Genomic DNA, 64,520 nt, shown 5'->3' on the forward strand with positions numbered 1-64,520 from the left:
GGGGGGGGATTAGAGACGGAAGATTGTGTAGCTCCTTCGTTGCAGGATTACTGCAATATAAATTACAAAGCATAAACAACGGATACAGAGAAGCGGAGCAACCCATGACAAGAATGATAATGACACTAACATCCATCCAAACTAACCAGCTGTATTCAAAGATTAAAAGTGCTCGAAAGTTCTCTCTAGGAGGTTACAAAACCCACCGAGGTCTATCCTCAATGATTCTTTCGGCTGGTCTGCATTATAATGGTGCATAGTGGTCAGAGATGTACAAAAAGTGCAAATGAATTTCCACCCATAAATAGTACACTCTATCCTTTAGTTCAGAAGTACAGGCCTACCTTTACATCTGAGGGATTTTGGCATCAGCAACATGAAGTTTTACTGAATGTGAAATTGATGCAAAAGCGGAACGTGAAAGTAACTTGACATGGAATCACGAAATCAAACCAAAACACACCCACAAATTGTGGCCAGTTGATATAGCATCTAGCGCTTAAGCTACCAACAAAGTTCAGAATACAACTTCACTTCAAAGGGACAAGGAAAGCAAAAAACAACAATGAAACATAACTCTAGCCACTTATTTGTCGAGTGACTCTTTTCCATGTTCCAAGTAGTATTCATCCTTCAAATAGCTCTCTCAGCATCTCCTCCAAAACGTCAGGGTTGTTACTTCCGCCCCTAACATGTTTCTCTAACTTTGGATGGTCCTTCAGGTAGTCGCAGTAATCTGGAATGACTGTCTTGGTGATAGTATCCCGAAGTAAGGACCGGAGCCGAGGGTCCGAAACCTTCCACAATTTATGGGCCTTGTACGTTTTATGAAAAGCTAAATGGAATTTATCGAGCGAAGAGCGTGAAAAGATGTTCCAATAATAAATCTGTGCAAGACAAAGACCTGGTTCCGATATGCAGGACATCACACCTCTCCAAGAAACATCTAGATATCTATCCATGTACATCTTACACTCAGGCGTAAGTTCAAGTTCCTGGTGGTGTGACTGGTGTCCAACTCCAGACCGCGCTAGCGACAGGAAATTGGAACTGTTGAGCAGGAACAGGTACCTGAGGCTTGGATCCGAGCATGATTCCGATCCCCTCAAGAGAAGTTCCTTCAGAGAGTTGATTGTGCCATCGATCAGGCTACCAAGGTTTTCAATGTTGTGGTTCCCTTTGGAGTTTGCCATGGAAGTACGTGCATTTGTCATCGACGCTATGCAATCCATCATGAACTGTGTCCTCGTGTGAACCTCGCCTCTTCCTCACAGTATCTTGATAGCCCACGGCTCGTCGTCCTCCATGAGTGTTCTCACTGTAACGCCCCGAGACCGATGTGCCAGGTGTCGTTCAGTTATTCGTTGTCGTTGCCGTGTCATTTGCTTGCGTGTTGCATCTTATCATGTCATCATGTGCATTGCATCATCATGTTTTCAAAACTTGCATCCGTCCGGGTTCTCCCCGTTCCTTCCGTTATCCGTTCTGAGCCCAACCACACTTGCACGCGCCCGCGGCATGTCCGAAATAGTATTTTATAAGTGGCCGGAAAATATTCTCGGAATGGGATGAGAGTTGGTGCGCGGTCTTGTTATAGTGTAGATAGACCGCCTGTCAAGTTTCATCGCATTCGAAATTCGTTTGACGCCCCAACGGATAACTATAGCAGCAGTATAGCCGGTCTAACGTCGGACGTTTTCGGTCTCCGAAAACTATTACCGGGTTTTCCCTCTCTTTCCTCTCTAGCCCATCTACACAGCCCACCTAGGCCCAGACTACTCCTCCTCGTGCCTGGAGTTGTCCGATCGTGATCCGAGGGTCCTAAAACGGATGAAAAACCCTAACCCTAGACCCCTGCCTATTTAAGGAGCCCCCCTTGCCATTTTCGGGTGCCCCTAGCCTTCCCCTACCCTCAGCCACCGCATCCCCCTCGAAAACCGCATCACCAGACAGATCCACCCACCTCCTCCTCGTTTTCCGGCGATCTCCACCTCCACCTCGCCACTTGGCAGCGTCCCATTGGCTGCGCCGCCACCCCGCACCGCTCGTGGCCAATCGAGCGAGGCCACGTCGCCTCCCTGCCCCGCTCCTATCGCCCCGCGCCGCCAGGCCCGCGTCAGGCCCGCCCGGGCCCCGATCTGGGCTCTGAGGCCCGCACCGCGCCGCCCCTGCTCCCCGAGCTCCAGATCGGGAGAGGGAGATCCCGATCCGAGCTCCTCCGCCGCTCTGCCCCGTCACCCCGCGGGCCTCGCCGGACTTGCTCCTGCCGACGAGCACCAGGTCGCGTCCCAGGCCGCCCCTCTCCTTCCTCCCTCCTCGTTTTTCCTTCGTGCCTCATCGCTCTCTGCCTCTTCCTACAGAGCCTACATGGCCTCGTATCTGCGCCGCCGTCGCCGGAACATGCTGCCAGTCGCCCGATCCGGCCTCCCTGCTGGCAGATCTGGGATGCCCGCGCCGCCTCGCATCCATTCAGGCCGGATCCCGGTCCTCGCCGACCCTCTCCGCGCCGCCCCTCGCCGGCATTTGACGCGGTAGCCGCCGTCCTTGCTTCCTGCTCGAGCGGGTGCTCGAAGAGACCGAGCGCGTTGACCTCGCACTCAAGGCTAGATCCAGTGCTGCTTGGGCCCCAGACAGGCCGGCCCAACCATTGCCCCATCCGGCGTCCTCTGCTTCCTACTGGGTCGAGCCCATGGGTGAGAACGCACCCAGCACCTCCCCTGTTCCTGTTGGGCCAGAAAGATTCGGCCCAGCTCTATATTTTTTCTGCCTGAACGTTTTTCCTTTTATCCTGAGACTGCAGATTTGCAGAAAAGTCCCTAGAGTTCATGCATTTAATAACTCATGAACCGTGCATCGGATTAAAACAAGTTATATATGAAACATGACTAGAATTTCATCTAGTTTCATATTATGCCATTTTCATCCATGTTTAAAATGATTGAAATGATGTTTGGTTAAATTTGCTCCTATGCCATGTTAAAATGATTTAATTCATAACTAATTAACCGTAGCTCCGAATCTAACAAACTTTATATGTAAATGGGGTAAAATTTTGCCTAGTTTAACATGGTGGCATCATATTGCATGTTTAATAACTCTAAAATTGTGTTTAAGACAGATCAGAACCTAACCTAATATATGCACATGAGGAGTTTCCGGAATTGTTGTTCGTTGTTTCCGGCCTCATTTAAACTTGCCTAGATTAGATAGTTTCATCATGTTTCACCTCTTGCCATGCTAACAACATTTAATATTGTTGGGTACATAAACGGGATCAAACTAAATAACTTATCGTGGTGTTTCGTCAATATGCAACTCGTTGCATATTGAGCTCCATTTAATTTGTAGGATTGCTTGTGCACTTTGCCATGTCATGCTTCATTAAACCGGACATGCATCATACTTGATTGCGCATCATGCCATGATTATGTGGTGGTTGGTTACTATGTTGTTTGCTCTTTTTCGGTGTTGCTTCTTCGGGTTGGTTCCGATAACGTTGCATTTGTGAGGATCCGTTCGACTATGTCCGCTTGTCTTCTTCATGGACTCGTTCTTCTTCCTTGCGGGATTTCAGGCAAGATGACCATACCCTCGAAATCACTTCTATCTTTGCTTGCTAGTTGCTCGCTCTTTTGCTATGCCTATGCTGCGATACCTACCACTTGCTTATCATGCCTCCTACTTTGTTGAACCAAGCCTCTAACCCACCTTGTCCTAGCAAACCGTTGATTGGCTATGTTACCGCTTTGCTCAGCCCCTCTTATAGCGTTGTTAGTTGCAGGTGAAGATTGAAGGTTGTTCCTTGTTGGAACATGGAGATGTTGTTCCTTGTTGGAACTGTTGGGGAACATAGTAATTTCAAAAAAATTCCTACGCACACGCAAGATCATGGTGATGCATAGCAACGAGGGGAGAGTATGATCTACGTACCCTTGTAAATCGCAACGGAAGCGTTGTCACAACGTAGAGGAAGTAGTCGTACGTCTTCTTCCCGATCCGACCGGTCCAAGCACCGTTACTCTGGCATCTCCGAGTTCTTAGCACACGTACAGCTCGATGACGATCCCCGGGCTCCGATCCAGCAAAGCTTCGGGGAGGAGTTCCATCAGCACGACGGCGTGGTGACGATCTTGATGTTCTACCGACGCAGGGCTTCGCCTAAGCACTACAACGATATGATCGAGGGGGAATATGGTGGCAGGGGGCACCGCACACGGCTAAGGAACGATCTCAATGATCAACTTGTGTGTCTAGAGGTGCCCCCTGCCCCTGTATATAAAGGATCCAAGGGGGAGGGGCTGGCCAGCCATAGGGGGCGCGCCAGGAGAGTCCTACTCCCTCTGGGAGTAGGATTCCCCCCCCCCCCCAATCCTAGTCGGAATAGGATTCCTCAAGGGGGGGAAGAGAGAGAGGGGGGCCGGCCACCTCTCCTAGTCCTAATAGGACTAGGGGAGGGGCGAGGCGTGCGGCCACCTTGGGCTGCCCCTTTCTCCTTTCCACTAAAGCCCACTAAGGCCCATTTAGCCCCCGAGGGGTTCCGGTAACCTCCCGGTACTCCGGTAAAATCCTGATTTCACCCGGAACACTTCCGATATCCGAACATAGGCTTCCAATATATCAATCTTTATGTCTCGACCATTTCGAGACTCCTCGTCATGTCCGTGATCACACCCGGGACTCCGAACAATCTTCGGTACATCAAAATGCATAAACTCATAATAAATGTCATCGTAATGCTAAGTGTGCGGACCCTACGGTTCGAGAACAATGTAGACATGACCGAGACACATCTTCGGTCAATAACCAATAGCGGGACCTGGATGCCCATATTGGCTCCTACATATTCTACAAAGATCTTTATCGGTCAGACCGCATAACAACATACGTTGTTCCCTTTGTCATCGGTATGTTACTTGCCCGAGATTCGATCGTCGGTATCCAATACCTAGTTCAATCTCATTACTGGCAAGTCTCTTTACTCGTTCCGTAATACATCATCCCGCAACTAACTCATTAGTTGCAATGCTTGCAAGGCTTATGTGATGTGCATTACCGAGAGGGCCCAGAGATACCTCTCCGACAATCAGAGTGACAAATCCTATTCTCGAAATACGCCAACCCAACATCTACCATTGGAGACACCTGTAGAGCTCCTTTATAATCACCCAGTTACGTTGTGACGTTTGGTAGCACACAAAGTGTTCCTCCGGCAAATGGGAGTTGCATAATCTCATAGTCATAGGAACATGTATAAGTCATGAAGAAAGCAATAGCAACATACAAAACGATCGGGTGCTAAGCTAATGGAATGGGTCATGTCAATCAGATCATTCAACTAATGATGTGACCTCGTTAATCAAATAACAACACCTTGTTCATGGTTAGGAAACATAACCATCTTTGATTAATGAGCTAGTCAAGTAGAGGCATACTAGTGACAGTAAGTTTGTCTATGTATTCACACATGTATTATGTTTCCGGTTAATACAATTCTAGCATGAATAATAAACATTTATCATGATATAAGGAAATAAATAATAACTTTATTATTGCCTCTAGGGCATATTTCCTTCAGTCTCCCACTTGCACTAGAGTCAATAATCTAGATTACACAGTAATGATTCTAACACCCATGGAGCCTTGGTGCTGATCATGTTTTGCTAGTGGAAGAGGCTTAGTCAACGGGTCTGCAACATTCAGGTCCGTATGTATCTTGCAAATCTCTATGTCTCCCACCTGGACTAGATCCTGAATGGAATTGAAGCGTCTCTTGATGTGTTTGGTCCTTTTGTGAAATCTGGATTCCTTTGCCAAGTTAATTGCACCAGTATTGTCACAAAAGATTTTCATTGGACCCGATGCACTAGATATGACACCTAGATCGGATATGAACTCCTTCATCCAGACTCCTTCGTTCGCTGCTTCCGAAGCAGCTACGTACTCCGCTTCACATGTAGATCCCGCTACGACGCTTTGTTTAGAACTGCACCAACTGACAGCTCCACCGTTTAAAGTAAACACGTATCCGGTTTGCGATTTAGAATCGTCCGGATCAGTGTCAAAGCTTGCATCAACATAACCTCTTACGGTGAGCTCTTTGTCACCTCCATATACGAGAAACATATCCTTAGTCCTTTTTAGGTATTTCAGGATGTTCTTGACCGCTGTCCTGTGATCCACTCCTGGATTACTTTGGTACCTCCCTGCTAAACTTATAGCAAGGCACACATCAGGTCTGGTACACAGCATTGCATACATGATAGAGCCTATGGCTGAAGCATAGGGAACATCTTTCATTTTCTCTCTATCTTCTGCAGTGGTCGGGCATTGAGTCTGACTCAACTTCACACCTTGTAACACAGGCAAGAACCCTTTCTTTGCTTGATCCATTTTGAACTTCTTCAAAATCTTGTCAAGGTATGTGCTTTGTGAAAGTCCAATTAAGCGTCTTGATCTATCTCTATAGATCTTTATGCCTAATATGTAAGCAGCTTCACCGCGGTCTTTCATTGAAAAACTCTTATTCAAGTATCCCTTTATGCTATCCAGAAATTCTATATCATTTCCAATCAGTAATATGTCATCCACATATAATATCAGAAATGCTACAGAGCTCCCGCTCACTTTCTTGTAAATACAGGCTTCTCCGAAAGTCTGTATAAAACCAAATGCTTTGATCACGCTATCAAAGCGTTTATTCCAACTCCGAGAGGCTTGCACCAGTCCATAAATGGATCGCTGGAGCTTGCACACTTTGTTAGCTCCCTTTGGATCGACAAAACCTTCCGGTTGCATCATATACAACTCTTCTTCCAGAAATCCATTCAGGAATGCAGTTTTGACATCCATCTGCCAAATTTCATAATCATAAAATGCGGCTATCGCTAACATGATTCGGACAGACTTAAGCATCGCTACGGGTGAGAAGGTCTCATCGTAGTCAACCCCTTGAACTTGTCGAAAACCTTTTGCGACAAGTCGAGCTTTGTAGACAGTAATATTACCGTCAGCGTCAGTCTTCTTCTTGAAGATCCATTTATTCTCAATTGCTTGCCGATCAACGGGCAAGTCAACCAAAGTCCATACTTTGTTCTCATACATGGATCCCATCTCAGATTTCATAGCTTCAAGCCATTTTGCGGAATCTGGGCTCACCATCGCTTCTTCATAGTTCGTAGGTTCATCATGATCTAGTAGCATGACTTCCAGAACAGGATTACCGTACCACTCTGGTGCGGATCTTGCTCTGGTTGATCTATGAGGTTTAGTAGTATCTTGTCCTGAAGTTTCATGATCATCATCATTAGCTTCCTCACTTATTGGTGTAGGTGTCGCAGAAACAGTTTTCTGTGATGTACTACCTTCCAACAAGGGAGTAGGTACAGTTACCTCGTCAAGTTCTACTTTCCTCCCACTCACTTCTTTCGAGAGAAACTCCTTATCTAGAAAGGATCCATTCTTAGCAACGAATGTCTTGCCTTCGGATCTGTGATAGAAGGTGTACCCAATAGTCTCTTTTGGGTATCCTATGAAGACACATTTCTCCGATTGGGTTCAAGCTTATCAGGTTGAAGCTTTTTCACATAAGCATCGCAGCCCCAAACTTTAAGAAACAACAACTTTGGTTTCTCGCCAAACCACAGTTCATAAGGCGTCGTCTCAACGGATTTTGATGGTGCCCTATTTAACGTGAATGCGGTTGTCTCTAAAGCATAACCCCAAAATGATAGCGGTAAATCAGTAAGAGACATCATAGATCGCACCGTATCCAGTAAAGTATGGTTACGACGTTCGGACACACCATTACGCTGTGGTGTTCCGGGTGGCGTGAGTTGCGAAACTATTCCACAATTTTTCAAATGTACACCAAACTCGTAACTCAAATATTCTCCTCCACGATCAGATTGTAGAAATTTTATTTTCTTGTTACGATGATTTTCAACTTCACTCTGAAATTCTTTGAACTTTTCAAATGTTTCAGACTTATGTTTCATTAAGTAGATATACCCATATCTGCTTAAGTCATCTGTGAAGGTGAGAAAATAATGATATCCGCCACGAGCCTCAATATTCATAGGACCACATACATCGGTATGTATGATTTCCAACAAATCTGTTGCTCTCTCCATAGTACCGGAGAACGGTGTTTTAGTCATCTTGCCCATGAGGCACGGTTCGCAAGTACCAAGTGATTCATAATCAAGTGGTTCCAAAAGTCCATCAGTATGGAGTTTCTTCATGCGCTTTATACCGATATGACCTAAACGACAGTGCCACAAATAAGTTGCACTTTCATTATCAACTCTGCATCTTTTGGCTTCAACATTATGAATATGTGTATCACTACTATCGAGATTCATCAAAAATAGACCACTCTTCAAGGGTGCATGACCATAAAAGATATTACTCATATAAATAGAACAACCATTATTCTCTGATTTAAATGAATAATCGTCTCGCATTAAACAAGATCCAGATATAATGTTCATGCTCAACGCTGGCACCAAATAACAATTATTTAGGTCTAATATTAATCCCGAAGGTAGATGTAGAGGTGGCATGCCGACCGCGATCACATCGACTTTGGAACCGTTTCCCACGCGCATCGTCACCTCGTCCTTTGCTAGTGTCCGCTTATTCCGTAGTCCCTGTTTCTAGTTGCAAATATTAGCAACAGAACCAGTATCAAATACCCAGGTGCTACTGCGAGCTCTAGTAAGGTACACATCAATAACATGTATATCACATATACCTTTGTTCACCTTGCCATCCTTCTTATCCGCCAAATACTTGGGGCAGTTCCGCTTCCAGTGACCAGTCTGCTTGCAGTAGAAGCACTCAGTTTCAGGCTTAGGTCCAGACTTGGGTTTCTTCTCTTGAGCAGCAACTTGCTTGCCGTTCTTCTTGAAGTTCCCCTTCTTCTTCCCTTTGCCCTTTTTCTTGAAACTAGTGGTCTTGTTGACCATCAACACTTGATGCTCCTTCTTGATTTCTACCTCCGCTGCTTTCAGCATTGCGAAGAGCTCGGGAATAGTCTTATTCATCCCTTGCATATTATAGTTCATCACGAAGCTCTTGTAGCTTGGTGGCAGTGATTGGAGAATTCTGTCAATGACGCAATCATCTGGAAGATTAACTCCCAATTGAATCAAGTGATTGTTATACCCAGACATCTTGAGTATATGCTCACTGACAGAACTGTTCTCCTCCATCTTGCAGCTATAGAACTTATTGGAGACTTCATATCTCTCAATCCGGGCATTTGCTTGAAATATTAACTTCAACTCCTGGAACATCTCATATGCTCCATGACGTTCAAAACGTCGTTGAAGTCCCGATTCTAAGCCGTAAAGCATGGCACACTGAACTATCGAGTAGTCATCAGCTTTGCTCTGCCAGACGTTCATAACATCTGGTGTTGCTCCAGCAGCAGGCCTGGCACCCAGCGGTGCTTCCAGGACGTAATTCTTCTGAGCAGCAATGAGGATAATCCTCAAGTTACGGACCCAGTCCGTGTAATTGCTACCATCATCTTTCAACTTTGCTTTCTCAAGGAACGCATTAAAATTCAACGGAACAACAGCACGAGCCATCTATCTACAATCAACATAAACAAGCAAGATACTATCAGGTACTAAGTTCATGATAAGTTTAAGTTCAGTTAATCAAATTTACTTAAGAACTCCCACTTAGATAGACATCCCTCTAATCCTCTAAGTGATCACGTGATCCAAATCAACTAAACCATAACCGATCATCACGTGATATGGAGTAGTTTTCAATGGTGGACATCGTTATGTTGATCATATCTACTATATGATTCACGCTCGACCTTTTGGTCTCCGTGTTCCGAGGCCATATCTGCATATGCTAGGCTCGTCAAGTTTAACCTGAGTATTCTGCGTGTGCAAAACTGACTTGCACCCGTTGTAGATGGACGTAGAGCTTATCACACCCGATCATCATGTGGTGTCTGGGCACGACGAACTTTGGCAACGGTGCATACTCAGGGAGAACACTTCTTGATAATTTAGTGAGAGATCATCTTATAATGCTACCGTCAATCAAAGCAAGATAAGATGCACAAAAAGATAAACATCACATGCAATCAATATAAGTGATATGATATGGCCATCATCATCTCGTGCTTGTGATCTCCATCTCCGAAGCACCGTCATGATCACCATCGTCACCGGCGCGACACCTTGATCTCCATCGTAGCATCGTTGTCGTCTCGCCAATCTTATGCTTCCACGACTATCGCTACCACTTAGTGATAAAGTAAAGCATTACATCGCGATAGCATTGCATACAATAAAGCGACAACCATATGGCTCCTGCCAGTTGCTGATAACTCGGTTACAAAACATGATCATCTCATACAATAATATCAGCATCATGCCTTGACCATATCACATCACATTATGCCCTGCAAAAACAAGTTAGACGTCCTCTACTTTGTTGTTGCAAGTTTTACGTGGCTGCTACGGGCTTGAGCAAGAACCAATCTCACCTACGCATAAAAACCACAACGATAGTTTGTCAAATAGACCCCGTTTTAACCTTCGCAAGGACCGGGCGTAGCCACACTCGGTTCAACTAAAGCTGGAGAGACAGTCGCCCGCAAGCCACCTATGTGCAAAGCACGTCGGGGGAACCGGTCTCACGTAAGCGTACGCGTAATGTTGGTCCGGGTCGTCTCGTCCAACAATGCCGCTGAACCAAAGTATGACATGCAGGTAGGCAGTATGACTTATATCGCCCACAACTCACTTGTGTTCTACTCGTGAAAATCACATCAAACCATAAAACCAGGCTCGGATGCCACTGTTGGGGAACGTAGTAATTTCAAAAAAATTCCTACGCACACGCAAGATCATGGTGATGCATAGCAACGAGGGGAGAGTATGATCTACGTACCCTTGTAGATCGCAATGGAAGCGTTGTCACAACGTAGAGGAAGTAGTCGTACGTCTTCTTCCCGATCCGACCGATCCAAGCACCGTTACTCCGGCACCTTCGAGTTCTTAGCACACGTACAGCTCGATGACGATCCCCGGGCTCTGATCCAGCAAAGCTTCGGGGAGGAGTTCCGTCAGCACGAAGGCGTGGTGACGATCTTGATGTTCTACCGACGCAGGGCTTCGCCTAAGCACTACAACGATATGATCGAGGTGGAATATGATGGCAGGGGGCACCGCACATGGCTAAGGAACGATCTCAATGATCAACTTGTGTGTCTAGAGGTGCCCCCTGCCCCTGTATATAAAGGATCCAAGGGGGAGGGGCTGGCCGGCCATAGGGGGCGCGCTAGGAGAGTCCTACTCCCTCTGGGAGTAGGATTCCCCCCCCCCCCCCAATCCTAGTCGGAATAGGATTCCTCAAGGGGGGGAAGAGAGAGAGGGGGGCCGGCCACCTCTCCTAGTCCTAATAGGACTAGGGGAGGGGCGAGGCGTGCGGCCACCTTGGGCTGCCCCTTTCTCCTTTCCACTAAAGCCCACTAAGGCCCATTTAGCTCCCGGGGGGTTCCGGTAACCTCCCGGTACTCCGATAAAATCCCGATTTCACCCGGAACACTTCCGATATCCAAACATAGGCTTCCAATATATCAATCTTTATGTCTCGACCATTTCGAGACTCCTCGTCATGTCCGTGATCACATCCGAGACTCCGAACAACCTTCGGTACATCAAAATGCATAAACTCATAATAACTGTCATCGTAACATTAAGCGTGCGGATCCTACGGTTCAAGAACAATGTAGACATGACCTAGACACATCTCCGGTCAATAACCAATAGCGGGACCTGGATGCCCATATTGGCTCCTACATATTCTACGAAGATCTTTATCGGTCAGACCGCATAACAACATACGTTGTTCCCTTTGTCATCGGTATGTTACTTGCCCGAGATTCGATCGTCGGTATCCAATACCTAGTTCAATCTCGTTACTGACAAGTCTCTTTACTCGTTCCGTAATACATCATCCTGCAACTAACTCATTAGTTGCAATGCTTGCAAGGCTTATGTGATGTGCATTACCGAGAGGGCCCAGAGATACCTCTCCGACAATCGGAGTGACAAATCCTATTCTCGAAATACGCCAACCCAACATCTACCACTGGAGACACCTGTAGAGCTCCTGTATAATCACCCAGTTACGTTGTGACGTTTGGTAGCACACAAAGTGTTCCTCCGGCAAACGGGAGTTGCATAATCTCATAGTCATAGGAACATGTATAAGTCATGAAGAAAGCAATAGCAACATACTAAACGATCGGGTGCTAAGCTAATGGAATGGGTCATGTCAATCAGATCATTCAACTAATGATGTTACCTCGTTAATCAAATAACAACACCTTGTTCATGGATAGGAAACATAACCATCTTTGATTAATGAGCTAGTCAAGTAGAGGCATACTAGTGACAGTAAGTTTGTCTATGTATTCACACATGTATTATGTTTCCGGTTAATACAATTCCAGCATGAATAATAAACATTTATCATGATCTAAGGAAATAAATAATAACTTTATTATTGCCTCTAGGGCATATTTCCTTCAGGAACATGTTTACTTATTGGGATATCACAATATATCTTATTTAATAAATGCGTCTATATACTTGGTAAAGGATGGAAGGCTCGGCCTTATGCCTGGTGTTTTGTTCCACTCTTGCCGCCCTAGTTTCCGTCATATCGGTGTTATGTTCCCCGATTTTGCGTTCCTTACGCTGTTGGGTTATAATGGGAACCCCTTGACAGTTCGCCTTGAATAAAACTCCTCCAGCAAGGCCCAACCTTGGTTTTACCAATTGCCACCCAGCCTTTTCTTTTCCCTTGGGGGTCGCGCGCCCAAGGGTCATCATTATTTTAACCCCCCGACGGGCCAGTGCTTGTCTAAGTGTTGATCCAACCGAGAGCACCGTGCGGGGCCGTCCCTTGGCAACTTGGGTTACGTTGGCTCCCGTACGCTTAGCTTATCCGGTGTGCCCTGAGAACGAGATATGTGCAGCTCCTATCGGGATGTCGGCGCATCGGGTGGTCTTGCTGGACTTGTTTTACCATTGTCGAGGATGTCTTGGAGTACCAGGATACCGAGTCTGATCGGAACGTCTCGAGAGGAGGTCTATTCCTTCGTTGACCGTGAGAGCTTGTCATGGGCTAAGTTGGGACACCCCTACAGGGATTTGAACTTTCGAAAGCCGTGCCCGTGGTTATGGGCAGATGGGAATTTGTTAATGTCCGGTTGTAGAAAACCTGAAGTTGACCTTAATTAAAATGAATCAACCGTGTGTGTAACCGTGATGGTCTCTTTCTGGCGGAGTCCGGGAAGTGAACACAGTTGTTGGAGTTATGCTTGACGTAGGTTGCTATAGGATCACTTCTTGATCATAGATTTCTCGATCGTGCTTTGCCTTCTCTTCTCGCTCTCATTTGCGTATGTTAGCCACCATATATGCTAGTCGCTTGCTGCAGCTCCACCTCATACCTTTTACCTTACCCATAAGCTTAAATAGTCTTGATCGCGAGGGTGCGAGATTGCTGAGTCCCCGTGGCTCACAGATACTTCCAAAACCAGCTTCCAGGTGCCGATGAGACCGTGCCGATGACGCAACCAAGCTCAGGAGGAGCTTGTTGAAGATCTTGTCCTTTGTGTTGTTTCCGTTCTAGTTGGTTAGTAGTGGAGCCCAGTTGGGGTCGATCGGGGACCGTGTCGCATTTGGGGTTCTTCTTTTATTTTGGCTCCGTAGTCGGGTCTTGATTGTATTTGGATGATGTAATGCTTTATTCATGTAATTGTGTGAAGTGGCGATTGTAAGCCAACTATGTATCTCTTTCCCTTATGTATTACATGGGTTGTGTGAAGATTACCTCACTTGCGTCATTGCTTTCAATGCGGCTATGCCTCTAAGTCATGCTTCGACACGTGGGAGATATAGCCGCATCGAGGGCGTTACAAGTTGGTAATCAGAGCTTTCCCCGACCTTAGGAGCCCCATTGCTTGATCGTTTTTAGCGGCCGAGTTGTGTCTAGAAAAATGTTTTGAGTCATCTAGGAATTATATATTGGAGAGTTTAGGAATTCTTTTTACTTCCCAGTCTCCTCATCGCTCTGGTATGGCATCCTGACGTAGAGCTTTGACTCTTCTCTTCTCAAATTTCACTAAAAAAAAATTAGGATCACGCGGGTATCTTGGAATCGTTCCGATGGTTTTATGATGAGAACATTGTCTTGGTGCCTCCTGTCAGGGGTTTAGTGGAAGTGTTCCGGGGAGTTGAGCTCTGAGGTGTTGTCATCATAATTTTATCGTTGCAATTCTGGAATACCTGAGATATTTTCGCCGACATCGAAAATCTCTTTTATGCAGTTCGTTGGTGAGATAACCTCGACGCCACCCAGTACTGGGGCGGGAGTTCGGGAGTATCGCCATAACTCGTATAACGGATGCTTTTCGAAGGTTGAGGTAGATGGTTTCTGAAGGTTTCTTGGTTATGTGTTGAAGGATGGATACAGCTGGATGTAGGATTTGCTAGTTTGGGTGATATATTATGCTTCCCCTGTATCCCCAACACCTGATTGCATAACTGGAAAATTTCAGGAGTTTCATAGGTGGGAATTCAAGTAGCTCTTAGGATTTCTTCCGATAGATGTATGATATGAAATTGGGGTTCGACGTCTAGTGGTCCGCCTATTCACGGTCGGTTTTGCAGTGGTCTCGTTGTGTCTTAAAGAGTCCTTGGCTATGCCGACTCGGGGACGCTTCGTATGTCATGTGCACTGCCTTGTACATGATGGTGCTGTACGATCGAGCCCGTGTAGGCCCCACCATGAAAACTTCAGACGAAATCTCTATCATATGTTTGTTCCGGCTTATTCTGCAAGCCAATCTTTTGTTTTGTTTTGAGTTGTGGTATTCGAGTTGCTTCGAAGTCAAATGTTGATTCCATACTTTTCCTAAACAGTGTTCTCATATTCCTATGTGGATACCAATCCTTCTTGATCATCAAGATTGTTTTCGTTAATCCCTTTTAACCGGCTTGCTTCTCTTCAAATGGATCCGATCATTACAACATCCCCAAGTTTCAATCTCAGCTTTCTCTACGGTGTTCGTTTCATCCATCTCAAGTTGCATTTGTTTTCCCACCCACCCACCCTTTTTTGTGAAGGACTCAGATTTCTTAATTGATCCATCTTATTGATGTGAAGCCTCTCCATTCTTTTTCTATCAATATTCTTATCTGGTGATTCTCATGAAGATACTAATGGAGCTTCTAGTTCATCATTCTTCTTTTTTTTATCTTCTCCGGTGGTTTCAAGTCAAGCTTTGTTGATCTTACCCCTTTTCCTCATTTCAATGCCTTCTCATACCGGTGCCCCTCAGATTCATTCACTTCTCATTATTCATTTGTTCCGGAGTGCTCAAGACATCTCGAAGATTCGTGTTTTCCACTCTACATTCGTTCAAGCTCTTTTGAGAATGTTATCTCATTCAAGCCTTTTATTCAACCGGTGCAATCTCTCTTTTCAAGTAATCGTTCAACGGTGTATCTTTTGAGTGGGCCCTAACCCACAGGTCTTTTTCCAGGATCTTACCTAACTCTTCTTATTTTTCCCGGAGCTATCCTAAATTCTTTTTAAAGTTTGACGTAAGAATGAGCTATCATCAGTCAAATGCCATCCCCTAGATCTTTCACAATTCTTTTCATCGTTGGCTCAACCTCTTCGTTTTGATTCTTCCGGAGTGTCTAAATAATTCATGGTGGTGTTTCTCGTCGCCATTCTTGGATCTTGAAGACCGAAGAAGATTTTTCTCTCAATCTTGCTTCATTCTTTTCAAGATTCGTGATTCTAGCTTGTTGCCATCCTCTCATAATTGTTTTTGATTGTGAGAATTCTTTTCACCCTTCTGGAGCAATTCAAGATTCTGTTCAGTTTGATTATCCGGAGCCCATCATCTAAGATTTATTCATTCCAATTTTCAGCTCTCATACTCTAAATCATACCGGTGTCTAAATCAAGGATTCTCTAATCGGCTCGTGATCTTTTCGTTCTCATGTATCTAGATTCTCTCAAGCATCTTCTTTCATTTGCTAATTCGTCCCGGTGTTGTCCTTATCCTTCCTTCGGTCATTTTAATTCTTACGGTGGTTCGCTCAAGTGTTCTCTTCCTTCTTCATCATATCAATTTATTCGTTGTTTCAACCCGATCGGTGGTTCATGGAAGACCTTTCAAAATTGACGCTATATCTATCTTAATCCTTTCTACGAGGATAAGTAGTATGCCAATTCCATTGCTTGTCATCAATTTTAATTGGTGAAGGATACACATAATGTAATTCTTATTCTTGTTTCATCGAGTTTATTCAATTACTATTTTCCAGAGTGGTTCATCATACTTATTCTTGGTTTCAAGTACTCATCTTTCTTTCCCGGAGTTCCAAGCTCTCGCAATTATGTAATCACGGAGATCTATCAAAATCTTTACAAGGATACACCTTGTGTTTTCAACTTCTTTTTCCTTCCGTTTGATCATCCTTTTGTCACCGGAGTTCTTCAGAGAGGCTCAACATGGTGTTTCATCAAGGAATTAATTCCTTCTCGAAGTGTTCACCGAGATTCTTTTCTAAGAAACTCAAGCTTTCTTCATACTGTAATCCGGAGTGCATTTCTATCTACTGTATCTTTGGAGGTGGTATTATGTAATTCTTGATAATTTGAGTTCATGTTTTCATGATTCACATGTTGTCAAGATTGGGATATTTTAAATCCATCAATCTCGTCATTGGAATTATCTTGGGTTACATTTCACCTAAAGCCTTCCCTAAGGATTGTTGCTATTTATGGTGTTCATAAATGACCCAAGTTCTTCATCTTTTCCTCCCGGTGAAATAAGTTTCTCGTCTCCTTGTTTATTCCAATCTAATTCTTTCCCGTGAGTGGCGGGTTGTCACCTCATAATTTGAGTTGTATTCCATAAGACCATATCAAGCTTATTATTTTCGTTGTTGGTTTTCCAACAACTCCGTTCAACCCTTCTCCTAAAGATGCCTTTTCAAGCTCTTTTGTAGTAGAAGTTGGCATTGTCTTCTACATTCGTTTGTCTCAATTATCTTTATTCTATTATTTCGTTCCGGAGGCATTGTGATGTTGCTCTCTGCAACCCATCTTCTTGTTTTGTCAGGATCGTGTTCTTTTCGTCCTTATCCTTTTAACCGGAGTGTCGTGCCTGCTTTTCGAATTTTTCCCATTCTGCCAAGTTTTGCCTCCCTTCTCAGAAGGAGTGCTGCTCAAATTATATCATTCTTAATGCTTATCTATCTTGTTTTAACCGGAGTGGTTTCAATATACATCTTGCTCTTCAACCTCAAGGTTTTTCGCAATGTTCTTTGTCCCTCTTTTCTAACGGAGTGTTTTCAAATTTGTCATCTCCTTTATTCTTTTTCTCGAAATGGCTTAACCTTTTCAAGGTTCTTTGGTCTCACTCGTTTGTCAAAGAAGCAACTTAGTTTTACCTCTTCTCTTTCTCTTCCGTTTTTCCCTCCGGTGCCATTCTAGATCTCGGACGAGATCCTCTCGTAGTGGTGGAGTGTTGTAACGCCCCGAGACCGATGTGCCAGGTGTCCTTCAGTTATTCGTTGTCGTTGCCGTGTCATTTGCTTATGTGTTGCATCTTATCATGTCATCATGTGCATTGCATCATCATGTTTTCAAAACTTGCATCCGTCCCGGTTCTCCCCGTTCCTTCCGTTATCCGTTCTGAGCCCAACCACACTTGCACGCGCCCGCGGCATGTCCGAAATAGTATTTTATAAGTGGCCGGAAAATATTCTCGGAATGGGATGAGAGTTGGTGCGCGGTCTTGTTATAGTGTAGATAGACCGCCTGTCAAGTTTCATCGCATTCGAAATTCGTTTGACGCCCCAACGGATAACTATAGCAGCAGTATAGCCGGTCTAACGTCGGACGTTTTCGGTCTCCGAAAACTATTACCGGGTTTTCCCTCTCTTTCCTCTCTAGCCCATCTACACAGCCCACCTAGGCCCAGACTACTCCTCCTCGTGCCTGGAGTTGTCCGATCGTGATCCGAGGGTCCTAAAACGGATGAAAAACCCTAACCCTAGACCCCTGCCTATTTAAGGAGCCCCCCTTGCCATTTTCGGGTGCCCCTAGCCTTCCCCTACCCTCAGCCACCGCATCCCCCTCGAAAACCGCATCACCAGACAGATCCACCCACCTCCTCCTCGTTTTCCGGCGATCTCCACCTCCACCTCGCCACTTGGCAGCGTCCCATTGGCTGCGCCGCCACCCCGCACCGCTCGTGGCCAATCGAGCGAGGCCACGTCGCCTCCCTGCCCCGCTCCTATCGCCCCGCGCCGCCAGGCCCGCGTCAGGCCCGCCCGGGCCCCGATCTGGGCTCTGAGGCCCGCACCGCGCCGCCCCTGCTCCCCGAGCTCCAGATCGGGAGAGGGAGATCCCGATCCGAGCTCCTCCGCCGCTCTGCCCCGTCACCCCGCGGGCCTCGCCGGACTTGCTCCTGCCGACGAGCACCAGGTCGCGTCCCAGGCCGCCCCTCTCCTTCCTCCCTCCTCGTTTTTCCTTCGTGCCTCATCGCTCTCTGCCTCTTCCTACAGAGCCTACATGGCCTCGTATCTGCGCCGCCGTCGCCGGAACATGCTGCCAGTCGCCCGATCCGGCCTCCCTGCTAGCAGATCTGGGATGCCCGCGCCGCCTCGCATCCATTCAGGCCGGATCCCGGTCCTCGCCGACCCTCTCCGCGCCGCCCCTCGCCGGCATTTGACGCGGTAGCCGCCGTCCTTGCTTCCTGCTCGAGCGGGTGCTCGAAGAGACCGAGCGCGTTGACCTCGCACTCAAGGCTAGATCCAGTGCTGCTTGGGCCCCAGACAGGCCGGCCCAACCATTGCCCCATCCGGCGTCCTCTGCTTCCTACTGGGCCGAGCCCATGGGTGAGAACGCACCCAGCACCTCCCCTGTTCCTGTTGGGCCAGAAAGATTCGGCCCAGCTCTATATTTTTTCTGCCTGAACGTTTTTCCTTTTATCCTGAGACTGCAGATTTGCAGAAAAGTCCCTAGAGTTCATGCATTTAATAACTCATGAACCGTGCATCGGATTAAAACAAGTTATATATGAAACATGACTAGAATTTCATCTAGTTTCATATTATGCCATTTTCATCCATGTTTAAAATGATTGAAATGATGTTTGGTTAAATTTGCTCCTATGCCATGTTAAAATGATTTAATTCATAACTAATTAACCGTAGCTCCGAATCTAACAAACTTTATATGTAAATGGGGTAAAATTTTGCCTAGTTTAACATGGTGGCATCATATTGCATGTTTAATAACTCTAAAATTGTGTTTAAGACAGATCAGAACCTAACCTAATATATGCACATGAGGAGTTTCCGGAATTGTTGTTCGTTGTTTCCGGCCTCATTTAAACTTGCCTAGATTAGATAGTTTCATCATGTTTCACCTCTTGCCATGCTAACAACATTTAATATTGTTGGGTACATAAACGGGATCAAACTAAATAACTTATCGTGGTGTTTCGTCAATATGCAACTCGTTGCATATTGAGCTCCATTTAATTTGTAGGATTGCTTGTGCACTTTGCCATGTCATGCTTCATTAAACCGGACATGCATCATACTTGATTGCGCATCATGCCATGATTATGTGGTGGTTGGTTACTATGTTGTTTGCTCTTTTTCGGTGTTGCTTCTTCGGGTTGGTTCCGATAACGTTGCATTTGTGAGGATCCGTTCGACTATGTCCGCTTGTCTTCTTCATGGACTCGTTCTTCTTCCTTGCGGGATTTCAGGCAAGATGACCATACCCTCGAAATCACTTCTATCTTTGCTTGCTAGTTGCTCGCTCTTTTGCTATGCCTATGCTGCGATACCTACCACTTGCTTATCATGCCTCCTACTTTGTTGAACCAAGCCTCTAACCCACCTTGTCCTAGCAAACCGTTGATTGGCTATGTTACCGCTTTGCTCAGCCCCTCTTATAGCGTTGTTAGTTGCAGGTGAAGATTGAAGGTTGTTCCTTGTTGGAACATGGAGATGTTGTTCCTTGTTGGAACTGTTGGGGAACATAGTAATTTCAAAAAATTTCCTACGCACACGCAAGATCATGGTGATGCATAGCAACGAGGGGAGAGTATGATCTACGTACCCTTGTAAATCGCAACGGAAGCGTTGTCACAACGTAGAGGAAGTAGTCGTACGTCTTCTTCCTGATCCGACCGATCCAAGCACCGTTACTCTGGCATCTCCGAGTTCTTAGCACACGTACAGCTCGATGACGATCCCCGGGCTCCGATCCAGCAAAGCTTCGGGGAGGAGTTCCATCAGCACGACGGCGTGGTGACGATCTTGATGTTCTACCGACGCAGGGCTTCGCCTAAGCACTACAACGATATGATCGAGGGGGAATATGGTGGCAGGGGGCACCGCACACGGCTAAGGAACGATCTCAATGATCAACTTGTGTGTCTAGAGGTGCCCCCTGCCCCTGTATATAAAGGATCCAAGGGGGAGGGGCTGGCCAGCCATAGGGGGCGCGCCAGGAGAGTCCTACTCCCTCTGGGAGTAGGATTCCCCCCCCCCCCCAATCCTAGTCGGAATAGGATTCCTCAAGGGGGGGAAGAGAGAGAGGGGGGCCGGCCACCTCTCCTAGTCCTAATAGGACTAGGGGAGGGGCGAGGCGTGCGGCCACCTTGGGCTGCCCCTTTCTCCTTTCCACTAAAGCCCACTAAGGCCCATTTAGCCCCCGAGGGGTTCCGGTAACCTCCCGGTACTCCGGTAAAATCCTGATTTCACCCGGAACACTTCCGATATCCGAACATAGGCTTCCAATATATCAATCTTTATGTCTCGACCATTTCGAGACTCCTCGTCATGTCCGTGATCACACCCGGGACTCCGAACAATCTTCGGTACATCAAAATGCATAAACTCATAATAAATGTCATCGTAATGCTAAGTGTGCGGACCCTACGGTTCGAGAACAATGTAGACATGACCGAGACACATCTTCGGTCAATAACCAATAGCGGGACCTGGATGCCCATATTGGCTCCTACATATTCTACAAAGATCTTTATCGGTCAGACCGCATAACAACATACGTTGTTCCCTTTGTCATCGGTATGTTACTTGCCCGAGATTCGATCGTCGGTATCCAATACCTAGTTCAATCTCATTACTGGCAAGTCTCTTTACTCGTTCCGTAATACATCATCCCGCAACTAACTCATTAGTTGCAATGCTTGCAAGGCTTATGTGATGTGCATTACCGAGAGGGCCCAGAGATACCTCTCCGACAATCAGAGTGACAAATCCTATTCTCGAAATACGCCAACCCAACATCTACCATTGGAGACACCTGTAGAGCTCCTTTATAATCACCCAGTTACGTTGTGACGTTTGGTAGCACACAAAGTGTTCCTCCGGCAAATGGGAGTTGCATAATCTCATAGTCATAGGAACATGTATAAGTCATGAAGAAAGCAATAGCAACATACAAAACGATCGGGTGCTAAGCTAATGGAATGGGTCATGTCAATCAGATCATTCAACTAATGATGTGACCTCGTTAATCAAATAACAACACCTTGTTCATGGTTAGGAAACATAACCATCTTTGATTAATGAGCTAGTCAAGTAGAGGCATACTAGTGACAGTAAGTTTGTCTATGTATTCACACATGTATTATGTTTCCGGTTAATACAATTCTAGCATGAATAATAAACATTTATCATGATATAAGGAAATAAATAATAACTTTATTATTGCCTCTAGGGCATATTTCCTTCAGTCTCCCACTTGCACTAGAGTCAATAATCTAGATTACACAGTAATGATTCTAACACCCATGGAGCCTTGGTGCTGATCATGTTTTGCTAGTGGAAGAGGCTTAGTCAACGGGTCTGCAACATTCAGGTCCGTATGTATCTTGCAAATCTCTATGTCTCCCACCTGGACTAGATCCTGAATGGAATTGAAGCGTCTCTTGATGTGTTTGGTCCTTTTGTGAAATCTGGATTCCTTTGCCAAGTTAATTGCACCAGTATTGTCACAAAAGATTTTCATTGGACCCGATGCACTAGATATGACACCTAGATCGGATATGAACTCCTTCATCCAGACTCCTTCGTTCGCTGCTTCCGAAGCAGCTACGTACTCCGCTTCACATGTAGATCCCGCTACGACGCTTTGTTTAGAACTGCACCAACTGACAGCTCCACCGTTTAAAGTAAACACGTATCCGGTTTGCGATTTAGAATCGTCCGGATCAGTGTCAAAGCTTGCATCAACGTAACCTCTTACGGTGAGCTCTTTGTCACCTCCATATACGAGAAACATATCCTTAGTCCTTTTTAGGTATTTCAGGATGTTCTTGACCGCTGTCCTGTGATCCACTCCTGGATTACTTTGGTACCTCCCTGCTAAACTTATAGCAAGGCACACATCAGGTCTGGTACACAGCATTGCATACATGATAGAGCCTATGGCTGAAGCATAGGGAACATCTTTCATTTTCTCTCTATCTTCTGCAGTGGCCGGGCATTGAGTCTGACTCAACTTCACACCTTGTAACACAGGCAAGAACCCTTTCTTTGCTTGATCCATTTTGAACTTCTTCAAAATCTTGTCAAGGTATGTGCTTTGTGAAAGTCCAATTAAGCGTCTTGATATATCTCTATAGATCTTTATGCCTAATATGTAAGCAGCTTCACCGCGGTCTTTCATTGAAAAACTCTTATTCAAGTATCCCTTTATGCTATCCAGAAATTCTATATCATTTCCAATCAGTAATATGTCATCCACATATAATATCAGAAATGCTACAGAGCTCCCGCTCACTTTCTTGTAAATACAGGCTTCTCCGAAAGTCTGTATAAAACCAAATGCTTTGATCACGCTATCAAAGCGTTTATTCCAACTCCGAGAGGCTTGCACCAGTCCATAAATGGATCGCTGGAGCTTGCACACTTTGTTAGCTCCCTTTGGATCGACAAAACCTTCCGGTTGCATCATATACAACTCTTCTTATGGGCCTTGTACGTTTTATGAAAAGCTAAATGGAATTTATCGAGCGAAGAGCGTGAAAAGATGTTCCAATAATAAATCTGTGCAAGACAAAGACCTGGTTCCGATATGCAGGACATCACACCTCTCCAAGAAACATCTAGATATCTATCCATGTACATCTTACACTCAGGCGTAAGTTCAAGTTCCTGGTGGTGTGACTGGTGTCCAACTCCAGACCGCGCTAGCGACAGGAAATTGGAACTGTTGAGCAGGAACAGGTACCTGAGGCTTGGATCCGAGCATGATTCCGATCCCCTCAAGAGAAGTTCCTTCAGAGAGTTGATTGTGCCATCGATCAGGCTACCAAGGTTTTCAATGTTGTGGTTCCCTTTGGAGTTTGCCATGGAAGTACGTGCATTTGTCATCGACGCTATGCAATCCATCATGAACTGTGTCCTCGTGTGAACCTCGCCTCTTCCTCACAGTATCTTGATAGCCCACGGCTCGTCGTCCTCCATGAGTGTTCTCACTGTAACGCCCCGAGACCGATGTGCCAGGTGTCGTTCAGTTATTCGTTGTCGTTGCCGTGTCATTTGCTTGCGTGTTGCATCTTATCATGTCATCATGTGCATTGCATCATCATGTTTTCAAAACTTGCATCCGTCCGGGTTCTCCCCGTTCCTTCCGTTATCCGTTCTGAGCCCAACCACACTTGCACGCGCCCGTGGCATGTCCGAAATAGTATTTTATAAGTGGCCGGAAAATGTTCTCGGAATGGGATGAGAGTTGGCGTGCGGTCTTGTTATAGTGTAGATAGACCGCCTGTCAAGTTTCATCGCATTCGGAGTTTGTTTGACGCCCCAACGGATAACTATAGCAGCAGTATAGCCGGTCTAACGTCGGACGTTTTCGGTCTCCGAAAACTATTGCCGGGTTTTCCCTCTCTTTCCTCTCTATCCCATCTACACAGCCCACCTAGGCCCAGACTACTCCTCCTCGTGCCTGGAGCTGTCCGATCGTGATCCGAGGGTCCGAAAACGGATGAAAAACCCTAACCCTAGACCCCTGCCTATTTAAGGAGCCCCCCTTGCCATTTTCGGGTGCCCCTAGCCTTCCCCTACCCTCAGCCGCCGCACCCCCCTCGAAAACCGCATCACCAGACAGATCCACCCACCTCCTCCTCGTTTTCCGGCGATCTCCACCTCCACCTCGCCACTTGGCAGCGTCCCATTGGCTGCGCCGCCACCCCGCACCGCTCGTGGCCAATCGAGCGAGGCCACGTCGCCTCCCTGCCCCGCTCCTATCGCCCCGCGCCGCCAGGCCCGCGTCAGGCCCGCCCGGGCCCCGATCTAGGCTCTGAGGCCCGCACCGCGCCGCCCCTGCTCCCCGAGCTCCAGATCAGGAGAGGGAGATCCCGATCCGAGCTCCTCCGCCGCTCTGCCCCGTCACCCCGCGGGCCTCGCCGGACTTGCTCCTGCCGACAAGCACCAGGTCGCGTCCCAGGCCGCCCCTCTCCTTCCTCCCTCCTCGTTTTTCCTCCGTGCATCATCGCTCTCTGCCTCTTCCTGCAGAGCCTCCATGGCCTCGTATCTGTGCCGCCGTCGCCGGAACATGCCACCAGTTCCCCGATCCGGCCTCCCTGCTGGCAGAGCTGGGAAGCCCGCGCCGCCTCGCATCCATTCAGGCCAGATCCCGGTCCTCGCCGACCCTCTCCGCGCCGCCCCTCACCGGCGTTTGACGCGGTCGCCGCCGTCCTTGCTTCCTGCTCGAGCGGGTGCTCGAAGAGACCGAGCGCGTTGACTCGCACTCAAGGCTAGATCCAGTGCTGCTTGGGCCCCAGACAGGCCGGCCCAACCACCGCCCCATCCGGCGTCCTCTGCTTCCTACTGGGCCAAGCCCATGGGTGAGAACGCGCCCAGCACCTCCCCTGTTCCTGTTGGGCCAGGAAGATTCGGCCCAGCTCTATATTTTTTCTGCCTGAACGTTTTTCCTTTTATCCTGAGACTGCAGATTTGCAGAAAAGTCCCTAGAGTTCATGCATTTAATAACTCATGAACCGTGCATCGGATTAAAACAAGTAATATATGAAACATGACTAGAATTTCATCTAGTTTCATATTATGCCATTTTCATCCATGTTTAAAATGTTTGAAATGATTTTTGGTTAAATTTGCTCCTATGCCATGTTAAAATGATTTAATTCATAACTAATTAACCGTAGCTCCGAATCTAACAAACTTTATATGTAAATGGGGTAGAATTTTGCCTAGTTTAACATGGTGGCATCATCTTGCATGTTTAATAACTCTAAAATTGTGTTTAAGACAGATCAGAACCTAACCTAATATATGCACATGAGGAGTTTACGGAATTGTTGTTCGTTGTTTCCGGCCTCATTTAAACTTGCCTAGATTAGATAGTTTCATCATGTTTCACCTCTTGCCATGCTAACAACATTTAATATTGTTGGGTACATAAACGGGATCAAACTAAATAACTTATCGTGGTGTTTCGTCAATATGCAACTCGTTGCATATTGAGCTCCATTTAATTTGTAGGATTGGTTGTGCACTTTGCCATGTCATGCTTCATTAAACCGGACATGCATCATACTTGATTGCGCATCATGCCATGATTATGTGGTGGTTGGTTACTATGTTGTTTGCTCTTTTCCGGTGTTGCTTCTTCGGGTTGGTTCCGATAACGTTGCGTTTGTGAGGATCCGTTCAACTATGTCCGTTTGTCTTCTTCATGGACTCATTCTTCTTCCTTGTGGGATTTCAGGCAAGATGATCATACCCTCGAAATCACTTCTATCTTTGCTTGCTAGTTGCTCGCTCTTTTGCTATGCCTATGCTGCGATACCTACCACTTGCTTATCATGCCTCCTACTTTGTTGAACCAAGCCTCTAACCCACCTTGTCCTAGCAATCCGTTGATTAGCTATGTTACCGCTTTGCTCAGCCCCTCTTATAGCGTTGTTAGTTGCAGGTGAAGATTGAAGGTTGTTCCTTGTTGGAACATGGAGATGTTGTTCCTTGTTGGAACATGTTTACTTGTTGGGATATCACAATATATCTTATTTAATAATTGCATCTATATACTTGGTAAAGGGTGGAAGGCTCGGCCTTATGCCTGGTGTTTTGTTCCACTCTGGCCGCCCTAGTTTCCGTCATATCGGTGTTATGTACCCGGATTTTGCGTTCCTTACGCGGTTGGGTTATAATGGGAACCCCTTGACAATTCGCCTTGAATAAAACTCCTCCAGCAAGGCCCAACCTTGGTTTTACCAATTGCCACCCAGCCTTTTCTTTTCCCTTGGGGGTCGCGCGCCCAAGGGTCATCATTATTTTAACCCCCCCGGGCCAATGCTTGTCTAAGTGTTGGTCCAACCGAGAGCACCGTGCGGGGCCGTCCCTTGGCAACTTGGGTTACGTTGGCTCCCGTACGCTTAGCTTATCCGGTGTGCCCTGAGAACGAGATATGTGCAGCTCCTATCGGGATGTCGGCGCATCGGGTGGTCTTGCTGGACTTGTTTTACCATTGTCGAGGATGTCTTGGAGTACCGGGATACCGAGTCTGATCGGAACGTCTCGGGAGGAGGTCTATTCCTTCGTTGACCGTGAGAGCTTGTCATGGGCTAAGTTGGGACACCCCTGCAGGGATTTGAACTTTCGAAAGCCGTGCCCGCGGTTATGGGCAGATGGGAATTTGTTAATGTCCGATTGTAGAAAACCTGAAGTTAACCTTAACTAAAATGAATCAACCGTGTGTATAACCGTGATGGTCTCTTTCCGGCGGTGTCCGGGAAGTGAAGACGGTTGTTGGAGTTATGCTTGACGTAGGTTGCTATAGGATCACTTCTTGATCATAGATTTCTCGATCGTGCTTTGCCTTCCCTTCTCGCTCTCATTTGCGTATGTTAGCCACCATATATGCTAGTCGCTTGCTGCAGCTCCACCTCATACCTTTTACCTTACCCATAAGCTTAAATAGTCTTGATCGCGAGGGTGCGAGATTGCTGAGTCCTCGTGGCTCACAGATACTTCCAAAACCAGCTTGCAGGTGCCGATGAGACCGTGCCGATGACGCAACCAAGCTCAGGAGGAGCTTGTTGAAGATCTTGTCCTTTGTGTTGTTTCCGTTCTAGTTGGTTAGTAGTGGAGCCCAGTTGGGGTCGATCGGGGACCGTGTCGCATTTGGGGTTCTTCTTTTATTTTGGCTCCGTAGTCGGGCCTTGATTGTATTTGCATGATGTAATGCTTTATTCATGTAATTGTGTGAAGTGACGATTGTAAGCCAACTATGTATCTCTTTCCCTTATGTATTACATAGGTTGTGTGGAGATTACCTCACTTGCGACATTGCTTTCAATGCAGCTATGCCTCTAAGTCATGATTCAACACGTGGGAGATATAGCCGCATCGAGGGCGTCACACTCACCTCTTCCATCATGCCTGATATGGCCTCGCTTAGCTTGTTTACTTCTCTCTGTAAGGAGACGCCTATCTCACTGAAAATGCTTTGGACTTCTGGAGAGATCACGACCGAAGTAAACATGTATGATGCACTAAGACACAGGTAAACATGTCAAGCACGGCATGTAGGTTCTCCGCTTTGAGAAGAGGGAGGATGGCGTCCACGAAGACGAGCATCTCGGCGATGCTTGCTTTGCCAAACCGGGCGACAACCAGCCTCCCGTGGAATGGGAATTTTAATTCAGTGATACTGGTGACAATTATGGAAAGAGCTCGGATCCACCTCTCGACCAAGTCTTGTGGTGTCGACTCGGGCTTTTCTTGCAGCAGTCGCTGTAAGCCAAGCTTGTCGTGGATTTGGAGAACCCAATCGACATCGAGCTCCAAGAACCAATTCTTCAGAGCATGGTCCAAGCTACCATCACCGTGTTTGAGTGCTGGTGCGGAATCGGACGATGATGCTTCATCGAATGCTTGGACCATTTGCCCCGTGTACCCGTCGCTAACCATTTGGCGAGCGATCCACGTGAGCTCATCGTTGTCCCGTAAAGAGGCGAACACCACCGGAGCAGTTCTGCCGGAGCCGGCGGAGTTGTTGGACGGGCAGGAATTAGATGCACCCGAGGTTGAGTAGCTGGATCCGTTATGGCCGGACCGGGAAAGGGGAAGCCAGTCCATCTTTTTGGCGCTCCAGACACAGGGACGGTCCGAATCCGGTCGCGGTAGCTGCTGCGTGGCCGTAAGGGAGCCGTGAAGCCGGCGGCGCTCTCCTCCGGCACGGAGGCAAGCTGCTCCGCCATGGTGGCTGAGACTTTTGTGGATGGATGCCCTTGGTCCAGATCGATGAGACCGGCAGAACAGAAAACTACTATGGGAAGAAGTGAGTCAATTACGCACGTGGTGCTAGAACTTGACGTAAACGGTTATTTTGGTGCTACAAGTTGTGGTGTACATTAAAATGGTGAAAAAACTTAGCTCGCACGTGCAAATACAGTGTTTATCCCCTTTGTATACGAAATCTGCGCTGACTAGATGTGTGGGGCCCGCTGCCAGTCTAGGGACCAGGGAGAAGGGGCGTGTGGCCTGATGTTTTAAAAAAACCCGTCGGACTATATATATTTCCCAAAAAAGGCCCTGTCGACATGGCATTCTTAACCTCTATGACCAGAGGGCCCCGCCTGTAAAATTAAGAGGAAAAAGGTAACGTCCAGGTTTCAAACCTGGAACAACTGGCTAAAGAACAAATAAGTCTAACCACTCCACTGTTCACGCTACAATTTATATTTCGATAGCAAACCGATATATATGTAGCAGGGACGCACCTGAAGCTTAATTTTTTTTTTGAGCAAAACCTGAAGCTTAAATGGGTACAGATATCGCAGCCCATTTTCCACGAGCTATTTTTTATAAGATATTTATAAATGTAAGTAATGAAACTTATGTTGTGCTAAAAATTTAGTAATAAAAATTATGTTCAAAATTTTATGTGTTATAAATTTTATACAAACAAACCATGATTAGTAAATAGAAACATTTAAATATACAGCCATGCATTTTATATAATAGTTAGTTAATATCGACATTTAAAATGTATATTAAATAAAAATATTCACATATTATTTTAAAAGTATTGTCGTATTTTTTTAAACTACTTACATACAAAACAAATTACTTAATTTTAGAACTTGTTCATGTATTATTTCAAAAACATCCGTGTATTGCAAAATAATATTTATCAATTATAAAAATGTTGGTATAATTAAAAATAATACAAATTGTTTAAATTACGGCTGAAAATATTATTTTAATTATACAAAGATTGCAAAAATTACGCACATTTGTATAGTTCAATGCTTGTATAATTATAAATATTCATAATATTAAATTTAAGCTTTTGATATGAATATTCAAGCATGTCTAATATTTAAGTTATATAATTGTTTTGAATATAAGTCATGAGTAAAAATTATACACATGTGAATATTCATAGATATTATGTAAAGGTTTGTATTCATCATTTGAAAATTTAAATATAATCCGTGAGTGTATACATTTTTTGTATTCTTTATTATTTTTATTTACATAATTTTAAATATATGTATTAACTACATATTATATATAATACACAGTTTTATATTTAAATGTGTCTGTTTATATAATATTTATAATGTATAAATGTTTTAACATAATTTTTGTTACTTGTGTTTCAGAAATATCTTAAAAAATAGCTCGTGTAAAATGGGCCGCAATATCTGCAGCATTATCTCCACATGCGTGCTTGCTAAATATATATTACGTTGTTATCCATATTAAACAGCATGACTTGAACGGTTTAGTGGTTAACGAGCTTGGTTTCAAGCTTCTGGTCGGGGGTTCTAGTCATGGACAAAGTATTTTTCCGCTTAATTTTGTAAGCGGTACCCACTGGGTATAGAGGTGCAAAATGCCACATCCAAAAATATATATTCGAGGGGGTTTTCACAAAACCAGTCCCTAGTCACCAGAGATTTCATATACAAACGGGATAAGCACTGTATTTGCACGGCTGAGTCAAGTTTTTGCATCACTTCGATGTACACCGCAACTTCTAGCATCAAAGTGACCATTTGCACTAAGTTCTAAGGGCATCTCCAGCCGTGCCCCCAGGAAGGCCTCCCCAGGCGTTTTTTTGCGCCGGCGCCGAAAAATCGGCCCAGTCGCGCCCCCAGGAGCCCGGTTTTCACCGGCTTGGGCCGAAAACAGCGCCGGCGGACCCAGGCCGAACCCGGCGCGTTGGGGGGCGCCCGGGGGCGCCGGGGCGAACTGTTTTGGCGCGAAACAGCCGCGGGCCCGCCGCGTCAGCGACTTTACCCTTTTCTCGCCCCTTCGTCGTCCTCATCGCCTCGTTTCCCGCGGCGAATCAATGCCAAAGTTGCCGCGCTGCCGCGCCGGTCAGCCTGCGCCATTGATGCCTCACGGGCGGCGCAGTGAAGACCGGATGACGCGCGTCCCTCGCCCGCCACGCGTACTCACGGCGGCTCGCGCAAGGGCGGCGCCTCGGCCTATATAAGACGCGCCCCGGCGCACTCGGCGACTTGCACTCTCTCGCCGTCGTCGTTCCTCCCTCTCCTCTCTCTCACCGTCTCCAGCACCCATGGCCGAGCGCTTCCTAGGCGATGGAGCGGCGGCGAACGGCTTCGGCCGCCGCCATCTTCACGAGAGCGAGACTCGCCTCCTTTTCGATGCCGAGTACCCGGTCCCGCCGGACATGCGGGTGCCCGGGGCGTGGAGGATCAGCGCCGGCGGCGTGCCAGTGCCCCCGATACCCACCGGCGCGGCGCGGCGTGCGGAGATCGCACGCATCCGCTCGTCCCTGCCGCGTGAGGCGAGGGAGGGCCCACAGTACGTCCCCGACAGCCCGCTCTGGGAGCCCTATTTCCGCCGCCGTCACACTGAGCAGCTCGAGGCCACCAAGGGCGTCGAGCCCTCCGGCAGGCTCAACGCCGTCGGCCGGCATCGGTGGTGGGGCGTGCCTGGGCGCACGTTGGAGGCCGTCCTCGAGTACATCAAGGGCGGCAACACACCGCGCCTCGAGTACCCCGCTCCCCCGTCCTTCACATGCCGCCGGGGAAGCTCCTGGACCCCGATGTCACGCCCTCGATGCGGCTATATCTCCCACGTGTCGAAGCACGACTTAGAGGCATAACCGCATTGAAAGCAATGTCACAAGTGAGGTAATCTTCACACAACCCATGTAATACATAAGGGAAAGAGTTACATAGTTGGCTTACAATCGCCACTTCACGCAATTACATGAATAAAGCAATACATCATCCAAATACAATCAAGGTCCGACTACGGAACCAAAATAAAAGAAGAACCCCAAATGCGACAAAGGTCCCCGATCGACCCCAACTGGGCTCCACTACTGATCAACTAGAACGAAACAAAACAAAGGACAAGATCTTCATCGAGCTCCTCCTGAGCTTGGTTGCGTCATCTGCACGGACTCATCGGCACCTGCAAGCTGGTTTTGAAAGTATCTGTGAGTCACGGGGACTCAGCAATCTCGCACCCTCGCGATCAAGACTATTTAAGCTTATGGGTAAGGTAAAGGTATGAGGTGGAGCTGCAGCAAGCGACTAGCATATATGGTGGCTAACATACGCAAATGAGAGCGAGAAAAGAAGGCAAAGCACGGTCGATAAAAATATGATCAAAAAGTGATCCTAGAACAACCTACGTCAAGCATAACTCCAACACCGTGTTCACTTCCCGGACTCCGCCGGAAAGAGACCATCACGGTAACACACGCGGTTGATGTATTTTAATTAAGGTCAACTTCAGGTTTTCTACAACCGGACATTAACAAATTCCCATCTGCCCATAACCGCGGGCACGGCTTTCGAAAGTTCAAATCCCTGCAGGGGTGTCCCAACTTAGCCCATGACAAGCTCTCACGGTCAAGGAAGGAATAGACCTCCTACCGAGACATTCCGATCAGACTCGGTATCCCGGTTCTACAAGACATCCTCGACAATGCCAAAACAAATCCAGCAAGACCGCCCGATGCGCCGACATCCTGATAGGAGCTGCACATATCTCGTTCTCAGGGCAACACCGGATGAACACTACGTACAGCTAAAACCAGCCCTCAAGTTTCCCCGAGGTGGCGCCGCAAGTGGCTCTGTTTCGGATCAACACTTAGACAAGCACTGACCCCGGGGGGGGGGGTTAAAATAAAGATGACCCTTGGGCTGGCCTAACCCAAGGGAAAAAAGGCTAGGTGGCAAAAGGTAAAACCAATGTTGGGCCTTGCTGGAGGAGTTTTATTCAAAGCGAACTGTCAATGGGGTTCCCATTATAACCCAACCGCGTAAGGAACGCAAAATCCGGGAACATAACACCGATATGACGGAAACTAGGGCGGCAAGAGTGGAACAAAACACCAGGCATAAGGCCGAGCCTTCCACCCTTTACCAAGTATATAGATGCATTAATTAAATAAGATATATTGTGATGTCCCAACAAGTGAACATGTTCCAACAAGGAACAACATCACCATGTTCCAACGAGGAACAAACTTCAATCTTCACCTGCAACTAACAACGCTATAAGAGGGGCTGAGCAAAGCGGTAACATAGCCAAACAACGGTTTGCTAGGACAAGGTGGGTTAGAGGCTTGGTTCAACAATATAGGAGGCATGACAAGCAAGTGGTAGGTATCGCAGTATAGGCATAGAAAAAGAGCGAGCATCTAGCAAGCAAAGATAGAAGTGATTTCGAGGGTATGATCATCTTGCCTGAAATCCCGCAAGGAAGAAGAACGAGTCCATGAGGAAGACAAACAGACGTAGACGAACGGGCCCTCACAAACACGACGTTATCGGAACCAACCCAAAGAAGCAACACCGGAAAGAAGCAAACCACATAGTAAAACATCCACCACAAAAACATGGCATGATGCACAATCAAGTATGATGCATGTCCGGTTTAAATATGCATGGCATGGCAAAGAGCACAAACAATCCTACAAATTAAGTGGAGATCAATATGCAACGAGTTGCATATTGACGAAACACCACATGACTTATTTAGTTCTCTCTTGTTTATGTACCCAACAATATTAAATGTTGTTGAACATGGCAAGAGGTGAGGCATAGCAAAACTACACCATCTAAACAATTTAAATGGGGCCGGATATAACAAATAACGAATCCGGTAAATCCCCATATGCATTTAGCAATTTGGTGCAACAACAATTTTTAAACATTTAAATGTTATTATCATGATGCGAATGACATATGCAAGTTTTTAGCAATTTTTATGAAAATGTTGATAAGAGCATGTTATGAAGCATTAGTCATCGTGGCGGAAACGAAAGAGGTGCCACGGCAACGAATCCGAAAATGGTGCCACGGCAACATATCGGTTCTCGGTAACTCGATTGAGATACCGATGCAAAAGGAAAAGCGACGGGAGCGTGTCATGCAAGAAGATGGGGTGCTCCCAGATACCGGGTGTCCCACGAGTTGGCGACAAGGAAACGAGTGACAAATTGGACACAGTGCAAACATGAGCATCTCAAACATCGCAAGCATTCGTTCACGGACGTCGTCTCAGGGTTGTACCTTCGGAGCGTGCAAAGGGGAAGATTCTCGTTCGTAGAGGGAAGTAGGCTTTATCGCGACGACGGTAGTGGAAGTAGTCGTTCTCGCTTCATAGATGTTCACACTCCGTAGGTGTTCGGGGTCAACAAGGAACTTGCCGTCCACGGGTCTTCGAGGGTCGACGGTACATGTTCTGTAAACGTTCGAGCGACGGTAGTGGTACACATTCACGGAGTAGGTCGTACACGTCGACGGTCTTATCGGAACCTCGTCAACGTTCGCGATCCACCTTGGCGATCCGAAGGGGTACTTGGCGTCATGGTACTTGGGTCTTCGGACTTGCCGGTCCCGTTCTTGCGACGGCAGTAGTGGTACTTGGCAAAATGCACGTCGACGGTAGTTGTTCTCGGTTCGTCGTGGTACTTGGCGATTTCGGAGACGGCGGAAGACGAACTTGGCGGTTCTCGTTGACCTAGTACTTGGCGTTATTTCCGGTTCGGTGATCATCGTGTAGATGTTCACGTGTCTTCGGCGACATCAGGATGCATCTTGGCGGTCTCGTCTCGGTCCTCAATCCAAAACGAAGCAAGGCAAAAGACTCGGGGCGGTGGCGATGGGCTTGGGTTGCAGGGGCGCCGAGGCGCTGAGCGATGAGTTGCTGCTGCTCAATGCAGACAGAGGCATCCAGGGGACGCAGAGGGGGCCGGGAAGACAGGGATGAGTGCCCGGGTGCAGAGGCCGTTAGAGCTTGGCGCGATCCGAACGGCGAGCCCAGCGCGGGACTTGGATCCGCCAGTGAAAGCGATGAACGGCGTGGCGGGGCTCGGGAAGACCACGGCGCTCAGGGAGAGCATGGAGCTCCTGTTGGTGGCGACGAAGAGAGGCGGCGGCGCTCCTGGAAGATGGGGCGGCGCGGAGCAGCAACCTGCTGCTGGTCGCAGGCGTGGACGAGGCAAGGGGCGGCGGAGCATCATGGCTGAGGGAGCAGAGGGGGAGGCCGAGCAGGGCAAGCTGGTGGCCACCGTGGGCGCGACGGCGGCGAGGAGGCCGACAGGGCTCCGGCCTGGATCCCTGGATCGAAGGAGGAGGGAGGCTGAGCAGAGGCGATCGAGGATCGGGCTGCGAGGGAGATGGCGCTGAATGGGCATCGAGGGAGAGGGCGAGGCGATGGATCGGGCGAGCGGGAGAGATCGGGGGAGATGGGGATCGGGCAGAGAAGGGGTCGAGCGCGGTGCCCCTCTCCTGGCGGCGCGAGGGAGCGGATCGAGAGGGAGATGAGCGCGAGGGATTGGGCTAAGGCTCGCTAGGGTTAGGTTAGGGAGTGGGCTGCGGGAGGCCTTGGGCCAAATGGGCCTTGGAGCCGGCTAGGTTAGATGCAGCTGGGCCCAAATGGCCTGCTGGCCTCCCTTCTCTCCCTCTCTTGAATCTACTCTTAACAAAAACAGAGACAAAAAAATAGGAGAAAGGAAAAGAGAGAAGAGAAGGTTAGAGGAAGAATTTGGGCACGGGGATAATTTTCACGGAGTCAGAAAAATGTGTACGGTCCGGAAAAATAGAAAAAGGTCAAGTTGAAAGATTAAATTCAAATTCCTTTGAATTTAATTCAAAAGGTTTGAACTAGGATAGGTTTTTCGAAGTGCCCAAAAATGTTGAGAAATTAGGTGGAGCTCCGGAAAATGATGAAAGGACAAGTGGCAAAGTTAGAGGCCAAGAGTTGAAATAATAAAATGCATTGGGATTTTTGCAAGTGTGTTAAGGTAATTCCACATAATTGGAATAATTACTATAGCTCTCTAAATATCGAGAGGATAAGTTGTAAAGAGAATCACCATGTGAAATTCCTCGATTTAAATGGATCAAAGATCCATACCATTTGTTTAGTTGAGTTTTAAAACGGGTTGCATGATGACATGATGCAATGCACATGATGCAAAGATGAAATGCAGCGGACCAAACAAAACACACGACGAAAAACCCGGAAACCCTGGAAGGCATCTGAAGCTCCGGTCTTGGGGCGTTACACCCGAGGCGCATGGAGACCGGGGGGTCCTCCTCCTTGTCCGGCGGCTCCCCTGCCTCCACCTCCGCCTCGTCAAGCCGGAGCCCCAGGGCGCGCCTGTCAGCGCGCGCACCCGCAGCTCCGGCGTCCGCATCGGCGACAACGCCTTCCCCACCGGCCGCTTCATCCTCGTCGAGCCCAAGCCGGAGCCCGGCCTCCCAGCGGAGTACGAGGAGGTAGCCCGGCGTGGCTTCTCCGACAAGGACGCCCTGCGGTGGGCGTGTGACGACTACCTCCACGACGAGATGGTCCGGCAGTGCCGGGCCCTGGAGGAGATCGCCGCCCGCAAGCGTGGCGCGAGGACGAGCACGGCGTCGTGGTCCTCGACAGCGACGACGACGACGACGCCCCCGGACCGTCCAACCCGCCGCGCCAATCGGGGGAGGGATGCAGCAGGGACGGCGGAGGCGTCGGCGGGGGCGACGACGACGGCGGTGACTACACGTTGTTCTACCGCCTCCTCGGCATGTAGAACCGCGTGGGCGGGCGGCGAGGCGAGTGGCGAGGGAGACGGCGGGGGTAGCCCGCGGTAGTTGTTCCCTTTTTTTGTAAAGTATGTTTAAATTTAAATGAACTCGCCGATGTTTGCGTTAAATTTGAGTCGTGTTTGCGCCGTATTTAACTTTTTTTAAAAAACGTGGGCGCCGCGACTGAGGGGCATCACACCCCAGTGCGCGGTTTAGCGCCGGTACGTCTCCAGGGGCGATTTTTTGCCTTTCCTAAGGGGCCAACGGGTGGAGATGCCCTAACACCATTAGTGTAATTGACTCGGAAGAAGTGGAGGGCCGGATGTCGACTCATATGCTGGAAGGAACCGCGTGCCGACGACTCACAACTGTTGCTGCCGTGCCGAGTCAACACCAACTGTCGACGTTGGCCAACCTCGCACTACCTGGAGCCGGAAGAAGGGGCTGTTTGGTTCATGCCCTGAGCTCCGTGCCTGACCAAATTTCGTGCCTGACAAGCCGATGGGAAAAGATGGATTCTTGCCTGCTAGGCAGTTGCGCACATGCGGCGTTTGGTTGCTACCCTGCCGGTGACCTGGCCTGAGACAAATGCTTAAATATTAAAAATGGGTAGATTGGATGACTGAGTTGACCGAAAGTACAGCATAGGGTGCTAAACAATTGAAAACAATGTGTGCCTGGAGCTCAGGCCTCCGATTCCATCGGTCTGAAACAGGCTAATGAAGCTGCCTGTGATCTTGCCAGGCTAATGAAGCTGCATGTGAGCTCCAGGCCAGGCACATGTCCAGAACTTCAGGCACCAACCAAACAGACTTTAAACACAACTCAGGGAGGTTGTCAGGCCAGGCAAGTCTCCTCAGGCCTCCAACCAAACAGCCCCGAAGGCGCGCGCGATGTGGCTCGCCTCGAGCAGACCGCGGCCTCGTGCCCAACCAGGCACCTGGCGCATCCCCTTCGCCCCCACCCGCTCCAGCTATTCTTGGGCTCTTCGCCAGTTCGTCGCCCACGGCCGTCTTCGTCTTCACCCTGAGATGATGGATGGTTCAAAGCACACGGCGTCGCGAGTTGCTTGGGAGCCAAGACAAGCTCCCAAAACAATGTTTAACACATATTCAAATAAATGTTTAAAAACATGTATTTTAAAAACTATTAATATGTACGTATTTGAAAAATAATTAAAGTGTATAAACATAATGTTTTTTTGCGAGATTATAAACATAATGTTTCTGATGTATATACAGAAAATATACCATGTGTATGATATTCCCACCCCTGGCGATCAGGACACAAGATAGATACTGACTATGTGAGTTACGCGATGCTAGGGTTTTCCACCCCGGGCGATCAGGAGGCAAAAGCCCCGCCGCTGGCCGTCGCAGCCACCGCGTGTGGCATCTCCTCCGCTCCCGTTCCCAAGCAGGCAGTCGGAACCGCTGCGGCCTCGTCTGCCAATCGATCGTCATGGTCAGATGGGCCCTGCGATCCCGTCGTCGCTGATCGGGACTTCAGGTGCCCTAGTCCCTTATGCAAGGAACTGTCTGCGCCCAGTTACAAAAGCCCATCTAGGGTTTCGCTAAGTCAGCCAAGGGCACAAAGCAACCCGCCAGACTGCACCTCTGCGTCTACCTCGAACCTCACGCCTACTAGCATGTCGACGGCCTCGCAAAACTCTGGCAAGATGCCGGTGGTGACCAAGGAGAACCTGGTGGCTGGTGGGGGCGCATATGGGGGTCCCTTTGTGGAAGCTGCTCGCCCGAAGCCTCCATCCGTGGGATCCGAGGCTGCTACACGAGTCAACCCGAGGCTGAAGACACTGGCGATCTGGGACCAGTTCAAGACGACATGGACGACGCACGCACGGGCGTGATACGTCTCCAACGTACTCCCTCCGTTCCAAAATAGATGACTCAACTTTGTACTAACTTTAGTGCAAAGTTGGGTCACCTATTTTGGAATGGAGGGAGTATCTATAATTTTTTATTGTTTCGTGCTATTATAGTATTAATCTTGGATGTTTTATATACATTTACAAGCAATTATATATATTTTTGGGGACTAACCTATTAACTTAGTGGCCCAGTGCCAGTTGTTGTTACTTTTGCTTGTTTTTGACTTTGCGGAATATCGGTACCAAACGAAGTCCAAATGTCACGAAACTTTTTGGTGATCTTTTTCTGGACATAAGAGACCCAGGAAGCTTCAGAAGGGGACGAGAAGATGGAGCAGTGGCCCACGAGGCATTAGGGCGCACCCTGGTGGCTCATGGGGCCCACATGGCTCCGTTTGACCTAACTCCACCTCTATAAATTCTCTAAAATCGGGAAACCAACAGAGGAGTTCACAAAATATATATTTTTTGCCGCCGCAAGCCTCTGTTCTCGCGAGATCCCATCTGGGGATCTTTTGTGGCACTCTGCCGGAGGGGGAATCGATCACGGAGGGGCTCTGCATCAACATTCCTGCACTTCTGATGATGCGTGAGTAGTTTACCACAGACCTACGGGTCCATAGTTAGTAACTAGATGAATTCTTCTCTCTATTTGATCTTCAATACAATGTTCTCCTTGATGTTCTTGGAGTTCTATCCTATGTAATGACTTTTGGCGGTGTGTTTGTTGGGATCCGATTAATTGTGAGTTTATGATCAGATTATCCATGATTATTATTTGAGTTTTGTCTGAACTCTTTTATGCAGGATTGTTATGGCTTCGTATTTTTCTTATGTTCATCAGCTTGCCAGACTAATCTGGCTCTAAAGAAGTCTATCTTTTCCCTCACGCCAACCGGAAGTGGATAGAACGACATCATGTAAATAGGAATATTAGTCAAGCATGATTGAACCAAGATAGTTCTCCCTGCTATGTTCAGCACCCTCCCTTGCCAGCAGGTAGGCCCATGTATTTTAGTGGCATTTTCCACAGGGCACACGTGAGTATTTCCTGATACATGTCAGTTTTATCCACGGCCCCACAAAAAGAAATCTCACTTTTATGGAAATTAATACTTAACCCTGACATTTTTTCAAAGGCAGTTAAAATAAATTTTAGATTCCTAGCCCTCTCCTCATCATCTTGTAAAAGGAAAAATCAGTATATTGCAGCATGTTAACCCCAGTTTCATAAGTCTCATTTAGCACCCCATTCACAAAGCCCTCTCTCCTGCCATTATCTAGGCCTGGGCATTCGGTAGAAACCGAAATTTCGGTTTCTGTTGTTCGGTTTTTTCATCAATTCGGTTTGCAGATATGTGACCGAATTTGATACTAAAATTGTACTAACCCAATTTTCAGTTAACCAAAAATTCGGTTCGGTTTTCGGTGTTAACCGAATTCTGTACCATATTCAGAAATTCCAGTTTCAGTTTCAGAACATTTTTTGATAGCATGCATATTCAAAAAAAATTGGCAGCATATCAACACAACCAACGAAGTTCCAGCATATCTCATAAGTGCGAGAAAGGAATCAACAAAATAGCATAACAATAGGACAAGTTCATGCATAATAGCATAACAGTAGGACAAAGTAGTAAGTGCATGATAGCATATCTCATAAGTAGGGACTAAAATTCCAAGACAAGACAAACTGATAAGTTCTCAACAAGAATGAAGTGCAGCACACAACCAACCAAAATCAAAGTCTACTTATTACACTTTAAAACATAGGCAAACAGCCAAATTTTGAAGTGCCACCAAAAAGTGCACTGCAGATGTGCTCCAGTTTCAACTTGGAGTCTTCAAGAGCAGCCGGCAAGACTCCCACTCAACAGGCCAATAGTAGGACTCCCACTCCTACCCAGCAAGGCACCAAGCAACATGTAGGTCTCTGTAGCCACAGTAGGAAAAATTACAAGTTATAATTATAAATGAACAACCAGGAAAACAACATGTACAGGAGCATCTTGCTTGCAACATATGTAAACATGAACATGAGTACTTTAACTTCTAACACATATAAATATCAACATGAATAGCATATGTATTTATAATACAAAATAGGTACAAAGCTATAAGAACATGAACAGGAGCATCCTTCTTGTAAAATGAAGGAGATGTAGTGAAGCATGTGCATGATGAAGAGGATTTCTACAAAGTGAAACATGTAAACCTGAGAGCATCTCTTGCAACTCACTCACCAACATTTAACTAGAGGATGGAGGCGGGCAAGATGACCCAACCCCAGATGGCTTGCAAACAGACTTGCTAGTGCTTGCCTTCGACACGGATGAATTTGTACTACCAAACTCTTCAATTAATTCTGGAAAAGAATTAAAAAACATATTATAAGCATAGGAAGTCAGAAATAAAGAAAAATATATGGAAAACAATCACAATATGTTACCTTTTCCAAGATTAACAATTCCTCTTCATCTTCTTCAATGTCGATAGTAATAGCACCCCTTAGCCAATCTTGGGTATAAACAAGAGCTTGGACCATGAATGGCGTAAGTGAGGTTCTAAACTCATTTAGGATGCGTCCACTTGTGCTAAATGCCGACTCGGATGCAATCGTTGATACCGGAACAGCTAACACATCACGGGCCATTCTTGCCAATATTGGGAATCTAGTATCATTGTTCTTCCACCATTTTAGAGTGTCAAAATCATCCCTATTTACTTCATTCTCTTCATGCAAGTATTTCTCCAATTCAGATTTGCTCATGCTAGTTTCACCACCATCACCAATTCTCAACTTTTTATTTATCCGAGACACCAATTTCCTTCCTTCCCTTTTTTGAGTTGGTTCAGATTGTGGAGCACCCACATGCTTACTTGCATCACTTGGTGCATACTTAGCTTTGTACTCTTCAAACAAAGCATGCATAAATGTTTTCGCCGCTTCCCAAGCTTTGCCTCCATTTAACTCACCATACATTTCTTCAATTGTTAGTTTTGTGAAATTTGATAGCTTGAATCCAGGATCAAGAACAGCTCAGCAAATACAAACATGTTCACATTCTCCTCTTCCTTCTTCTTTCCTTTCCCTCTCCCCTTCCCCTTTTCATTCTCCTTCTCCACCTCCCCATGCCAACATCCCCAATACTTATCATACTTTTCTTGGCCATTATTTTGCGCAAAATATCATCACTATCAGCCCACTCTTCCAAGACAACATTAACTTCAGCAATATCCATGACAAATTGATTCACGGTCACATGGAGTGTGGCGGAAACACTAAGAGTTAGCTCATAAAAATGTCCAAGAAATTCAGCCATTTTCCTGGCATTCTCCCAATCACTATCAACAGGAATACCAGGAGCTTTCTCACTCATTAAATCCAATGTATAGAGTGGATCTTCTTCCTCATACCTCGCAAACACTTTCTCAAAGTTAATTACAGTTTTTAACATTAGGTATGTGGAATTCCATCTAGTGCATACATCCAAACACAATAATGCCTCGTTGTCCAACTTTTCTAATGCAGCAAGCTCTTTAAATCTTGTAATTCTAGATGGCCCATGTCTTATATATCTAACCGCAGCTCGCACACACTTAACTGATTCATCCAACTCTTTCAGACCATCAGTGACAATCAGATTTATAATATGGGCAACACATCTCATATGCAAATATTTACCTTCAGCTATGCTATTTCCAGTTTTGATCATTTTCTTCCGTATGTAACCTACACCACCATCATTCGCGCTAGCATTATCAACCGTTATTGTCATAACTTTGTTTATTCCCCACTCCATCAAGCATTGCTCTAAGGCCTTTCCAATATCATCTCCCTTATGGCCTTTTACTAAGAAAAACTAATGATCTTCTTGTGCAAATTCCATTTAGGGTCAATAAAATGTGTCGTGACTGTCATATAACAATCTTGTGTTTGAGAGGTCCAACCATCAGTAGTGAGACACACTCTTTGACATGATTTTTTAGAAAAGTTTTAGCTTTGCTCTCTCTTCAAAATAAAGCTTGACAGCATCCCGAGTGCATGTTCTTCTAGAAGGCATGTTGAAACGTGGACATGCAATTGACATCACTTCTCTAAAACCAGTTTTTTTTTAGTAAATGCAAAGGGAAGCTCATCTACTATAATCATCTTAGCAATAGCTCTCCTTAGTGCTTCAGGATCAAATTTATGCACTGTAGGACTTTCCCCTTGGATTATTTGCAAAGTACCTTGATTCTTATTCTTATCATTATGAGGATTAAACTTGCAAGTAGTAAAATGACTTTTTAAGGCAGATGTACCGTTAACCCCTGGAACGTCCTTGATATCGCGATTGCAATACTTGCACTTTCCAAACTCGAGAAGACCATCAACTAGTACCTCAGCAAAGTGATCCCACATTGGTGATCTTTTTTTCATCTGCCTTCTTGCAGGTCGTTCATCCATCTCCTTCTTTTTCTTTTCCTACTCCTCAATCTTTCTTTCTTCTTCCTCATAAACTCACATCTCCTCTTCAGTCATGTCATCACCAAGCCCACCAGGTTCAACCATCTAAAAACAATAACATAATTAGAATTCTTGTGATCAATCATCTATACTAATTACTTGCAAGAAGAATTAAACAAGATGTCCAAAATACAAGTTACAAAAATGCATCTACTAAAATCAGTATGTACAGTGTGAGTGCACTGAGTACTTGTAGATGGCTGAGAATTTCCAGTTGACAAATAGCAGGTTCAGCAACAATTTATATGAGTTCGTTCCCACACTAAGACAGGAGGAAAACTAATGGCAAAACAATGTCTTCCTTGCAAAAACTGCAGCAGTAAGAGACTACTAGTACACAATATTGCAGCTGTAAGAGACTACTAGTACACAATATTTATACAAGTTCATTTCCATGTTGAATATTACAAGAAGACACTAGAATTCATAACCTCGCATAGTCACATGAATCTTACAGACTAAAAGACACTGGACTATTAGATGTAAGAAAAATTAGGCATCTGCTCACAAGATTGGAAGAATTAAACAACAAGTGCATCCAAGTTTACCATCTAGGCATCTACTCGCAAAGAATGAAACATAAATTGGAGACAAAGGATGGGACACTGGGCATATTACATTGACTGAATGTTCAGTTTCTCCCGTGGAAGACATGGTGATGAACTGGAGAAGACGCCCCCGAGATGCTGTCGAGGTGGACCGGCGGTCGGCGCTGAGTTGGAGTTGGAGAGGTCAGAGGTGAAACGACGGATGGGCGACGCCGCGACGGCCGATCCTTGTCTCCCTGACCCTGCTCCTCTCCTCTCCTCTCCTTCCTTCCTGCAGATGCCGAGATGCGGTGGACTCCATGGCGTTGGGGGTGGCCGGGCGGGGGAGAAGTTGCGGTGGCTCCGCCGACGTCTCAGCCGCTCAGATGAGTAACAGGCTAGCGCCGGCGGCCGGCGGCTGAGTAGGTAGGGCAGGGCCGCAGGGGGAGGGGGTTAATAGACTTAGGTTTTCTAGTCAGGGTGGGGACTATGGAGACATGGGGACGTGGGGTGCTGGTTGACTTGGTGGGGAGACGTGGGCTACGGGGCTGGTGGGTGGGGTGGGCTTGTACTAGGCCAGGGCCCAGGAGCGACGAGTGGAGTGGGATGGGATTCGGCCATCTCGGTTAACCGAGAAATATACCGAACCGACCGAATTTAGTTCGGTTAGTAGCCCAGGTAACCGAATTTTCTTGTACACAGTAAAAAACTGAAAATTCGGTTTATTCGGTTTCGGTTTCGGTTGGTCGGTTTTTATGCCCAGCCCTACCATTATCCCTGATAATAGCCAGAGCATCTACAGCTAGATCAAATAGGAGCGGAGACAAGGAATCACCTTGTCTCAACCCTTTGTAAGTTTTGAAATAAGGTCCAATCTTGTCATTGACCTTAACTCCCACATGTCTCCCCGTCATGGTTTGCATAATCCAGTCACAGCATTGATCAGGGAAATTTTTGAGACAAACAGCCACTTGATCTTATCATATGCTTTTTCAAAGTCCACTTTAAAAAGAAGAGCATTCTGTTTTTTAGTGTGTATAGTATTTAAAGCTTCATGTAAAATCACCGCACACTCCATAATATATCTCCGTTTGATGAAAGCAATCTGGACAAGAGAGATAATTGGATTGACTATTTTACTAAGCTTGTTCATCAGCATTTTAGTGTTGATTTTAAAACTAACATTTTGCAGATAAATTGGTCTGAATTTTTTTATTTGCTTGGCATCTTTGGTTTTAGGAGAAGAAGTGGCTTCAAGGATTCAGGGTTTCGATTTGTCGACCCAACGGAAGATGCGCTAGAGAAAGCTGTAGCAAAGCAGCCCGTAGTTGTCTCTTTGCAAGGTTCCAATGAATTGGAAAATTATAGAGGAGGCATAATGGATTACGGAGCTGTTGAAGGCAGGACCGGGTGGACGCATGCCGTCCTGATTGTTGGTTATGGCACAGATTCAACCGGCGTTGAGTATTGGCACTTCAAGAACTCATGGGGGACAGGTTGGGCCGTTGGGGCGAGGGAGGTTTTGGGAGGATCCGCATGCACGTGGACGTTGAGCGAGGTGCGTTGGGTATTTTCATGAAACCAGGAGTACATCCGGTGCTTAAGGACTCACGGATCTTGCATGGTTGGATCTTTTGCGCCAAAAGTAATACCCCCACCTAGTTTCGTATCTTATGATTATTATATTGTTTATTTATATCTGTTTGTACATCTGGTCTATGTTGGACATCTTCCTAGTGAAACTTTATCTTGATATCTAAGTGTTGTTTAAACAAGCAATCTACAAGAGCTCTACCGTTTATATTAAGTATAAAAGGTTGAAAGAGAATAGACCTAGTAATAAGAAAAAATGTCGCAAAACCAATACTCCCTCCGTTTTTATTTACTTCGCATATTAGAGTTGACTGAAGTCAAACTTCGTAAAGTTTGACCAAGTTTATAGAAAATAATACAAACATTTACCATAATAAATTTATATTATGTGAAAGTACATTCAATAATAAATCTAATGATGTTGATTTGTTATCGTATATGTTAATATTTTTGTTTATAAAATTGGACAAAGTTTACAAAGCTTGACTTTGACCAAAGCTAATACGCGAACTAAATAAAAACGGAGGGAGTACATGTGCGACATCCACACAGACGTCAGCCCCGAGGTTGCACACTATTCTAGCCGCTAGCTCTGACACTTAGGCTGGTCGTAATGGGAGTATCATAGTTAGTATCATGCATGTCAAGTAGGCAATTTTGATGATGTGACATAGAATTAAATGAAGAAAGAGATGGTTGAGTATCATATCATGATACCGTATCATAATAAATGCAATACTACTATGTGTCATGCATGAAAATAAATAAAGTCATCTATGATACTAGTACATGATACTATGTATTAGGGAGGTAGTATCACACACTAGTATCATATGCATGATACTAACTTATGATACTACCCATTACAAACAGCCTTAAACGACACACCATACAATGTGACGACTGATTTCAGAGCCAACGCTCTGGCTTCTAGGTAGGGGTTCCTTCGGCTTTATGATGTGGACCAGATTCTGATGCTCTCCTTCTTTGGCGGTGGTGAAGGTCGTGGATGCTTGGTAGTTGGGGCGAGGACGGTATGCAGCAATACAACCGCTTGCATCATCCTTGTTTTCTGTTGTTTGTATGTGTTCCATCTATATATTGTCGCCAGGTGTTCATATTAATAAAAAAAGCAGAATGGGCAGAATCCACGAAGCATCAACACACACAGCTACGCGGGCAGTTTAGAGCATCTCCAGCCGGCCCCAGGAAGCCCCTCAGGAGCTTTTTTTCAACGCTCTCAGCCACACCCCCACGGGCTCGTTTTGCGCCGGTATTAGCGAAAAACACGGCCGGCGCTCGCGAGAGAAACCCAAAAAGCTGAGGGTCGGCCGGGGGCGCCGGCACTACTTTTTTGCATGCGAAACCCCGCACGTTGGCCTCTGTCTTCACCCCCTCTCCTTTTTTCCTCACAGGCCCACCACGTGCACTCGGTGGCCAGGACTCCCTCTCCTCTTTTCCTCAAGCAAGCATGGCCGCACGGGGAAGGACCAGAGCCACCCGCCGGCGACGCTGTGGGAGGTCGCGGGCCGCCCCGGCACCGGGCGCGCCGGCCACGGGCGGCCTCGGCACCGGGTGCGGAGGCCACGGTGATGCAGCCGCGGAGCCGGGGCGGTGCTGTAGTCGGAGATGCAGCTGGCCACGGCCTCCTTGCCCCGCCGCCCTCGCCGTCCAAGATGCAGCTGGCCACGGCCTCCTTCCCCGCCGCCCTCGCCGTCCAAGATGCAGCTGGCCACGCCGTGCCTCTGCTTGTCTTTGTTGGCGGACTTGGCGGAGAGCTTGAGGTGCATGCTGGGGTCGCCACCGCTGCATGAGCTCTGCAGCAGCAGCGAGTTGTTGATCACCTGCACGTTCCTGTTGATCAGCGCCTTCATCATCCCCAGCTTTTTCTGGCCGCCAGCTTCCCGTCCGTGGCGCCGCCGTCCAGCCGTTGCCCGCCGTGCTGCTCCTTCCACGAGCCGTCCTTGCCCTTGCCGCCGCCCACCTTCATGGACGCGCCCTTGTTCTCCCCCGCCAGCGTGATCACGCTCGCCCCTTGGTGCCCGGAGCCGGTGGCCTTGCGCACCATGCGGCTCGCACTCGTGAGGTGAGCTCGTGTGCTCGGCCGCGAGGGCCGCCACGACGTCGTCTGTGACCTGCTCGACGAAATGCCGCAGCCTACTTGAGCCTGAACACTGCTTCTGGGGACGCAACGAGTGGAAAAATTTACGCCTCCAGGCCAACATTTTCGCCGGCAGCCCCCGAAGAGGCGAGAAAAATGCCTCCTGGGGAGGCCAACGGCTGGAGATGTCCTTACCACCAACCTGTTCTTTCTCCCTTGAGCTTTCCACTCACGTTCTTCTTTCACTTTCCACTTTAATGCTAGTGCGGCTGAAAGGAAGTGCACCGTGTTGAATTTTCCACTCGGCTGAAAGGAGCCACTGAGGATTTATCACATCGCGCGCCATTGAACAACTCCTGCCCCGAACTTCTCTGTGCCCCGGCCCTGCACTTGTCGCACTTTTAATTTCTCCTGTGTCTCCACTCACAAAGTAGCAGCAGCATGGCGGGGCGGCTTGCTGCCTTGCCGGAGGCGGGCACCACCGGCGCCATGGCTCCCTCCCCGCAGCGCAACCTCTACCTCGACTCCATCCGGTGTGTCGCTGTGTCAGGAGGGCGGATCGTATCGATTGCCGTCCACTCCGGACTCAGCTGCTCCGTTGACTCCAGTTCCGCCCCCTCGGATTCTTACGCATCCAAAGTCACGGCTTCCTCGGCCGGTTCGTCGTGCGCCGCCGCAGCAGAACTTGGTGCCCACGAGCTCACCAAGATCGGTCGCCGAATGATCAGCGATGGTTACACCCGGCGTATGGCCTTGGAGTACTCCGGTGGCTCTGATGGTGCGCTGGAGACCCTGTTCTCTGAGCTCGACGTGGACTGGGTTCTCCAAATCCCCGAGGGCCGTGGCTCACGGCGGAAGCTCCAGCTCAACGACTTAGCCGAACGGTGGGTTCGAGCTTTCATCGTAATTCTCACCTGTATTGTAGAGGAGCAGCCATCGTCACCGTCCGCAAGATTTGGCAAAGCGAGCATCAACAAGATGCTCGTCTTCGTCGACGCCGTCGTCTCTCCTCAAGAGGAGAAAACACTGTCACTACGGGACCTGCTAGATATGTATATCTGTGTCTCCAGTGCAGCGTACAATCTTACGGGAACGCTCTCGTTGTCCCCGGGAGTCCAGCACATTTACAGCGGGATAGCCTGCTCGTTATCCAGAGAAGGAGACAAGTTAAACAGAGCCATGTATAGCAGGATGGAGGAGGTGTGGGCACTCATGGAGAACGACGACTCGTGGGCTTTTGAGATTCGACGAGGAGGAGGTAAGGTTCACCCAAACACTCAGTTGATGGTGGATTGCATCCTGTCCATAGTTGAAGCACTGGGCTGGGCAGGGAACTACGCATGGTTCCAGGACACTACAAACCTTCGTCGCCTAATAGATGAAAACGTCCATTATCTCAAGGAATTCCTATTGAGGAAGTCAGTGCTATGCTCTGATCCAACACTGAGGTACCTCTTCCTGCTCAATAATTCCTATTTAGTGGCACAACTGTTTGAGCTACGCCCTGGAGACCACTGGGGACTCACACCTCAATGTGAGAAGTACATGGATGGCTATCTTGATGTCTCTTGGAGACCCGTCTTGTCTCATATACCGCAGATGGCTTTCATGGAGGGCTATCAGGACGTTCCACGGGGACATGTGATGTTCTGCATTCCAAAAACGTTTTCACATACACCGTTCCAACGTCTGATGAAGACCACCTCTCCACTGGCTAAATTTGATTCAGCATTTCGGAAAGCGTACCAGGCTCAGAAGTTCTTGAAGGTTCCAGACCCTTGGCTTCGATCTGTGCTTCGCGAGACTATAACCAAAAGAATCATTTCACGTTACCGCGACTACCTCGCCTACCTGAAGAATCATCCGGAGCTAGAGAAACATGTCAGCCATAGATGCAGCAGTACCAACCAATTGAAGGAGATGCTGGGAGAGCTATTTGAAGGATAAAAACAGCTTGAGGCATAAAACAGAGCCACCTAACATGTTTTAGAGAGTTCATGTTTTATATTGTAGTTGTATTTTTTGTTTGTAAAGTGAAGCTGTATTCTGAATTTCGTACTACCTGAAGCGTCATATACTATCAACTGGCCACAATCTGTGGGTATCTTGTGATTTGATATCTGATTCTATGTCAAACACTATCTCATTCTCCAGGCAAAAAAAAAAAAACTATCTCATTCTGCCTGCTAATCAACTCACGACAAGTGTATAGCTAATGCAAATGAATTTAAATGCGAAACACGTGAACTAGCGGACAAGTTTGGCACGCCCATAGCAAAACAGAGCACAAATCAAGTGCCACATATAGTGTTGGTTATGATAGCAGCATGCACTAATACCAGTAATAGTATTCCCTCCGTTCCGAATTACTTGTCGCACGGATGGATGTATCTAGATGTATTTTAGTTTTAGATACATTCATTTCAGCGACGAGTACTTTGGAACGGAGGAAGTAGTTATCAGCTTTGCGCAGACCCCGAACATCACAGAGCTTCTGATCAAGCATCACTAAAATAAAACATGAAGGAAAAGAAACGAGTAATTAAAAAGCCGCAGATGCTTTCAGACCTCTGTTGAAGTCCAATGGTGCATCTCATAGATTCGGTTGGGCGACGAACAGCAAATGGCAACCGGCAAAGTCACAACGCTGATCACTTTTTTGTAAGAAAGACAGGGTCACAAGATAAGGGATTACGTTGTCAATTCAGTTGTTGAAGGAGTGCCTGTTAAACGATAGGCTTGTAGAGAATGTATAGATAGAAATACGTGACAACATATCACGTATGTGTTGTAACGCATACAATGTATTTGGTGCGGCAGGTTGTTAGCTAGATAGATCTTATCTTGGTATAGCTTGGAGTAGAGGTCAAGTTTAGCAACAACCTGCGCCTTCTTGTAATCTGTCATTAAATACATTATAACTGAGCATTTTTCCTGCCCTCTCAGGCCATTAGTATTTTTAACCGTTGGATCATCACTTTTAGGCTTCGTTGGCTGTCAGATTTGCTCCTAATGGCACCCAAATCGCGCCTACAGACTTCATGACGAGCGATAACCCTGTCGGGCCGCTGGGGAAAATATCTGGTACTCCCATCACTGGGGTGCTCCCGATGCTCCAAACTCGGTAGCACATTTTAAAATATTCGAAAAATTCGGAAAAAAATCCAGCACATTGGCACAACATCAATGTATGTTGTTAAAAAAAATTCAAATCAAAATCCAAAACATTGCTCGAGATACAAAAATGACAAAATGTACATCAATGTGATAATGGGCCTAATCTAAAGCCCAACTTATGTTGTGTACTATTTAGTGTCGAATTTGTCATTTTTTATGTCAAGCAATGTTTTGAATTTTGATTTCATATTTTTTGACAACATACATTGATGTTGTGCCAATGTGCTGGATTTTTTTAAGAATTTTTCAAACATTTTAAACTGCGCTACCGAGTTTTGGAGCACCGGAAGTACCCTACGGGTGGGAGTACCAGATATTCCCCCTGGGCCGCTGCTCTGGTGGTTTTTTCGGCCATCCGAGATTCAATTGGGCCTACTGGGCCTGTATTAGGATCCGGTCCAATGTAAAAGTTAAAAACCCTAAAACTGGATGCTGCCGACGCTGGTCTCTTTCGCTCGCACCCTCGCGTTGCGGCGCCTCGCCATGGTCGACCGATGTGGGGTCCCTCCACCTTCGCTATCCCTGACCACGACCTCGAGTGGCGGCGCCACCGGTTCTCTCTGTGTGCCCCTCCGCCGCTGCGTCGCCGGTATCTCGCTGAAAGGCGCGTCGAGCTTGCCAGATCGGCCCTGCCGCCGCGGATCCAGTATGGGTTACACTGAGATCCCCGTCCATTAATTCTCCGTTGCTTGATTTGGCCAAGTTGATTGCTTTCCCCTGGTTAAGATTTGGGCTGAACAAGTACATCGTCCACATCCATAGCCCAAGCTGCAGGGGCATGGCACACCATGTTGATCAGGGACGAAGCTAGAAATTCTTTTCTATGGTGTCAGCCATGTACTAATAATGTCATCTATGCAATTAAGCAGTTATTAGTATAAATAAATTTAGTGAAGAAAATACAAAGATGACTGGTGTCAGCTCACACCACTGCCAATATTGCAGCTTCATCCCTATGTTGATTCGGAGCTGACCTTGAGGCGATCGCCGATGATTGGATTGAGGGGGCTCCCTTGAGGCAACACCGAGATGACGGTCTGCTGCAACTCTGCGGCAAGGACAACGCGCGACAGTTAGCTGGTGATTTGAGTGAAGGGGCTCTCATGCGGAGATGTCGACGGGCTGCAAGTCAGGGACAATGGGTATGTAGCAGTGGAGGCATCCCATCTTCCTTCCTCTGCTTATGCGCGCAGGTGCTTTGGCCATTGGTCTCCACAAATTCTTGAGGTGAGAAACTTTGGGTTCTCTCTCATACATACCACAGATTTTGTATATCTTCTTATTTGGATCTTCCACGTTTCTGTCTTGTATTTGATCCATTATTTCCATTTATCTCTAATTCTTGTATTTGTGTTTTCTGATAATGTTTTCTAGAAGTCATGTTGCCTCTTGCGACCCCCTCTGCTGTATAGTATCACACCATTGAGCTGCCCTCTGGTTCCTAAGTATCCAGAAAAGAATGCATATCTTACTTAAGGATGATGGTTCCCTTAATTGATTGCATAACTGCTGGTATTTGTACTAAAGGTTGAACATCAAAGGAAGTTCTGATGGGCAAGAGGTGCCTTTAATGGTTGAAGTTCCAATTTATACAACAAGATGGTGTGTGTGTGTGTGTCTGTGTGTGTGTGTGTGTGAAAGCTAGAGATGGAAATAGATCTGTTGGTTCAACAAGTGATGAACAGAGCAGTCACTCCCATAGGTACTTTTTTTGCAAGAATCCCATAGGTACTGTTGTTTGATTGAATATACTTATATGCATTTCTAATTAATTTAACTTATTTATTGGAATAGGTTTCCACAATTCAATATCTACTAAGATTGATCATTTAGAGTTAGTGCACTGGACATGTTATTGGGATTATTTCAGTAGAAGGTATCTGGACTTCTGTTGCACTCGAGGGATTGGTTAGGGTCATTGTTAGTGTTAGGAGTGAGCATTTATCCATTAGCTAAAAGAGTAAGAGCCACATGTTGATCTACCCCGCTAGAAGTTATCATCTAGGTAAAGCTAAAGTACGAGCCACGCAGCAGACAATAATGCATGAACAAATCATTCTCTGCATTGAGCGATGTTATTGCTACCTTTGCCTTAAAAAATCGCCTATATCCCCTATAGGCAGTCTTATTGCGTTCCTCCAAGAATGATGAATCACATATAGGGAGATAAGGCGGTGGATATATAGATCACAAATGATGTACCTTGAGTTTATTTAGTTGTTACATTTGATTGCAAGTTAGTAACTTCATAATTATTCAATGTTACCTCTGTTGGAAATGTGTCGACGCTAATGAAAACGCGATCCAATGAAATATTGAGTTTATGATCTCTAGACACGATATAATACTCTTAATTGATTTCAATGTTTTCCTACCATATAAAAACACTAAACCATTTGGATTCTAGGTGTCTTGCCACACCATGCAGCTTTAGACTTCACAAACTTCCTTGCCATGCCTTGATTTCTAGAAATGCTATGCTCTCCACGAAGAATGAAAGCACTTGCGTTGGTGTATAATGTTTTTCTTTGCTCGTCTACTCCCTCCGTTCCTAAATATAAGTCTTTTTAGAGATTTGAAAATGAACTACATACGGAGCAAAATGAGTGAATCTACAGTCTAAAATATGACTATATATCTGTATGTAAGTTATCAGTTGCATGTTCTCAATTTATTATGAAACATACTATTTATGTAATTGTATTTCTTAAAAATTTATACATATATCCACTCTGTATGCCCTCTAAATTATCGTATCTGACTTGCATGTTTCTTGATGATATATACATTTGCAAAGATTCCTATCATTTATGGGGATCATGGGACGGGCGCAACAACGCGCGCCTTCGATGGTCTAGTGACTATATAACATGTATGCATCCCTGCCGAACAACACACGCTTCTAGCCTCTTTTTTTTCATGGTAATCAGAGCAATCCTCGAGCTCATCCATGGCGACGTCTTCAAGTTCCTTCCTGTTGGGAAACATAGTAATTTCAAAAATATTCATACGCATACGCAAGATCATGGTGATGCATAGCAACAAGAGGGGAGAGTGTCTTCTATGTACCCTCGTAGACCGTAAGAGGAAGCATTATAACAACACGGTTGATGTAGTCGTACGTCTTCATGATCGACTGATCCTCAGCACCGAACGTACGGCACCTTCGCATTCAGCACACCTTCAGCTCGGTGACGTCCCACGAACTCACGATTCAGTAAAGCTTCCGGGAAGAGCTTCGTCAGCACGACAGCATGGTGACTATGATGATGATGGTACCGACGCAGGGCTTCGCCTAAGCACCGCTACGATATAACCGAGGTGGATTATGGTGGAGGGGGGCACCGCACACGGCTAAGAGATCAACAGATCAATTGTTGTGTCTATGGGGTGCCCCCTGCCCCCGTATATAAAGGAGCTTGGGGGGAGGCGGCCGGCCAGGAGGAGGGCACGCCAAGGGGGAGTCCTACTCCCACCGGGAGTAGGACTCCTCCTTTCCTAGTAGGAGTAGGAGAAGGGGGAAGGGAAGGAGAGAGGAGGAAGGAAAGGGGGGCGCCGCCCCCCCACCTTGTCCAATTCGGACTAGAGGGGGAGGGGGCGCGCGGCCTGGCCTGTCCGCCCCTCCTCTTCTCCACTAAGGCCCATTAGGCCCAATATACTCCCCGGGGGGTTCCGGTAACCCCCCCGGTACTCCGGTAAGTGTCTGAAACTACCTGAAACACTTCTGGTGTCCAAACATAGTCGTCCAATATATCAATCTTCACGTCTCGACCATTTCGAGACTCCTCGTCATGTCCGTGATCACATCCGGGACTCCGAACTACCTTCGGTACATCAAAGCACAAAAACTCATAATACCGATTGTCACAGAACTTTAAGCGTGCGGACCTACGGGTTCGAGAACTATGTAGACATGACAGAGACACGTCTCCGGTCAATAACCAATACCGTAACCTGGATGCTCATATTGGTTCCCACATATTCTATGAAGATCTTTATCGGTCAAACCGCATAACAACATACATTGTTCCCTTTGTCATCGGTATGTTACTTGCCCAAAATTCAATCGTCGGTATCTCAATACCTAGCTCAATCTCGTTACCGGCAAGTCTCTTTACTCGTTCTGTAGTGCATCATCCTGTAACTAACTCATTAGTCACATTGCCTGCAAGGCTTATAGTGATGTGCATTACCGGGAGGGCCCAGAGATACCTCTCCGACAATCGGTGTGACAAATCCTATTCTTGATCTATGCCTCAACGAACACATCGGAGACACCTGTAGAGCACCTTTATAATCACCCAGTTACGTTGTGACGTTTGGTAGCACATAAAGTGTTCCTCCGGTATTCGGGAGTTGCATAATCTCATAGTCATAGGAACATGTATAAGTTATGGAGAAAGCAATAGTAGTAAACTAAACGATCAAGTGCTAAGCTAACGAAATGGGTGAAGTCAATCACATCATTCTCCTAATGACGTGATCCCGTTAATCAAATGACAACTCATGTCTATGGCTAGGAAACTCAACCATCTTTGATCAACGAGCTAGTGAAGTAGATGCATACTAGTGAAACTATGTTTGTCTATGTATTCACACATGTATTATGTTTCCGGTTAATACAATTCTAGCATGAATAATAAAAATTTATCATGATATGAGGAAATAAATAATAACTTTATTATTGCCTCTAGGGCATATTTCCTTCAGTCTCCCACTTGCACTAGAGTCAATAATCTAGATTACACAGTAATGATTCTAACACCCATGGAGTCTTGGTGCTGGTCATGTTTTGCTCGTGGAAGAGGCTTAGTCAACGGGTCTGCAACGTTCAGATCCGTATGTATCTTGCAAATCTCTATGTCTCCCACCTGGACTTGATCCCGGATGGAATTGAAGCGTCTCTTGATGTGCTTGGTTCTCTTGTGAAATTTGGATCCTTTGCCAAGGCAATTGCACCAGTATTGTCACAAAAGATTTTCATTGGACCCGATGCACTAGGTATGACACCTAGATCGGATATGAACTCCTTCATCCAGACTCCTTCATTTGCTGCTTCCGAATCAGCTATGTACTCCGCTTCACACATAGATCCCGTCACGACGCTTTGTTTAGAACTGCATCAACCGACAGCTCCACCGTTTAATGTAAACACATATCCGGTTTGCGATTTAGAATCGTCCGGATCAGTGTCAAAGCTTGCATCGACGTAACCATTTACGACGAGCTCTTTGTCACCTCCATAAACGAGAAACATATCATTAGTCCTTTTCAGGTATTTCAGGATGTTCTTGACCGCTGTCCAGTGATCCACTCCTGGATTACTTTGGTACCTCCCTGCTAAGCTAATAGCAAGGCACACATCAGGTCTGGTACATAGCATTGCATACTTGATAGAGCCTATGGATGAAGCATAGGGAACACTTTTCATTTTCTCTCTATCTTCTGCAGTGGTCGGGCATTGAGTTTGACTCAACTTCACACCTTGTAACACAGGCAAGAACCCTTTCTTTGCTTGATCCATTTTGAACTTTTTCAAAACTTTGTCAAGGTATGTGCTTTGTGAAAGTCCAATCAAGCGTCTTGATCTATCTCTATAGATCTTGATGCCCAATATGTAAGCAGCTTCACTGAGGTCTTTCATTGAAAAACTCTTATTCAAGTATCCTTTTATGCTATCCAGAAATTCTATATCATTTCCAATCATCAATATGTCATCCACATATAATATTAGAAATGCTACAGAGCTCCCACTCACTTTCTTGTAAATACAGGATTCTCCAAAAGTCTGTATAAATCCATATGCTTTGATCACACTATCAAAACGTTTATTCCAATTCCGAGAGGCTTGCACCAGTCCATAATGGATCGCTGGAGGTTGCACACTTTGTTAGCTCGCTTTGGATCGACAAAACCTTTTGGTTGCATCATATACAACTCTTCTTCCAGAAATCCATTCAGGAATGCAGTTTTGATATCCATTTGCCAAATTTCATAATGATAAAATGCGGCAATTGCTAACATGATTCAGATAGACTTAAGCATCGCTACAGGTGAGAAAGTCTCATCGTAGTCAACTCCTTGAACTTGTCGAAAACCTTTCGCAACAAGTCGAGCTTTGTAGACAATAACATTACCGTCAGCGTCAATCTTCTTCTTGAAGATCCATTTATTCACTATGGCTTGCCGATCATCGGGAAAGTCAACCAAAGTCCACACTTTGTTCTCATACATGGATCCTATCTCAGATTTCATGGCCTCAAGCCATTTTGCGGAATCTGGGCTCACCATCGCTTCTTCATAGTTCATTGGTTCGCCTTGGTCAAGTAACATGACCTCCAGAATAGGATTACCGTACCACTCTGGTGCGGATCTTACTCTGGTTGACCTACGAGGTTCGATAGTAACTTGATCTGAAGTTTCATGATCAACATCATTAGCTTCCTCACTAATTGGTGTAGGTGTCACAAGAACCGGTTTCTGTGATGAACTACTTTCCAATAAGGGAGCAGGTACAATTAGCTCATCAAGTTCTACTTTCCTCCCACTCACTTCTTTCGAGAGAAACTCCTTCTCTAGAAGGATCCATTTTTAGCAACAAATGTCTTGCCTTCGGATCTGTGATAGAAGGTGTACCCAACAGTTTCCTTTGGGTATCCTATGAAGACACATTTCTCCGATTTGGGTTCGAGCTTATCAGGTTGAAGCTTTTTCACATAAGCATCGCAGCCCCAAACTTTAAGAAACGACAACTTTGGTTTCTTGCCAAACCACAGTTCATAAGGCATCGTCTTAACGGATTTCGATGGTGCACTATTTAACGTGAATGCAACCGTCTCTAAAGCATAACCCCAAAACGATAGCGGTAAATCAGTAAGAGACATCATAGGTCGCACCATATCTAGTAAGTACGATTACGACATTCGGACACACCATTACGTTGTGGTGTTCCGGGTGGCGTGAGTTGTGAAACTATTCCACATTGTTTCAAATGTAGACCAAACTCGTAACTCAAATATTCTCCTCGATGATCAGATCGTAGAAACTTTATTTTCTTGTTACGATGATTTTCCACTTCACTCTGAAATTCTTTGAACTTTTCAAATGTTTCAGACTTATGTTTCATTAAGTAGATATACCCATATCTTCTCAAATCATCTGTGAAGGTGAGAAAATAACGATACCCTCCGCGAGCCTCAATATTCATCGGACCACATATATCAGTATGTATGATTTCCAACAAATCTGTTGCTCGCTCCATTGTTCCGGAGAACGATGTTTTAGTCATCTTGCCCATGAGGCATGGTTCGCAAGTACCAAGTGATTCATAATCAAGTGATTCCAAAAGTCCATCAGTATGGAGTTTCTTCATGCGCTTTACACCAATATGACCCAAACGGCAGTGCCACAGATAAGTTGCACTATCATTATCAACTCTGCATCTTTTGGCTTCAACATTACGAATATGTGTATCACTACTATCGAGATTCAACACAAATAGACCACTCTTCAAGGGTGGATGACCATAAAAGATATTACTCATATAAATAGAACACACATTATTCTCAGATTTAAATGAATAACCGTCTCGCATCAAACAAGATCAAGATATAATGTTCATGCTTAACACTGGCACCAAATAACAATTATTCAGGTCTAAAACTAATGCCGAAGGTAGATGTAGAGGTAGCGTGCCGCCCGCGATCACATCGACTTTGGAACCATTTCCCACGCGCATCATCACCTCGTCCTTAGCCAGTCTTCACTTAATCCATAGTCCCTGTTTCGAGTTGCAAATATTAGCAACAGAACCACTATCAAATACCCATGTGCTACTGCGAGCTCTAGTAAGGTACACATCAATAACATGTATATCGCATATACCTTTGTTCACCTTGCCATCCTTCTTATATATCCACCACATACTTGGGGCAGTTCCGCTTCCAGTGACTAGTCTGTTTGCAGTAGAAGCACTTAGTCTCAGGCTTAGGTCCAGACTTGGGTTTCTTCCTTTGAGCAGCAACTTGTTTGCCGTTCTTCTTGAAGTTCCCCTTTTTCTTCCCTTTACCCTTTTTCTTGAAACTAGTGGCCTTGTTGACCATCAACACTTGATGCTCCTTCTTGATTTCTACCTCCGCAGCCTTTAGCATTGCGAAGAGATCGGGAATTGTCTTATCCATCCCTTGCATATTATAGTTCATCACGAAGCTCTTGTAGCTTGGTGGCAGTGATTGAAGAATTCTGTCAATGACACTATCATCCGGAAGATTAACTCCCCGTTGAATCAAGTGATTGTTATACCCAGACATTTTGAGTATATGTTCACTGACAGAACTATTCTCCTCCATCTTGCAGCTGTAGAACTTATTGGAGACTTCATATCTCTCAATCCGAGAATTTGCTTGAAATATTAACTTCAACTCCTGGAACATCTAATATGCTCCATGATGTTAAAAACGTCGTTGAAGTCCCGGTTCTAAGCCGTAAAGCATGGCACACTGAACTATCGAGTAGTCATCAGCTTTGCTCTGCCAGACGTTCTTAACGTCGTCAGTTGCATCTGCAGCAGGCCTGGCACCCAACGGTGCTTCCAGGACGTAATTCTTCTGTGTAGCAATGAGGATAATCCTCAAGTTACGGACCCAGTCCGTGGAATTGGTACCATCATCTTTCAACTTTGCTTTCTCAAGGAACGCATTAAAATTCAACGGAACAACAGCACTGCCATCTATCTACAACAACATAGACAAGCAAAATACTATCAGGTACTAAGTTCATGATAAATTTAAGTTCAATTAATCATATTACTTAAGAACTCCCACTTAGATAGACATCCCTCTAATCATCTAAGTGATCACGTGATCCATATCAACTAAACCATAACCGATCATCACGTGAGATGGAGTAGTTTCCAATGGTGAACATCACTATGTTGACCATATCTACTACATGATTCACGCTCGACCTTTCGGTCTCAGTGTCCCGAGGCCATATCTGCATATGCTAGGCTCGTCAAGTTTAACCCGAGTATTCTGCATGTGCAAAACTATCTTACACCCATTGTAGATGAACGTTGAGCTTATCACACCCGATCATCACGTGGTGTCTTGGCACGACGAACTTTGGCAACGGTGCATACTCAGGGAGAACACTTTTACCTTGAAATTTAGTGAGAGATCATCTTATAATGCTACCGTCAAACAAAGCAGAATAAGATGCATAAAGGATAAACATCACATGCAATCAATATAAGTGATATGATATGGTCATCATCATCATGTGCCTTTGATCTTGTCGGTGTCAAAACCGGTGGATCTCGGGTAGGGGGTCCCGAACTGTGTGTCTAAGGCGGATGGTAACAGGAGGCGGGTGACAAGATGTTTACCCAGGTTCGGGCCCTCTTGATGGAGGTAATACCCTACTTCCTGCTTGATTGTTCTTGATGATATGAGTATTACAAGAGTTGATCTACCACAAATCGTAGAGGCTAACCCTAGAAGCTAGCCTGTGGTATGATTGTATGTTGTCCTACGGACTAAACCCTCCGGTTTATATAGACACCGGAGGAGGCTAGGGTTTACACAAGGTCGGTTACAAGGGAGGAGATCTACATAACCGTATTGCCTAGCTTGCCTTCCACGCCAAGGAGAGTCCCATCCGGACACGGGACGAAGTCTTCAATCTTGTATCTTCATAGTCCAACAGTCCGGCCAAAGGATATAGTCCGTCTTTCTGGAGACCCCCTAATCCAGGACTCCCTCAGTAGCCCCTGAACCAGGCTTCAATGACGATGAGTCCGGCGCGCAGTATTGTCTTCGGCATTGCAAGGCGGGTTCCTCCTCCGAATACTCCATAGAAGATCTTGAGCACAAGGATAGTGTCCGGCTCTGCAAAATAAGTTCCATATACTATCATAGAGAGAATAGTATTTCCACAAATCTAATCTGCTGGCACGTTTTGATAGCATGACATGACGTCACAGCCCGGTCTTTATCTGAACCGTTTTTCTCAACCAGCACTACGCATATTACAAGGCGGGTTTTTTTGTCACGTCTTGTCAAAGCAGAGATCGTGTCCCCTTATCACAGGATTCTCATCAATACGGACGTGGGTAACCCAACCGTGCCTGTCGGCATGACTCCTAGATCTTAGGCAAGTCCAAATGGCCACGGGGAGGACACTTGATATTCACCCTCTTTATAAAGAGGACGATGCCTGTTCCTTTTTCCCTCTCGTGCTCAATCGAATCCTTCCCCCGCCTCGAGTTCCAACACCCAAAGCTCAGGTCAGGTGCTTCAGACCTTCAACCATGTCCGGATCCAACCTTCAAGGTCGGTGGATGCCCTCCTCTGTCACAGAGGAGGACATCAAAAAGTAGAGAGAGGCCAGATATCTGACCGCTGAAATTTCGCATAGGCTGCCTGCCTGAGGGCAGGTCATCCCTACTCCCGAACCCACCGAGAGTGTCGTGTTCATCTCTCACTTCCTCCGAGGACTAGGCCTCGCTCTGGATCCCTTTGTGAGGGGTCTTATGTTTTATTATGGGCTGGATTTCCATGATCTGGCCCCGGATTCCTTTCTTCACATTACGTCATTTATTGTCGTCTGTGAGGCCTTCCTTCGCATTGCCCCTCACTTCGGCCTGTAGCTCAAGACCTTCGACGTGAAGCTGAAGATAGTCGAGGGGCGGCACGCAGAGTGCGGAGGTGCCTTAATAAGCAAAATCATTGATGCTCCATGGCCAGAGGGTTCCTTCTCAAAGGTGTCCAGTTTGTGGCAGCGGGGGTGGTTTTACATCACAGCTCCCCGAAGTGCCAAGTGGGTAGCAGCCCCTACCTTCCGCCCGGGCCCCCCACCGCAGCTGATGTTATGGATCTGCAGGGGGCTGAGCTGGGGTCCAGCAAAGGATGTGCCAATATTGTGGAGCCATATCCGAGAACTCTTCGAGAGAGATTTCAGTCTGGTTATGGTAATGCAAGTTATGCTAGTTCGCCGAGTCCAGCCTTGCAAACGTCGGCCCCTCTGTATGTGGGAATTCAACCTGGAAGGACCGCGAGATATTCAGGATTTCCTCGGCATGACACTCGAGGAGATGTACAAATTGTTCTACGGACCCCAAATAGAGCACTACTAGGAAAAGGGCTACTAATGGCGCACCGGTTTTGCCTACTAATGGCGCATCACCGGTGCACCATTAGTAGCACGCCACTAGTAATTTTTACTAATGGCGCACCACTGGTGCGCCATTAGTATCTAGTATACTAATGGCGCACCAGCTAGTGCGCCATTAGTATGTAACAGCATGCGCCATTAGTGTGCCTCCCGGGGGCCATACGTAAGCATGGCTTTGTCATACTAATGGCGCATTCTATGTTGATGCGCCATTAGTATCCTTTGGCATACTAATGGCGCACTTGGTGGTGATGCGCATTAGTATGAATATTTTGTTTTTTTTTCCTTTTCTGATTTTTGCGCAGGTTATAAAATATATTATTAGACAGAATATAGACAGCAACATCAGATTCATCGAATACAATAGAAGATTAGTCTCCGAATACAATTCATCATATTAGTCTCCGAATACAATTCATCATATTAGTCTCCGAATTCAAAAGACCGAACAAAGATAAAACATTATAAGTCTCAAGACCGCGAGTATCGAGTTTGTCGGAAGTAATACTAATCCTAACAATTCCTACTAATCATCATCATACAACTTCTACTCATTATTTATAACAAGTCATACGATCATCATCTTGATAGTCTTCGAACCAACCCTACTTAATTGTTCATCAGCACATGATCATCAGTATTAGGCAGGACCTAAATACCCTATTTAAGCTAAAATAGCATAAAACAATATAGACCCTGACTCTCCATTATGGAGAATGGAGAACATCTGTCTCCAATTCTTGCGCTTCGCTTCCTTTTGCTTCCAAGAAGCTCCTTACGACTGTCCATGCATTTTTTCCATCCTTTGATTTTCATGTCTCCACTTCTTTTAGAAATCTCGTATGGACAGTTGAGATTCGTAGGATGACCTGGCTGTATGGTCAAAACATTAACACTACCTTTCAGATACATCATATGAGGCACACAATTCTCTGGGATTATCTGTTGAAAAACATAGTAATAACTTCATAGTTAGCAATGATGTACTAGTTTTAGAAGTATGCAAAAGATGCACGGATGTCGTAATAGTAAAAATCTTACCAGGGTATCTCCATGGTAGTTACCGTAGTTGAACACATGCACTAGTGGCACGTATTTACCATAATGTTGAGGAATTTGTTTGTGGATAATGTAATTTTCAATGTCAGTACAAAATCCGACCAGATGATTTTTCTCCTTGTAAGTTGTTAATTCGGAGCCATCGGTGTAGTGGGTTTTGTCTACCATCTCCCGCACATTCTTTGAACAATAAAAATAAGCTGTCAATGGAAATAAGCTGTCAACTATTTTGAAATAAACAATATAAATTAGCTAATAACTATGTTTGAGAAACTCACATAGTGGTAGAACTGGAGGCGTATCAACAAGGATCCAAATGTCCATATTGTCTTGGTTGATGTCAGGATTACCAAGATCCATGGTGATAAGCATACCCTCATCAAAACCATACATCTTGCAAAATGCTTCCCAATTTTTGCAACCAAAAAGGGTTACGCTCTCAGAATTATATAGATTTACTTCAAAGTCCACATCGTGATGAGTCCTTAGGTGAATTTTCTTTGTTTCAGAAATTTCATGGTCTTCAAAATCCATCCTCTCCAAGACATAGCGTCTTGCATGGCATGGGATAAGCTATACTCGAATTGTAAAATATGAAAATTACACGTTGAAATAGTTGAAGTAATGCTTAATTATGAAAATAACACTTGTCGTTGTTGTGTACCGTTTCGACTTCGAAGGTCTCCTCGAGCTTAATGCTGAAGTGCCGATCATCGTCCAGGTGAGGCATGTCGCACAGACCTCGATTGTCGTGGCACCAGTCGCACTCCACCGGGAGACTTTCATTGTCCGATGATGATGACGACATATCCTGGGACAGCTCCCAGAATTGCTTGCCGCCCGAACCACCGGCCTCATCGTTGTGGGCCATGTTTTGCTCTAAATAGGAAAAAAGTTTGGTCAAAAAGTTGGTTATTGTCAAGGAACAAGATCATGGTCTCATCATTTAGGGTTTGTTGACACCGAGGCACCCTAAAAGCCTAAGCGTACATCATTTAGGTTCTCATCGACACCGAGGCATCCGGGGCAGCCAAGTTAAGTTTTCATCATTTAGGGTTTATCGATGCCGAGGCACCCTAGGTTGGGCCTAATCACTTGGCACTAATCACTTGGCTCTATTGCCACCTATGGTTTAATGCAGCAAGAATGGCGGGGCAGTTGATCCTACTTAACTAAGTACTAAGATACCCCGGCCCATGCATTAGTCGCAAGTACCCCATATGTTCTATTTTTAGCAAAGTCATGCTAAAATTCACGGAAAATTTCAGCATGACCTTTGCTGAAAATAGGACATATGGAGTACCCGAATTTGCCGGAACGGAAGTTAATCGACATTCCGGCAAACTCAAGGACCTCTCGGGGTACCTACAAATTCATCACGACACAATGGTCGGAGAGAAAACCCAGCCACAGACCATATGGTCCTCTGCTTTCATATGGACAAAAATCAGCTCAACTTATGTGAGCTTCCATTCCAGATATAATATGTCTCCCAACAAAAAATCATCAATAGTTTAGCAAGTCTGTACAAACACAGAAAGAATGACAAATGTATTTTACAGATCATGGCATTGTTTTTACTATATGCACCATGGCAAATTTCTTTTCTTTTTGCAACATGGCAAATTTCTTTTGCACCGGGCCATGGCAAATATAGTCTATGCATCATGAAAATTATAGTGTATGGATCATGGCATTTTTTATTCTATTGATCATGCCAGGAAATTATAGTCTATGCATTTTTTTAATCTCTGGATCATGATCTAACAAAATTGCCATCTCCCATGGCAAATATAGCCTATGCATCATGGACACTTGCAGGTGCACATTTTTTTCTTTCAAAGCACACCTCTTTGTTTCAGCTATGTATATATCTTGTTCTATGTTGCATTTTTAATTCCTGATGTTAACAAGAGTGTTTGTCAAAAGGAAAAACAAAGTTCATGGCAGTGTAGCTAGCTTCTCATGCATCCCTCTTATCATCTAGCTAGCTAACACTTGAATCCATGATGCTTCCAGACTTGAGCATTGAGAGTTTCAGACTAGAACTCACCTCGATGGACGCGGTCGCAGATGAGGTCGTAGACGGCAGCGGAAGAGAGACAAGGTCACAGACACGGTCGTGGTGCTCCAGTGGACGCGGCTGCATCAATCGTTTGAATTGGCATTCAATCAAACACCTCATAGTCAAGAACAGAAGGTGGAGACAGAGAAGAGAGGGGATCGAGCAGAGAGGGAGAGGGCAAGGAGGGAGGAGCAGAGAGGGGAGTCTAGGGGGAGGGAGCTTACGGCGGAGGAGGACGGGCGGAGGAGGAGGGGGCTTACGGGCGGCG

General features: G+C 46.2%; 1 pseudogene; it reads right to left on the bottom strand.

Annotated features, from left to right (window-relative positions):
- Positions 1 to 23,124: 23,124 nt before the first annotated feature.
- Positions 23,125 to 28,223, bottom strand: LOC119358339 (annotated as a pseudogene).
- Positions 28,224 to 64,520: the final 36,297 nt, after the last annotated feature.

The sequence above is a fragment of the Triticum dicoccoides genome, chromosome 2A (genome assembly GCF_002162155.2).
Source record: "Triticum dicoccoides isolate Atlit2015 ecotype Zavitan chromosome 2A, WEW_v2.0, whole genome shotgun sequence".
Classification (NCBI taxonomy): Eukaryota; Viridiplantae; Streptophyta; class Magnoliopsida; order Poales; family Poaceae; genus Triticum; species Triticum dicoccoides.